The following is a 71,906-nucleotide window of genomic DNA, read 5'->3' as shown; positions in this document are numbered from 1 at the left end:
ATAACGAAGGCTTACTCACAACTAGCCAACCAACCTACCTTCCTTCCTTCCTTCCTTCCTTCCTTCCTTCCTTCCTCGTCTCTTTCTTCTCCTTCCTGGTCAAGCCTTGCCTTACCAATCCCTCACCCAAGTAAGGTTGCCTCTGGGAACCCACAGCACTTACTCACCTTGTCTGTCCATTCCGTCTGCCTGGGATAGTATTCGGATAGTTGACATTAACAAATGTAGGTACCTGAAAAAAAAAGAAAGAAAGAAAGAAAGAAAGAAAGAAAAAGAAAAACCACAAAAGTAATTGTGCACCTGCATGCCATTTCCCGGAAATACCTGAGACTTCCTCCTAGCTCTCTCTGTCTTCAAAGCACAGCACAGGTTTCCTATTTAGATACTAGCAGCTGCCCACTTTCCCGAGTTCATTATTTTTTCATGATGCAAAGCCCCTTTCCCATTGCTGACGGGTGTATCCACAGGAGCAAGCCCTGGAATGGCGGTTCGCTTTGACACTTATCCTCAAGAAAGGTCATAACGCACTGTAAGCAGGAATGTAAATGGGTGTGGCCACTGAGGAAATCAATGTGGGTTTCCACAGGAATTCCAAAACTACCATGTGATGGAGGCTATTTTCGATGGGGTAAAACTCGAGCAGTAAATTTGTGTAGCAAACAGAGGTGGTGCCGATGAAGCTCAAACCCTGTCAGACTGTGTCTGTAAGACTGAGGCCGGTGCAACGCCAACGGTGAATACGTCTCTCACGTTCTTCTTTCCACTCCCTTTCGTCTCCTCCTCTCCCTGCCCTTCCCTTCTGGTCGTTTGCATTCATCCCTTCTCCTTTCCGTTTTAAATCAGCTCTACTGTGTGACCGTAGAACGGAGTTATTTTTCCAAGGGGATCTGAGAGCAGTCCACGTGACCCTGAGAGGATTGGGCGGCATCGAGGGGAGAGACCATAGAGGTTATCACATTTCGCATTTGCTTACTTTGATTAGGCTCGCACGTGTGAACATTCGGTCATCTCTTGGTAGAACTGTTTGGGAGGATAAGGAGGTGTGGACTCGTTGGATAGGATGTGGCACCGAGAGTGGGCTTTGAGGCTTCAAAGACTCATGCCTTTCCCGGTGTTTACTCTGCCTCTTGCTTGTGGTTCAAGATGTGAGCTCTCGGCTGTTCTTGCTGCCCTGCCTTTGCTTGGGCATCGTGGGATCTAATCCTCTAGAACCGTAAAGCTAATGAAGTCCCTTCTTTTTTATAAGTTGCCTTGGTCACAGTATTTTTTCATGAAAAGAAACCAATGTGGGGAGTCTTTGGAAAATGATGATGATAGCTTTTAAAGCCTTGGCTCCCTCCTGTTCTTCCAAAGGAACCGGCTGAACCGGCCACCTCCCTCCACTGTACGCCAATAAACATCTGTCACCAAAAGAACGAGTAAGTCCGTCTGTGAGATCTATTGCTCAGCGGTGTGGCTGTGGCACCCGAAGCCATAAAAACCACATCTGAAAAAGTGTAAAATTTGATAAAAGAACTCAGAATATATATATAATTTACAAATTGATTTGTTTTCAATATTAGAGCTTGTATGTAAGGTTCCGGCATGGTGAATTTTTACAGCAAAGCTATAAATACCGAAATGGAGATTATGAACGTGGGCAACATAATTTATAACACTTGCATACCTTTCAATTATTCCTGTGCTCAAAGCCCAACAAATTGAATAATGATCAGGGGCAATGAATTGAACCCTAAGAATTACACGGGGAGCCCAGAAAGGAATTTGCAAACAAAATAATAAAAGCCTGCATGAAAGATACATCTTCTCTCTTAAGGCAAAACATGTGTGGAGCAGTCATGCAATTGCAATTCCTTCAAAGAATTCCCCACTAAGGCGTAGAGCTGATGCCCAGTGTGTATTTCAGATGACCAAACCCAGGCGGAGGATCACAAACGGCCCGTTCCATTCTCTGAGCGGGTGGGATCTCTCGTTATTTTTAACAACACGGGGTGGGGGAGGGCACAGTCATATAAATTACCAAGGGCCATTGATTTAGATGTATCTTAGAAATCCGCTGACATTTCACAGTCTGAAGCAGAGTTCTCAAGAGTGCTTCATTCAAGGGTCAGGCTTTTAACCAATGAAACGGTTTCTGATTATTATTATTATTATTATTATTATTATTATTATTATTATTATTATCCAAACAATGCCCACAAAATGTTTGTAGGATATGCACCCAGCTCTTCAGTCACATCTCTGCCCCAGTGGTCCTGCTGACCAATAGGATGCACATCCATTAAAACTCATGGTGAGATTCAAATCAAGTACTATGATGATCTACCTTGTCTTCTTGACGACTGTAGGGTCACCATGGAAACCAATCCCTCAGAGATTAGGTTAACAGGGTGGGAAGATCCACCTTAAATGTGGGCCTTGACATTCCAGGGCGTGGGTCCTAGACTGAATGGAGAGTGTGAGCTGAGCACTAGGAGAGCGGAAGCTAGGCACTGACACACATCCATCTCTGCTCGCTGACTGTGTGCAGGTAGCCAGCGCCTCTGGCTCCCGTCTCTTTGCCTTCCCAACTCCCACCATGTCCTCCCCAGCAGGATAGAAGGATTCCCTTGCACTACAAGTCAGCATAAACCCTTGCTTCCTTGAAGTGTTTGTCTCAGGATGTTTTCGATGTCAACAAGAAAAGTGACTGTTAGCTAGCATCGATAAAATCTTAGCGGTCCCCTCACCTCCAGCCACCATCCCCCCACATACATGACTGCACACTCATGGCCCAGTGCATAAAGTCACTTCATTCAAAGCAACTTGGAAAGAATCTCAGTTTTCTAGAACACCTTCGGAGGGGAAAGGCAGAATCGTGCTGAATGTGCGACTGAGGAGTAAACACTAGTTTAAGCTTCCAGCTTTCCAAAGAGCAGAGAACACGCATCAGCAGATTGTTCAGCCAGAAACACGACATCTATACTAAACCCTCTCTCCAAAACGCACAGGGCCAGGGAGACACAGAGAACCGGGAGGAAACAGGAGTCACGGAGAGGAAATAGGGGCCACAGAGAACCAGGAGGAAACAGGGTCCACGGAGAACTGGGAGGAAACAGGGGTCACGGAGAAGAAACGGGCCACGGAGAAGTGGAAGGAAATGGGGGTCACAGAGAGGAACCGGTCACGGAGAACTGGGAAGAAACAGTTCCTTCTAGACATGACAGGATCTCGGTACTCATAACCTCACAGTCCTGCAAAAGTTCTAAGCAAGATCGAGCCAGTCGACATTCTTCCACAGAGAGGGCATGAGTTCTGAGTCCTGACCGGTAATCGAAGAGCTCTGGACAGTTGATGGCTTCTAGGGGAGGGGATTGCATTTTTCCTTAAGGGAGTGGCTGCTGGTAAGGCAATTCCACTCCTGTGGATAGCCCCGTGCCTGGGAGGTAAAAAGCGAAACTTTTAGCATTGTGCCTGGTTCACTGGGCTCACTCCAAGTATTATTACTGCCTTGTGCTGCATGAGCAAAGATTGTTATTCCAGAGACAGATCAGTAGCTGGTGCCTGTAAATAAAGGTTTACCACACACAAGAGCTGCTTAAAGGGGCCTGTTAACTTAAGTCTAACAGTAGCAGTTGACGCTACTGTACAAGCAGAAATGACACTGGGGTGCAGCTGTGGGGGACTTACTAAGATAATGAGTGTGTGGGTGGTTTTTTATTTTATTTTAGACCAGCAAAAGAACAGGTTTTATTTTATTTTATTTTATTTTATTTTAGACCAGCAAAAGAACATAGAGGCTTGGCAAGGATTGCTGAACATGGTTACTACCTCTGTTAAACATGTCTGTGCATAACTTGAGATGTAGCAATTGTTCTGAAAATACCTTCGTCTCCAGTGGAACACAAGCAAAGACAGTGCTGGAAGCATGAGGTGTTGCAAGAGTCCTCCTCGGAGGAGACAGAAATAACATTTGCCTTCTGGTCCCTTTAAGGTTCCAGGGACAAACAAAAGTGTGTTTCATCAAAGTTCAAATTGGGGAACAATAAGTTTATTTCCGGGCAAGGGATTATTTTCAAGAACTTGGGTGGACGCCCTACCCCCACCACAAAGCAGCTACACTGAAAAGTCTTCACACAGCATGGGGCTGTTCCTATGAATAGATGCAGCCCTTCTGTTAGCCTTCCCCAGTCTACATACTAACACCTCCTCAGGCCCTGTGCATAACTGCCTGGGGCTGTTAGAACCCCCTGTATTGGCTGGTTCTGTGTCAACTTGACAGGATCTGGAGTTATCACAGAGAAAGGAGCCTCCCTTGAGGAAATGCCTCCATGAGAACCAGCATTTTCTTAATCAGTGATCAATGAGCGGGTGGTGCCATCCCTGGGCTTGGTAGTCCTGGGTTCTATAAAAGAGCAAGCCAGTGAGTAACATCCCTCGATGGCCTCTGCATCAGCTCCTGCTTCCTGTCCTGCTCGAGTTCCAGTCCTGACTTCCTTGGGCGATGAACAGCATGGAAGTGTAAGCTGAATAAACCCTTTCCTCCCCAACTTGCTTCTTGGTCATGATGTTTTGTGCAGGAATAGAAACCCTGACAAAGACATCCTGCTAAGATCCATTGTCTCTCCCTGCGCCCTCCTGCCCACCTTCTCTGAGAAAATCCAGGCAGCCAATAGGCAAGATCTTGAGGGACTCCTACAAACAGGGACTGCCTACCTGATGAAGGTGGTGGCTGTTCTATTCTGGCGGAGGACTGTATTCTAAAACAGGGTCAACTCTGCACAGTCTTATAATCTAATTGTCTGGGGCTAGTGAGTGGCTCAGGAAGTAAGGACTTAAAGACTCAGTTTGATTCCTAGATCTCATGGCAGAAGAAGAGAACCAAGTCCCCAAAGGTGGCATACGTGTACCTACACTGACAGGCACACATGGCACACACACACACACACACACACACACACACACACACACACACACACACACACACAAAGAGCGCATGCGCACACAGCTATAATAACTTTAAAAATGGAAAAAACAAAGCAAGTGAGGTTTTTAGTGGGATATGCCATGTAGAATTCTCTGTGCCAAGCTGCCATGTTGTAATCCATGAACTTAGTAATTAAAGCAAGTATAATCAGTTCATTTATAAGTTAAAATGAAACTCAACGGCGCCCTATTACTAAAAGAAAAACAAACAGAAAACTCTAGGGGCTTAAGAAAGAGAAGGTTTGATCTGTAAAATGCTCACCTCACAAACACAGGGACCTGAGTTCAGATCTCTCTCACCCACATGAGTTTTAAAGAGTCATGTACAGTGGCTGCAACTGTCACCCAAACTTGGGGAGACAGAGGAAAGAAAACTCCTGGGGCTCACTGGTCAGTCAGCCAAGACAAAGTGGTTAGCCTCAGGTCAATAAGATATTCTATTTCAGAAAATAAGGTGGAAGTCAACTGAGGAAAATATCTGACAACTGCTGTCCTCCACATACATGTACACACACAAGCACACATACACACATATAAGCACAAACACATGCACAAGCACAAAAGCAAACATGCACACACACACACACACACACACACACACACACGCGCGCGCGCGCGCGCGCGCGCGCGTGCGCACAAACACACAGAGGAGCACATATACATATGCACACAATTTTCCTTAGATTATTTTAGTGCACCAAGGGCTTGGCGCAGACCTAACTGTCAATCTTCTAGAACATTCACTGTGTTTCATCTTTCGCTTTGATTGTCCATTTGTGGAGAACCATAAAAGGTAAAGTGAGGAAGCACTGGAAGATCATGTGACGTGACTGCTGGGTACCAGGCATGAGCCCACCAGGATCAAGAGAGATGGTTGTGCTGCAAAGAGCCAGGAGTCAAATAAAAGCTCTCGAGAATTTTACAAGCACTCAGAGAGCTGCCGAAAAGCCCAGGAAAACCTGCTGTTAGTCACGCCACTCATGTTAAAGAGGGCAACGTGAAAAGTCTTGTCCGCGTCTTCAGGTTATGTTTGCCGACAAACGAATGGTGCTTCCCGTGGCCATTACGAATCCACGGCCATTCGTCTCTTTAAGGAAAGCTGGAGACACTCAGCAAACTGTCTTATACAATATCACATGAGTTCATCTAGCACTTGATTCTCTTCTTGCTGTTTAGATTTCTGAAATTCTCAGCTAAGTCAAAAAATATTTTAATACAGAGCCCCTTTCCTTTCTTTGATATTGCCTGCAATGACTTAGAAGGTTCCCATTTAATCTCCCAGAATCAATACATTCTAAAGGGAAGCACTCAAACAATTATAGATTTTTTTTTAAACAGACACTGAATTCTTTTTTAGGTGTGTGTGTGTGTGTGTGTGTGTGTGTGTGTGTGTGTGTGTGAATGCATATGTGTACAGGTGCCTGCAGAGGCCAGAAAACAGTGTTGGATCCCCGGGAATCAGAGTTATAGACAGCTGTAAGCTGCTTAACTTGGGTGCTGGGAACTGCACCCCAAGGGCAAGAGCAACAAGCACTCTTAGCTGCTGAGTCATCTCCCCAGCTCCTGGATTGCTAAAAAAGTAATATAAATGATCTGGATCAACCAAAAGCATGTTATTTTCCTGTAGTATTTGGTCTAACGATATATGTACGTGTGCTGCCTGTAAACATAGGAGGGCTTCCTTTCTGTAGGGCAAAGCACATAGAAGGATCCTGTGCCATCAAAGAGATGTAGAAAATCTCCCTTTGTCCTCTGTCCTTAGATTTCCATCTAGCCAGGGGTATGACATGGTAATGAGGTTTTGTGCTAACTGTTGGAGAACATCTCCCCAACTCCCAAATCATATTGGGATAAAAAAATAGAGGAGCAAAAAGTTGTTCTATAAATGATCCATGGATCAACCAAAGAGAAAAATCCTATGTTATTTTTGTCTTCCCTGTAGGAACTATTTGGTCTAACGATATATGTCACCTTGTGTGAGGTCCAGAAGACTGCCTGTAAACATTCTGATAGGCTGAGGGCTTCCTTTCTGTAGGGAGGTCAAAGCACATAGAAGGATCCTGAGGTCAGAAGACTCATCAAAGAGATCTGTAGAAAATCTCACTTGGAGTGTCCTCTGTCCTTCAGATTTCCATCTGAGCCAGAGGGTATGACATGGATAAGTGAGGTTTTGATGGCTAACCAGAAGACTGTTGAGAGAACCTTCAGAATGTCCAAACCCACTGGAGTGTAGAAGAGCCTTCAAATAGGCTGAGGTCCAGAAGACCCGCACTCTGAGTGTAGGCACCAACTGCCAGAAGACTCCCCAAATCTGAGGTAAAACTCATTGAGGATAAAGGGAGCTATAGAGGAGGTCAAAACTCAAAGAGTGTAAGTTGCCATTTATGTAGGCAGTCTGATAGGCTGAGGTCCAGAAGACTCACTCTGAGTGATTTTGAGGTCCATCATACCAGATTCTGATAGGACAGAGAGAAAAAAAAAGACTCACTCTACCCTTCTGATGGCTGATCCAGTTTGTCTTCCCTGAGGTCCAGAAGACTGGGTAGAGAGCCTTCTGGCTGAGGGTCCAGGATCTGATGGGCTGAGGTCTTTGAGTGTCAGGCAGAGCCTTCCTGATGGGCTGAGGTTTCGAGCTGAGGTCCAGAAGACTGAGTGTAGGCAGAGCCATCTGATAGGCTGAGGTCCAGAAGACTCACTCTGAGTGTAGGCAGAGCCTTCTGATAGGCTGAGGTCCAGAAGACTCACTCTGAGTGTAGGCAGAGCCATCTGATAGGCTGAGGTCCAGAAGACTCACTCTGAGTGTAGGCAGAGCCATCTGATAGGCTGAGGTCCAGAAGACTCACTCTGAGTGTAGGCAGAGCCATCTGATAGGCTGAGGTCCAGAAGACTCACTCTGAGTGTAGGCAGAGCCATCTGATAGGCTGAGGTCCGGGACTGAATAAAGGAAGAAGTATAGTGGGCACTAACTCATCTCTCTCTCTGCTTTCTGTGGACAGATGTGACCAGATGTGGCCTCCCACACCTGCAATCATGTTTTCTGCCTGATGATGGTCTGTACCCTAAAATCATAAGCCGAAGCCAATCTTCACTTCTTTAAACTTCCATGTCTGGTATTTATCACAGTAATGAAAAAAGTTACCAATACAAATATCAAAAAGGTAATACGGCTCAGTGGGTAAAGGAGCTTGCTGTATAAACTTGGAGACCTGAGTTCAATTCCTGGAAGCCAAGTACAGGTGGAAGGAGAGAACAGAGCCCAGGAGTTGTCTGCTGACCCCACACACATGAACCATAGCATGCACTCACCCTGCCCCCACACATGCACCATGCACACACAAGTAATAGTAGTAACAGTAGTTTTCAGTTCAAAATATATATGGATATGAAGGGAGCTTTCGTTGACAAAGTGACAAAGCAGAGCTGAAGTGTTGCCTTATAATTTCCTTAATTATATGAAGTGTTAATGTTGGCCATTGTTGTAGGGTTCTTATTTTAAGTAGATCATCACATAAATATATAGCTCGGTAGAAGGCTAGAGTACTGAAGCCTAAGCTGTCTGTGCCTCAGTAACAAAACTGTCTGAGCTGTACACTACAAATGCGACAGTATTCCTGACAGCTTTTAAGAAGCAAAAGCAAGATGCTACACACACAGTTGCTTGGGTGTAGGGGGTGTGTCTGATGCTAGGGTCCTGTTCCCCAAATGATCCTTGATCTATCAGTAAAGGTGCCAGTGACCAATCACTGGGCAGAAGGAAAGAGGCAGGACTTTCCAGTCGCTGCAGGAGGAGGCGATGAGACACGGAGAGGAGAAGATATTTCGCCGTGCTTTGGAGGGAGAAAAGGCCACCAGCCATGGGAGATCTAGGGTGAAGTGGCCAATGGCCACTTCCCCGATGGGATCTGAGTAGCAACTGAAGCTGAGGGCACATTTAGAGCGCTGAGCTAAGAGTATCAGGAAGGGCGAGCTGTGGAGCTGTGGAGATTAGAAGCGTCCAGCAATTGAGCCAAGAAGGCAGGTTGAAAATAAGCTAGCGGGGTGTGTGTGTGTGTGTGTGTGTGTGTGTGTGTGTGTGTGTGTTTCATCTGAGGATTGGTGGTAACTGGGCGGGGCTGGTAGCGAGGTCCATCCGGAGCTTAAATGGCGGTATTGAAAACTACATGCTTCACTTGGGCAGTGACAGAGCCACAGCGGAACTTCAATAAACAACAGCAAGAATCTTTACTGCCTTTGTTACGTTTTTCTGGACAAACCCTGTACCACGATATAACTTCCCCTATAGAAGCAGCTCTCTCCTGATGTGGTTTTTCAGCACTGGAGAACCTATCATATTTCCTCCATAATAAACTGTATAGCTTATCGTGTCAATTTCACAACTGTGAAATCACGAAGACAGAAAACTGTACTTCTGACCTCCCCACGCAAGAAGCCACTCACCAAAAGAGACACTAACAACTAAATTATCAGCAGGGTCACCATGACAGCAAGTTGAGCCCTGACCCAGGAGAAGGCATGTGCTGAGGATTCTGCATGGCTTCGTCATTTAATCCTTAGGGGAGCCATGGGACCGTGAATGGTTTCACATTCCCCATTTTCCGTATGAACAGTGGGGACACATTAAGGATTTATCAGTCTTGTTCGTGCCTTCATGCTTCTCATCAGGGAGCAACATTCACATTCTTCTTTTATAATGATTGCCTCATCTCCTTAATCATTTTTATTACTTTTCTCCTGAAACCTCAACTTAATTGTGTTATGAACTAAATATGTGTCTTCTCAAAATGTCTATGTTGAAACTCTAATCTCTAATGAATTTGTTTCAGGAGATGAAGAGTTTGGGAGACAGTGTCTGAGTGTGAGGGTGAAGACCTTGTCAGTGAGAGGCCTTACAAGAACAAGAGTTCGTTCTCCTCTCCCTCTCCTCCCTCCCTCTCCCTCCTCCCCCCTGCCTCTCCCTCCCCTCCCCCTCCCTCTCCCTCTCCCTCTCCCTCCCTCCCCTCTCCCCCCCTCCCCCCTCCCCCCCCTCCCCTCCCCCCTTCTGCTCCCTCTCCCTTCCTCCTCTCTCCTTTTTTCCCACTCCACACCATCTTCTCCCTTTCTCCCTCTCCTCTCTGCCAAGTAAAAATACTAAAAGAAGATAGTGATGTATAATCCAGGAAGACAGATGGCTTTTTATCAAGAACCAGACCATGCTGGAACTTAGCTTGAGACCTTCACATTCCCGAACTATAACAAAAGCACCTGATGGATGGGTGTCAGAGAAGGGCTAGAATAGGAGGATCAAGTAGAGGGGAAGGGAAGAGGGGATTGAGGAAAGGGATATTAAAATAAATGGATCATCAGAGAGGTATATGGAAACCACATACAGTAGAAGTCTCCTAAAATATACACATGTATGAAAGTGATCTAAATGACACCATCAAATAATGGGGGAGACAGAGCCCCAACTGGCTATCTTTTGTTACCAAATAAAGTTTCCAGTATGAGGATTAGGTGGGTTGTTGGCCAAAGGGATCCGGTTGTAACCACCAAACAACCCACGCCGTTGCTAAGACCATAGGCTACTCTCCACAAACTGACAGCAAAGCTTGTGTGCCAAAAACAACACTTACACAAGCACTGGATATGGCAGTCAAGCCGGTGCCTACATGCAGCCTTCACATGGGGTCTTGGTACAGGAAGGTATTCCACATGCTACTGAAGGAGAATGTATACACCAAAACAGCCACTTACCCTTTAATCTACATTGGTGTCCTGAAAGATGGGCTAGTGTACAATGGTGACACAAAGTTTGTGGAAGTAACCAACCAATATCTGGTTTGACTTAAGGTTCACTTCACAAGACAGAACCCATTCCTGACACTTTTTGGGCGACCTGCAATTAGACACTTAGGGTAAAAACAAACCTTCTGTTATAAAAAAACAAAACAAAACAAAAAAAAACAACAAAACAAAAATAACAATAAAATTCATCCTAATGACATTTTACTGTACTCATAGATCAGGGCCATAAAACATTGCTCAGCCATCATCAGGGACACTTCCCCGTGCAGCAGATGAGAACAAACAGACACCCACGGCCAGACAGCACGCAGGGAGTGAGACCTTGGACCACTCAGCCCTAAATGAGATGTCTCCATTCAATGCCTCCCCTCAGGGACCCCATGGAAGAGGGAGCATGTAAGAACCAGGGGAGGGAAAATACCAAGAAGACAAGGCCCTCTAAATCAATATATTGATGCATATCTGAACTCACAAAGACTAAGGCTGCATACACAGGGTCTGCGTGGATCTGTTGGGGCCCTAGAGCTGAAAGGAGAGGGGTAAACATGTCTCCCATCCCTAACCCAGGAGCAATCTCCAATAGACAACACCTGCAAATGGAAACTGGTTTCCTCCAAGGAGTCTTCCTGGGAAACAAACTCCTCACGGTGGTCAGCTGCATGTCCGGCAGTAGAGCGATGGTCAACAGAAAATGGACTCCATGACATCAGTGGAGGTCCCATTCTCGTGATGTCACCTCAGAGCTCTTTATAAAGATTATTTTACTATTTTTTTCATTTTTAAAATATATATCTTTCTTCTCTCTTTTTACCCTGAAGGTCCTTTTCATATATATTATGACTCCCAGGTTAGTGAGTTTACGGGATTTGTAAGTTTACCAACCAACGAGTGGGTCTTAGCTTCTTGCGCCTTCCGTTGGGCTCTTTTTCTTCTGTTTTTTTTTTTTTTTTTTTTTGTCCAAGTCTTATGTGCTAGTTTTTGCTTTGTTTTATTATATTTTATTGTTATCCCATTGAAGCCTGTTTGGTTTCTAATGAGAGAAGGAAAGAAGGTGGATCTGGGTTGGGGGTAAGGTGGGGGAAGTGCTGGGGAGAGGAAAGAAAGGGGAAAGCATAGACATCCATGCAGGACAGACAGACAGACAGACAGGAAAGAAGGAAAGATGGGGGAAGGAAGGAAAGAAGGAAGGAAGGAAACCACCCTACCTCTGGTATTTTCATTTCAACAGTCAAAATTGACTGAGATTTCTCACACATTAATGGTCCTGGAGCAGTCACATTACCCAGTCCCCCTACACCACACTGGTCCCCTCGATGTTGGCTGTACACTTACCCATGCCTTGACCTTTCCAATAGAACAACAGCGAACGGGAAAACAGAGGCGTAACAGAGGCTTGGGCTTTGGGGTGAGCAAGACCAGCTTCACGCCCAATCTCACGCCGAGATCCTCCGTTCGTTAGCTGAAGCAGGAGAAAATGTGTCAGGTTTCTGAAGTTCTGAACTTGGAGAGATGGCTTGTCTTTGTAGAATAAGACTCAGACTTGAAGCCTTACCTGCTATTGACCAGCTATGTGGGCTTCCTGTCAGTCATGGGAATTCTCTGAACTCACATCCCTTATCAGTGAAGTGGACACAGCCATACTCATCATAAGAACTCAAATCGAAAGTTGTAGACACTAGAAAAGTCTCCATCGCTATTGAATAAATCAGTAAATTTTATAAGCCATAAGATTGCCTTTGTGCATTATAACCTGGTTCAACGTATCTTTCATAGACTATATATTTCAATTTCATAAATTAGAAAAACATAAACAAATACACATTTTTCACAGCCTTAAATTAATGACCATCAATATGTGGATGCTTAGACATCCAGGTATTTATATGACCAGGACATATTATTAATACTGTCATGCAATCTGTTTTTTTTTTCTTCATTTAAAAATATGCTGGGAGTATTTTTGCATGTCTATAAACAAATTACAAGACGGTGTTATTTGTGGGGGTGGCATGTTCATATTTTAACCACGTTGTGTTTCAGATGCATATCACCTGGATATAGTCACAATTTACCTAAGAAATTCCAATGCTCCCATTAAATAGTTGCTCTAGTTTTGTTATTTAGAATTCTAAGCCAGATGAGAATCAAACTAATCACCAGGCTTTAATAGAAAAGTATTTGATATTAAATATAATAGGTACAGATAATTTATAGATGGCACATTGGAAATTAAAACAATGGACCAATCATTAAATGCACATGTGGCTTATTCCTTACTAGAGGCCACACCCCTTTCTGGAGATGGCTGCTGATTGGATGAGTCCGCAACAGCCCTCACGTTGCTCTGGGAAAACCATCTCCCCAGCTTGTTCCCTGAAAAACTGCTGTAAACTCTGTGAGGAAAACAGTCTTTTCCGTTTTCCTACCTCAGGATTTATAGGAAAGCATTCTCTAAATCGGATTTACAGCATGGAGGGAAGTAAGCTGGGATGAGAGAATGTTGGCCACCGAAACAACTTAATCTCAGCCAAGAGTAACTACCACGCGGCTTGTTGAACACGCTGCCCAGTAAGTGTCAGGGTCACGTTTAGGAGATGGGGAATCTCCCGTTGACTCTCAGCATTTCTACTTTTTGGCTTGCCGCGGTGCCCTTTTATAATAGAAGTCACCCAAATCTCTGGCAAATCAGCTGTCATATTTATGGACATTTCCTAGGGAAGAAATAACAGAGCTGGTGAGATGGATCGAGGGGTAAAGGCGGTTACTGAAGATGTGAGTTCAACCCACGCAAGCTTCCCTGTGACCTCCGCACACTTATCATAAAAACATGCATTTGTACACACACACACCACCACCACCACCATCATCATAATCATAATAATAATAACACTGCCTTAATAAACAAAAAGAAATTATGGTTCTTAGAATCCATCTCAGTGGGGGCTAGAAATTCGCCATCACCAAACCTGTCTGCTGCACAGAACAATCGCTCAAGCACCTCAGCTAGCAGGACTCACGTTAACCAAACAGCTTGCTGATTAACTGGTATTTTCAGACAGCAATGAATTGTTTGGTGCTGTGAAACACACAGCGTGGCTAAAATATGAAAGACTTCGCGTCAGTGTTTCTGAATATCTTTGATCTGTGTTTGGCTGGATCCACAGATCAGAATACATACCAAGGGAACATCAACTGTATATTATCTGTAGACCCAGTTTTGGAAGATTCCAGTGAGGTCCAGGCCTCCAGAACTCCTCTGGGCACATGAGCATCTTTACAGAAGAACCGTCTTCATTTTTCTCAACAAGAATGCCGATTTCTTTTATCTAATATGACGAACCGCTGACGCAGATGTCTCGAGTTCATACTTAACTTGAACCGCTCAGTTGTTTTAACTAGAAAGCTCTCATTTATTTGTTTGAAGGATAGTACATCCCCCAACCATCTGCCGCCATTTCAAATGTACACGCCCCCTGTGAACAAAACCCCATTGGATGCAGCTTTTCAAACGTTAAGCTCCTGGCGGCCTCAGGGTGATCAAGACCCTTTCGACTTCATCCTTGCCTTCTCCCTGGCGTCGTGTGAAGACGAACACAAAGGGTGTATATTAAGGGCGATCCAGCATCAGAACTAAGAGAACCTGTTCTGGAGAGACATGCACATCCCTCACTCCGTTTAGTCTCATGTATTCCTAACCGTGCCTTCCAAACCTCCAGAGTCCGTTACTTACAACCCGTAGGGCCCACCTCTAATTTCTTCTCCAGTGCTTCCGTCATTTCCCAGAAGGCTGTTGGGGATGGCTCTGTTCATAACTGGGAGATAATGAATGTAGCAATACTTCTATGACATTGTACCCACCAGGGAAACACACATCTGCATGACAGACAGACTCGAAATGGGGTGCACGTTGCTTTAAACTTCCTAAGAGCTGTATTTTTTTAAAAAGGAAAAGACACAAACAGCAGGATGGCTCTGTGGCTAAAGGTGCTTGTCAACAATTCCAGCGACCCAAGTTCAATCCCCAGGACTCACACGGGGGAACTAGAGAACAGATTTCTACAAGCTGTCCTTAGACTACAGCATTCCTGCTATGGGCTATACAGTACCTCCTCACAAACGAATAAATATGAATGATGCTTTAATAATTTAAAAAAAAGATGAAATTTCATTTTACTATATTTTAACATGCACGTTGAAAATATCATCCTAAAGCAATCCACATGAAAATAATTAATGAGCCATTATAGTTTTCCTCTGAAGCTTTAATTCAGACCAGACATTTTTTTCAGCTGTTAGATTGCCAATGTGACCAGGTGCTATCATCGGAGCTAATGTCCCCTTAGCTCATGGAGAAGGAACTGTAATCAAGGGGCAACCTAAACCAAGGGGGAGCCTGGAACGAAAAGCAGTATCTGTTGACACAAAGGAGGAACTTCTGTTGGAAACCTGAAATGATAAAATGCTTTGTACGAAGGCAGAGGAAAGGCTAACACTCTAAACACTCTCGCATCCCTGACTGAGAAGCAGACGCTTATTTTCAGTCCTCCAGGCTAATGGGAGCCGAGGCAGGCTCCCTGGCAGTTACACCGAAGCAGACCACATTGACCATTTCTCCAGAATTTAAGCCTCCAAGTCTCATAATGGTCCAATAATTCTACTCTTATGCCCTCAACAGGAACGAAAACATACGTTCGAAATAAGACCTATAAGGGAACAGTCACAGCATTTTTCAGTAATAATCAATGAGTGGAAGCAGCCTAGATATCATCGAGAGCAGTTAGCATAAGCAACTGTCACGTGTCCACACAATGGAATTGTGCACATCAGTAACTAGCAACAAAGAATGCTCACAAAACTTCTCATAAATTAAAAAGAGTGTGGTACACAACGGTAGCGTGCACACTGACAGTCTACACGATGGTCTATAGGACTATAGACTATAACAAGTAAGACTATCAGGGCGAGAGAAATAGGAATTGGGCAGCAGTAATAGTTACTTAGGAGGAAGGTGAGAGGCAGCCTTGGGGCTGACTGAAGCGTTCTACGGCTTGGTCGGGGGCAGTTGTGCATTTTCGTTCAGTCTCCTTGAATTGAGCGTTTTGAGTTAATGCACCTCCCAGGACTAGAACAAGCACACGAGGTAACCTCGAGTCTGACAAGCTATAGCCTTTGACTGCACGTCCATTCTTAGTTGATTGTGTTGGTTCGGGGCCCGTGGCCAAACAGTAAGTACAGGATGGGAGAGACACCTTTCTTAGTTAGGGTTGGGTTGCAGTGCAGAGACATCACACCCAAGTAAACTCTTTCCCCCCCCCCTTTTTTTTTTCGGAGCTTGGGACCGAACCCAGGGCCTTGCGTTTGCTAGGCAAGCACTCTACCACTGAGCCAAATCCCCAACCCTCCAAGTCAACTCTTAAAAGGGAGACCATTTCATTGGGGCCGGCTTACAGCTTCAGAGGTGTTGCAGGAGACAATCAACATTCAGGCAGGCATGGTGCTGGAGGAGCTGAGAGTTCTCCATTTTAATCTACAGGGAACAGAGACTGTCGCACTAAGCATAGCTTGGACATAGGAAACCTCGAAGCCTGTCCCCACCATGATACACTTCCTCCAGCCAGGCCACGCCTACTGTAAGAAGGCCACACCCCCTAATAGTGCCACTCCCTAGGGCCAAGCATTCAAACACACAAGTCTATGGGGGGTAGGGAGTGGGTGCCGTACCTGATCAAACCGCCACGGTGCCTGAAGAAGAAGGATCACTCAGCTAACACCAACAAAGCAAAAAGAAAGGAAGAGAACGGATTTCCATTGGGCCCTCCCCCTTCAAGTGTGTGCTTCAGTGACCTAAAATTCCAACCCTAGTCCCCGCCATCTTAAAAGCTCCAGTCCTCTCTAGAGGAAGGCCAGACCTTCAGTACAGGAGGCCCTTGGAATCTTTTAACACGCAAACTTTAAAATCTATAGATATTTAAGCGATAAGTTAAAAATTGAAGGAAAACTAGTTTTTGTTTTTTTTAATGTAAAAGTTAAAGATCACTCAGACATTCAGGTAATATCTACTCCTTATTCTTAAGGAGATAATTCTGTCTCTTCAACCCTACTTTCCGGTATTTTACTGACACTCTCTCCTTCCAGAATCTTGCCGAGGCTGAATAGCCAACAGTCTCTTGGTGACCGCTTCCACCAAAGTGTTAGCGAGAGCCGAAGCTGTAAGTGAAGCTGTACACTTCCCTCACACCTCTCCGCCAGTCCTCGAAAACTGTTCCAGAATTTTTTTTTAATGATGAGAAACAATTTCTTTTCAAAGAGTAAACAATTAGTATACGTAGTAGATCATACAAATATCATCGTCTCTTTATTAAATCTCGAACGTGGTCATTTCTGGAAAATTTGAGTCGATGTGTTTCTAGTTACTTTCCAGTGACATTTAACAGTCAGACTTAAAAATACAGAAGGAAGCATTATCAGTTTTATCCAAAATGATTATGGCCACCATTTGAATGAAATACACATTTTGTAAGCTATAAACCATATCATTACAACACACTGGCCTGAAAAAGGTTTGGTTCACAAACTACAGTGATCTAACCAAGTCATTAAATCTGTCTAAAGGGGGCTCATTTGAGAAGCAATAAAAATTTTAATCATTTTATTATTAAAAGAGTGTTTAATATGTAGCTAATTAAATGCCAAAGGCAGGTTATCTGAGTTTAACCTTCAAAAAGAAAATGATGTATCAAAGCCTGCCTCTGGCATCATGGGATAGAAATGTCATCCTCCTAATCACTGCGTGACAACTAGCTGGTGGCCTTTTCTAGAGCTATAGTTAAATTACCTGATTAAATTAATAGCCATTTAGATGTTTTAGGAACTGCACAGACCTATACTAAATGAAAATTAGGTCCATTACATTTTCTGAGTGGGCTAGATAGGTCCTGAAATAAAACACGTATGCCATTGCCCACATTACTTAGATTAAGCAATTAAAAGCTCTTTCCAAAAAGCGACTAATTCCCTATAATGTGTGGACAACAGGATCTCCACTAATGACCCCAGGTAGGGCTGCCTGTCTTTACTGCTTCTTCTTCTGGCTTCTTAAATCCTGTTTGTTTTTAAACAGAAGATTAAACTGTGAATACATCACACACAGATGTAGCTACATCATGAAGCTACTGGCTACATAATTGCCAGACAGTGAGAAGCCATGTTACATAGGCAAACTAGGAGGAAGGAAGATCATCCCAACCGGAATCACCTAACCACCCTGCAGCATTGTGGGACGCAGCCTTCAAATGTATCCATCCTAGTGGTTCCAAACTAACAAAGAGAACGCGGGTATCCCTCACTCCCCAAGTTAACCAGATCTGAAAGTACGATGTATTTAACAAAGTATAGAGGAAGTAAACTGCCATTCCTTCCAAATTATTCCTGTTTAAAATGAAATTAATATGAATTTATTTAAGGTTTAAGGATGGATTCTTGCCCACTGCTACACCCCGAGTACCAGAACAGTATCCAACACATCCCAGGTATTTAACAAAGACTTACTGGCTTAAAGGTGAGTCTAGTCCTCTGTCTCAGATTTAATGCGTAGCAACTCATTTAATACTTATCTCGAACACACACATTTTGACAGCATGCTGCAAAATTCAATATTTGCCAAAGAATTTTTAGGCCTGTCTGTCTTGTATGAGTATGTGATGGATTAGCTGGGCCACTGCAATGATCCCTTTTATTTATAATTAAGGTTTTGCCTAAATTCATCTCATATCTACCAAAGAAATAATGCTATAGGGTATTCGTGGACCGTAAGGGGCTCTAGACAGACATAAATTTTAATAATATTTATTCCAACATCCACTTTCTGGCTAAGACACTTAGATTTACTCTAAGATATAGTGATAATTATAGATAGATTCCATCTGCAATGTGTCCACAATCAGGCCAAATGCTCTCAGAGGCATTGATAAAAATGTGTGTACAAGCCAGTGTTCTGGAATCGATGATGCAGACCCACAATTTAGTTGAAGGTGTGTAAGCCTTTCTTCACGGAATCAACTTTTATCTGGGGGAGGGAGTTATTGTGTACCTGCATTGTGCTGTACTTAAAACAACTGTGTGTGTGTGTGTGTGTGTGTGTGTGTGTGTGTGTGTGTGTGTACACTTTTGCCCATATGCATGTGAATACAAATGCACACATATGCAGTGCATATGCAGAAGTCGGAGGACAACCTCATGTGTCTGTCCTCACCTTCATGTTTGAGGCATGTCTTAGTTAGGGTCTTATTGCTGTGAACAGACACCATGACCAAAATGAGTTTTATAAAGGATAGCATTTAATTAGGGCTGGCTTACAGGTTCAGAGGTTCAGTCCATTATCAGCAAGGCGGGATCATGGCAGCATCGAAGCATCCAGGCAGGCGAGGTGCAGGAGGAGCTGAGTTCTACATCTTCACCCGAAGGAAGCCAGGAACAGACTCCTCACCCTCAGGCAGCTAAGAGGAGGGTCTCCAAGCCCACCCCGACAGTGACACACTTCCTCCAAAAAGGCCACACCTTCTAATAGTGCCACTCCCTGAGCCAAGCATTTGCAAACCATCACAAGGCAGGTCTCCTCATGTGATGCTAGATACCCCAGGTTAGCTAGGGGATTCTCCTGATATCTCCATTCCAGACTCGCTATGACCCATCTGGATCTACATGGGTTGTGGAGGTCTGAGCTCAGGTTTTCACACTTGCTTGTCCAGCCACTTGTCTCCTGGGCCAGCTCTCCAGCCCCTCGAGTTACACGCTTAGAATAAATCTAAAGATTAATAGAACAACCACTGCTCTAAGGGTAGTGTGAACAATTAATCAGATGGGTGGGACAGGGCAACAGGAAGAGTGTGTAGGAGCTGTAAGTCCATGAGCTTGGCTGCGGCCGCACTGAAAGGGGTAGAAGCCAAACAGGACGCTGAAGCAGGCTGGAAAAGGACTTCTAAATAAGACAGGATTTGAACCTGTTCATGACAGAACAAAGGAGGAGGTTACTGCAAGCTACTCAGGTCAAAACATAACCTCTGGGGCTGCCGTTTATTTAGAGCAAATTCTTTCCAGAAAATGTCCTAGTCCAGTTTGAGCCAATCTGGTTTCATATGAGAAGAAAATGACATTATCCTAGAGGTATGTCGAAGATAGTCCAATCGTCATGCACTCCTGCCTTGGAGAGACGTCCCACGGAAAAGTCTCTTGCCCCAACTCATGAGTAGGGAAGATGGAGAGGGATATCCTGTTTACAAGAAAGCATGGATATAATCACCCAGGAAATGTCAGAGTACTAAAGCTTTGAAATGCATCTTTAAAAGACTATGCGAAATCTAGCTGACCACAAATTCGTGATGTAAAATACACAGTCCAAAGTTTACAAAGTCTTAGGTCACAGTAACTCAGGGAGGAAACAGTTGGGGAAAACTGACTATTATAATAGCAGATTTACCATAGATGATGTCAGTAAAACAGTCTTCATAACCATTTTCAACAATGCCTTCTGCCTATGCCTGCCTTATGTTTTGGTTACATTACCTATCAAGAGGATTGTTATTTGGCATCCAATAACACCAACAGGGGGATGCCTTTCTCTAAGCATTGCTGTCCCGCCCTAGAAACTATTGTGAATGTCTCCAGAGCTGCAGAGAATGGAACTCAAGCCACCACACTCATTAGGTGCATCTCTAAGGAAACCTTGGAGTTAGCTTGCTTAAAGCCCAAAGAAATGTTTCATGTACTCTCCCGACGTGTTTCTGGTTTACACAGGAATTATTGAAGTATTGTATGACAGGTTATAACTACACCCTTTCACACCCAGCTAGCCTCTGTGCATTCCACATGTTCAAAGACTGTTCAGCCCTTACTCTAGCAATGTTTCTCTGGCTGACACTTTGTCCCGGGGACCCATGTGTCCATTATAGGGTGTTCAGCAACATCCCTGGTTCCACCCTCTGGATCCCTTAATATTGCCTTCTTAGCTGTGGTAATACAAAGTGTTACTGGAGCCTAAGTTGACTGCATCACTAAAGAGTGGACTTAGCATGCACTGAGCCCTGGGTTCCACCCAAGCAGGAAACAGGAAGTGAAAGGCAAAGGGGAGAAAGGGGAAGATGAAGACAAGGAAGAAAATGGCTACAATAACCCATAGCCTTGGCACTTTAATTTAAAAAGAGCTGTGCACACAGATTATCCAGATGGTGTAGTTAAGTAGAAAGAATTGGCTACTTGGTAGCTTGGCAGAAGAGAATAGAATGAATAGAATAGAATGAGCCAAATTTCACTTTACAGGGAATTCTGCTCACCAGTACTTTTGAAGCTTTTTACAAATGTTATGATTATTACTTGTGTCTAGTTTACTGGAAATGTCCCTCTTCTATAAATGAATTAATTATAATTTATTTATGGATGTATTTATAAGTGTAAATACATTTATACATATTATTTTAAAATCCATTTTTAAACGGATTTCTTTTTAAAAAACCATAGATCACAATATCTTTGTAATAAGCAACTGTGTATAATATGGATGAATAGGGTGAGCTTGGTGACCTGCACCTATAATCCGGATACTCATAAGAGGGGGTAGAACCATGTGTTTGAGGTCATCATGGGTTATACAGGAAGTTCCATGCCAATCCAGGTCACAGGGCTGAGGGCCTGTCTCCAAACAAAGAAGCAAACACCAGTGAAATCTATCGTTCAAGAAAAAGTCAATGGGTAAAAGGAAGTCAAGGGGAAACTCTGCTGTTCCTCAGCTGCCAAGATTTACTTGATACATTGTTAACGTGGAGTCTCCCAGGTCTTTATTTTGACAGCCTGCTCCAGTGAGAGTCCCCAGCATCTTCAGAACTTCGTATTATAACATTAAACCAAGTCACAGTGGCTGAGGTTTCTGCCAGCTGGGAGGAGATGGTCTCCAGGGGCTTCCTCAGCCTTTCTCTGCTGGTTTTGCCTTGCCTTGAAGAAGTCCCTCAGTTACCATTGAGGCTCCCTTCCCTCAGCTATCACTGGGGCCCTCCCTTCCCTCGTCTAAGTTTCTTTACCTGCTGACCTGACATTGATTGTCTAGGAGAACATCTCTGGGGATAACTCTCTTTAAAGTTACTTTGAAGTGGGATGAGCTCTGTGACAAACATATACTATAATACTAATTATTCATTAGTACCCACTGTATGCTCAGTTCCCACTGTGTGCTCAGTTCCTACTGTGTGCTTGTGGGGCAGTGGGCTGTGAAAGGTACCCTGATTCCTGGTTGAAATAGGTTGAATCCCCAGGAGACCCTAAAAGGGATGGCAGGGGCTTCTCCCAGGATATCAAGGCCTCACCAAGGCCTCACATAGCTGCGCACCCCTCGGACCCCTGTAGGGAGGTTTGAGATAGACCAGTGCAGTTCAGTGCCCCAAGCCCCTCCTCCCCAGGTGAGGATGTGACCACAGGTCACATAAGCTCAAGACAGATCAATCATAGAAGCAGGACCACGCCTCCAAATATGTAGATGAGGTCTTCTCAAGCTCTCAGGCCAAACCAGTAGGAAGTACCTGCTGTCAGACACTGACCCATCCAAAAAACAAAAACAAACAAAAAAACAAAAAAACAAAAAAACTGTATTTAAGTGTAGCGCTCAGAATCAAAGGTGTGCAGAAATTATTCCATCATCTGAGAGCTTCTGTCCTAAACGCTGCAACACTGCAGCTTGGGGAAGAGATCTGCTCTCCGGAAATCATTAACAGAAGCTCCCCTCCACCCCTCCCCAGCTAGTCAGTCTCCTGCTGGCTCAGCCCAGCCCAAGCAATTGAATCAGCTGCGGGCAGAAATGGAGGTGGAGCAGGAGGCAGAGGAAGCAGTCCTCTCTCCCTGTCTGAGTTCTCTCCCCCTTGCCCGAACCCACGAACCCACGCACCCACGCATCTAGCTGAGCCGGAGATCTCTGTGAAGAGCCCCTCCCCTACACCTCCCCCAGCGCCAGAGCCCTACGTGTGCTTAGTACCCACTGTGTGCTCAGTCCCCCACACACTTCTTCACTTTCTTCGAGCTCTCACCTTCCTCTGGACTTTTGATTATTGGGAGCAGTTTTATTTTCCATACAAAACTTCTCTGTGAGCACAGATTTACTTAGAAAGCTGCACCGGGGGGTGGGGGGGTGGGAGGTGGGGATTTAGCTCAGTGGTAGAGCGCTTGCCTAGCAAGTGGAAGGCCCTGGGTTCGGTCCCCAGCTCCGGAAATAAAAGGGAAAAAAAAAAAAAAAAAGAAAGCTGCACCGGGGAGATTGCTTTCTCTTTGTCCAATCAGGTTAAGCCTCGAACTGTCCTTTCCACTCACAGACTCTCCAATCTAATCCTTTCCCAACACTCTTACCGGGTAAAGAGTTCTTTGATCCTGTCAGACTTCTAAAGGGGGAACCTGGAAAATCCCAAGAGTGGATGAAGGACAATAGGGTTGAAGGAGACACGTCAGAGAGGAGAGGCAGTCATGAGATGAGAAAAAGAGTGATGGCTGTTATGAATGACCAGACATGATGCTGCCTGTGTGTATGTACTCTCTATATGTCAGCAAGGATGAGTGGACTGCTGTGTGCATGTGACCTGCATGGAGTAATTATGAAAGTTCGAGAAGGACGGCATTGAAGTGCCAATTCCAAGGAGAGCTAGGATACAAGATGTGCTTCTTGTGTTTGCTACCAAGTTCATAGAAAGAGCACACGCACTTTTGGTGAAGATGGCAGGGCAGGAATTGTAATTGCAGTTACTTTTGTGCTGTGTGTGACTTAGCTCAGTGGAGTCTAGAGGAAGGTAAGGCTATGAACCCTCTGCGGACTCTCTACACGGACACCCCACTCTGCCATTCCTGGGGACAGTTCGGTGACTCGGATTTTCATTTATGGGGTTTGTGCTCATGGACCTGAAGCCTTACTCCACTGTGCTCAGTGCTGTTGACAGCCTCGAGTCAAACAGAAGCAGTGACAACAGGCAACACCTTTGCACCACAGGCAGTCTTATGCCAGAGGATCCCTGGACACTGATTGTAAATCACACGTGCGGCAGGGACTAGAACATAGACCTGCGGGCTAGCTCACTGCATCTTTAGTACTTCCCAAATGCGGGTGCCCAGAACTGGTTAAAGTGGCAGACGTGTTCTATGTGTCTGTGTGTCCTGCAGAACCTTGAAGTTGAATCTAGAGAGGTGGCTCAGTGGATAAAGGCACCCGCTGCTCTTCCAGAGGGCCTGAGCTCAGTTCCCAGAGCCCACATTGTGTAGCTCACAAGCACCTGCAGCCCCGGCGACAGGGGATCCCGCAACCTCCTCCATCTTGTGTGGGCGCCGCACTCACATGGTGCATACACACGGAAACACGTGCGTGGAGAATAAAGCTTTAAATGGATGTTCAGATCAAGAAGAGACGTGCATGCAGAGTAACGTCGAAGTTGCTCCTAGGCTTCATTCCACTGGGGGGATATGGAGATGAACGGCCGCGTCTAGTTCTGAATCTTTTTCTTCACTGGCAAAACGAGACATAGGGACAGGCGTGCTTTTCGGGCGTCTTCACCCTGGCTTCTGCCGAATGGGGTCATGAAGCTCCACTGCCCACTTTTATCCACCTATGGTACAGAGTGGTTTGCAGCCTTTAGAATTTAGTGCGTCTTTAGCGAAGCCTGACGGGTACATGGAGGGTCAGCGGGAGGAGGTTGGCGGGACATAAGAGTGCTAAGAGAGCAGCCATATAATTTACAGTCCTGACACCCACAGGAGCACAGCGAGCAGGGAAGGGCCAATACACTGGCACAGGGACATCAGCCAGACCTCCAGATGCTTCCGGAGCCAATACATTATCGCATGACCTGACTGCACCGCAGGATGGTAACATCCAGGTCCAGGACCACAGTTAGTCTGCCACGACAGTGCAGGAGAACAGACAGCAACAAGACTGGTGGCCAGCAACAGTGAGGTGGGCGAACATCTAGAACTCCCGATCTGGTTCTGACTCTGCAACTTCACATCTGTTACCACAGTGATCAGCAGGGTTATACTCACGAGTTGTGGGTTCGAGCACACCTCTTACCATTTGTCAACTGGATCGTCTTGAATTATGTTTCGGCATTTTTAGACGCAAATTTCTGATCAAAACAAAGCCAAGTCTTAGACTCCTTAAAAGAAATGAAACAAATTACTCACGTAAAATAATGCCATATTATTAATGCCATATAGGGGTTGATATATATTAAGGACATGTGAAATATTGGCTCTTATGACTATAGTGAATCACCAGAAATTCATCCATGCCAGAATAGTTCATTCGTTTTATTATCATGTTGGGTGTTTATTTTATCAGTAGTAGGATTCTGTCTGCATGTGCACAATGTGATGTAATGCTCACCACGAGCAGAAGAGGGCGCCAGATCCCCTGAAACTGAGTTGCCAGTGTTTGTAAGCGGTCATGTGGGTGTCACAAACTCAACCCAGGTCCTCTGTGAGAGCAGCAAGTTCTCCTTAACACTGAGCCATCTCTCCTGCTCCTGAGAATAATTTTTCTAAAATTTATTTTCTTTTTAATTGTGTGAGTGAGAGAGAGAGAGAGAGAGAGAGAGAGAGAGAGTGTGTGTGTGTGTGTGTGTGTGTGTGTGTGATATGTGTACATTGAGGTGGCTACCTATAGAACTTAGACGAGAGTTCGAGTTACAGGCTGTTGTGCACCATTTGATACAGGTGCTGAGAATAGAACCCAGGTCCTCTGTCAGAGTAGCCAGGGCTCTTAACCACGGAGCTGATAAATAATTTTTAAGATTTAGTGTAGGATGATGTCATACAGGTGAAGGCAGGTACCAGATAGAACGAGGCCTGTTATTGGACAAGAAGGAAGGATGAGCGGGAGAAAAGTTTTAGAGAGAGGAGAAGATGAGAGAGAGAGAGAGAGAGAGAGAGAGAGAGAGAGAGAGAGAGAGCCAGAAGAACATGGAGGCGGATGTTAAGATTCCTCTCTGCACATTTACAGGTTGTTATGAATATTCTTAAGGGATGGATGTGTACAGGGCTTTGTATGTCTAGGTGGGCAATTATATCTTATCAGTTGGATCAGAGGTCATTGTGTTGAGTGTTCTCTCATGTGGGGAATTAAGTTCAAGAGAGTATGTGGAAGCTGGAGACACTAGACCGCCACAGAATTAGGATGTTTATGTCTGGTATGGTGGCAGCCTGCCTTGGGAACTAGACGGGTAGAGAGATTGTTGCCAGGCTCAGAGAGAAGCCATCGGCAGTGTGATATGGGATGTAGCAAAGCGGGTGAGAGGCTTCGCTGACTGAGATGAAGAGATCTACCAGATATCTTGGGGCACTGCGGTGCCAGATCCAGTGCGGGATAAAAGACAGCATTTTTTTTTAAAAATAATTTTACAACAACAATTTAGCTATACAGTTTTTGGCTGATTTTCTTAGGTTAATAAAAATATCGCTCCAGTTTTCCTTAATGGGCTGATTAATGAAATCATTAATCATATATCGTAAATCGGAATCATACTTTGACAGTATCATCCCAATTATTTACTGCTCAGGGAGACAGTTACATGTATGTTCTAGGCGTTAGAGGTAGGAAGCACCTTTACTCAATGGTATGTCTTCAGTTCTTCTAATCAGGTCTTCTCCTTCCCAGCCACAGCTTGCCTCCAAACACTTCAGAAATCACAGCAAGGACACAACTATCAGAAAGAAACCTGATGGGCTGGCTTTGCCATTATACGAAGCACAGCTCTACAGACAGCGGTTCACAAACGTCCCACCCTTAAACAGTTCCATCAACACTTGACAAACTGAACTTCATCGTTCAAATCGGCTTTGTGCCAGGGAGGTTTTTTTTTTTTTTTTTTTTTTTTTTTCTTTTCTTTTTCGATTGTAAACGAAGGAAATAGGGAGAGAGCTAGCATTCCACACACCCGCCCTTTACATCTGAGAAGAAAATCTGAGATCCGCGGGATGCGTTTGATCTGCAGTGAAAAGCAATATTCTGTTCAGGGGCTGGCCTTAGTGCTCTGATTGAGGGGGGCAGGTGGGAACAGACAGTCCCTGCCTGGTACTCTTTTGCTTCTTCCTTTTTTTTTTTTGTCAGCTGGAGATGTGACAGTATTAGTAGCAAATCCTCTATCCAGAACATAAAAACCAGGCACTTAGGCATTTTTTTGAGTGATAATTCAATAGGATTAAATTACACCCCCGTGACAGCTGCTTCTCACTAATGAGGTTCGTTTCAGTAAACTGTTGACTGAACTGTCTAACAGGTTCCTCTAATTTACCAAACACGTAACGGCATGGGAAAAGCATGAGTCGACGCGACGAAGATGATAAGCTGGGAGGTCTGTGGGCTTTTTACATCAATCGGTGACAACCTGAAGGGGCTTTTGTCGCCTGCTCTATTTAGCCCAAGGCAGAGACACAGAATAACTGGTACCTGTTAGCGTGATTGACTTAACCAAAGCAATGAAAAGAATCACTGTGGAGGGGGACGGGTGGGAAACCTGTCAGAGACATTTCTGTCCCTTTCAGTTAGCGGGAAGGATGCTCTCCATGCAAAGAGGGCGAGGGTTAGCCACGAACTTCAAAGAACGTTTCATTTTTCAAATTTCTCGAGCTTTTCCTATTAGATAAAACATGAAAACTGTCTGTATGTATTTCCAGCCAAGTGCTGATCGGGACCATAGGAAAACGAACCCTTGCCCATTGAGGTCACGAATTCCAATCAAAGCGAAGAGAATAAGAGAAAGAAGAAACTGTAAACTAAAGACAAGGAAAGCTAAGTTTTGGAGACATAACATGCCTGGTTGAAGAACATCTCTAGCTCTGATCATACCAGGCACGAAGAAGAAGCTACAAGACCCTTTGCATTCCTTCCAAAAAGGAATGTTTCAAAGGTCAGGTTTCTACAGTTTCTGGAAAGCAGTTGGGCTACATGGGAAACTACAGTCACTCCACACTCATGACTTAGGGCGTGTCCTGGTTCCCAGGCAGCTCCTGGGCACCGAGGTCTGTTTTAATCATTACTGTTTATAAAGAATCAATCAATCAATCAATCAATCACTAAACATTAATGTAAGAGATGTGTTCTGGTGTATGTCACAGCCACCCTGCAATCTCAGAGACAGGGTGGTTAAGGGTCTATGGCCAGCATAGACAACATAGCTGATTCCGGCTCAAGAAAACAGGGACTGGGAGTACAACTCAGAGACGCAGTGCCTTAGCATGTGAGCCACCCAGGGGTATCCCCAGTACCCTCCCCACACACACAAAGAAAAGAGATGTGTGCTATGAAGCAAAGGGACGGACGTCATCTTACGTCGTCTGCATGCCCAGAATTATTCCAGCGCCATTCCCGCAGTGCTATTACAAGACCAAGGACTCAAAGGGAGGGGCCCCAGATGAAATGCCCTACAGTGGGGAGAGGGAACTTGTAGAGCCCACCTCCAGCAGAAAGACAGGAAGGGCATCAAGTGAGGCATGGGGTTGTCATCCCACAGTCAAACACTCTGACCCATAACTGTTCCTGTCTGAAAGAACTGCAGGGATGGAAACGGAGAGGAGCCTGAGGACAAGGAGGTCCGGGGACAGGCCCAAAGTGGGATCCAGCTCAAGGGGAGGCCTTAAGGCCTGACACCATTACTGAGGCCATGGAACACTCACAAAAAGGGACCTATCATGACTGCCCTCCGAAAGACCCAACAAGCAGCTGAGAGAGTCAGATGCAGATATTTGCACCCAACCAATGGACAGAAGCTGCTGACCCCTCTGGTTGAATTTGGGAAAAGCTAGAAGAAGCTGAGGAGGAGGGCAACCCTGTAGGAGGACCAGCAGTCTCAATTAACCTGAACCCCAAGATCTCTCAGACACTGGATCACCAACCAGGCAGCAAACACCAGCTGAGATGAAGCCCCCAACACATATACAGCAGAGGACTACCGGGTCTGGGTTCCGTCAGAGAAGATGCACCTAACCCTCAAGAGACTGGAGGCCCCAGGGAGTTTAGAGGTCTGGTGGGATGGAGGGTGAGTGGGGAGGTGGGGACATCCTCATGGAGACAAGGGTGGGGGTTGGGGGTAGGAGGTGTGGGATGTGCAAAAGTCAGAGGGTAGACTGGGAGGGGAATTAAAATCTGGAGTGTAAAAGGTTAAATAAAATTTAAAAACCAAAAACAAACAAAAAGACCCAGTTCAGATGAAACTGGAACATTGTATACAGTGGGATTTAACTTAGACACAAAGAAGAATAACATTACCTCATCAAAACAAAAAGGATTGGGAATAGAGATCATCCTCTTAAGTGAAATTTAAGACTGTCAGACAGAAGAAAACATGCGTTTCCTCTTATGTGAAATGCTGCGTTTTACAAGAATGAGGAGGGCAGGTAGAGAGATGGCTCAATGGTCAAGAGCACTTGTTGCTCTTACAGAGGACCAGGGTGCAGTTCCCAGCATCCACGTCAGCTCACAACCGTCTGTAACTCCAGTTCCAGGTGATGCAGCGCCCCCTTATGACCTCTGTGGGTACTGCATGCATCTAGTAAAAATGCTTATGTGTAAGCAGAACACTTACTTACACGCATAAACTACAAGTAAATAAAATGCTTTGACCTAATTAATACATAGGACAGGGACCAGCTGTCTGGGGTGGGAGGGCGAGTGAGAGTGACAGTGGGTGGATATAAACAAAGAACATTATATGTGTAAATGAGAAGGTCCAAATGGAACCTTCTGAATTTTGTACAAGTAATGGATACTAGTAAAAAAAAAATAAAATATATATATATATATATATATATATATGAGAAGGGGGTAAATGCTGCCTTATTTAAATTGTTAGGCACTTAATTTTTTCTTGAAGCAGGATCTTATACTGTAGCTGGGAATGGCTTCAGGCCCAAGATTCTCCTGGGTCAGCCTCCCAGGAGCTGGGTGATGGCTGTGCACCCCCTGAATTAGGCTAAAAATGAGCTCTGAAGTATCCAACACAGGACAGAGAATTGTAGGCTTGGCCCACCCAAAGCACCAGTTAATCCCTAAGCACATCAATTAGGGCTCAAAAGCACAGGGTTCACAAGGAAGGGGCTAAAGCCATCCTCTCTGTTGTTGTTTTGTTTGTTTGAGACAGGGTCTCCTGTCCTTAGGCTGGGCTGTGACTCCTTACCCTCCTGCCTCTGTAGTCTAAATGCTAGGTTGGCAATGTGTGCCACCACCATGACCTGCTGCTCTTCTCACTCGGATCTGACTGCTGTTCCCGTGAGCTTGTTGCCTGTGTGTGACTTGCTGGAGAGCAGAAAAGTAGGTTAGGAGTTAGGGTAAGATTGAGTGAGAAACAGAAACTCAACAATTTGAGCTGGAACCCTTGCAACAATATACAAGGAAAAGCTGAGAGACAATCACTCTCCCAGTCCTGCTATCCACACATACATACGGAAAACTTCAGACCCTGGAGCAAGAGAAGAAGCCGTTGTAGTTAACAGGAACACTGGGGAGATTGCATACTGGAGCGAAAATACAAACCAGATAATTTTGAAGACAAAAGGCTTTTCCTACCCTATTGACAAAGCTCCTTCTTTTGCTGGCCCCTGACTCTATCCTGGACTCTGAACATTGTTTTTTGTTGTTATGGTGGTTGTTTTGTTTCTTAATGGTATTTATTATTTTAACTTGAATATACAATGCTACCCATAGGCACATTATTTGAAGAGTAGACCCCTGTATTATGTGAATACATGGTCCCTAACCCTAACCCTGAGTCCCTCAGTCCCCAGATGGGAGTGTGTTTTGGGGAACGGGTAATTCTAGATGTTCAGTACCTGGAACCAAGCTGGAGGAAGTGGGTCGCTATGGGTGGTCCTTGGGGATGGATTTTCCTTTGTTGATTCTGGTCTCCATCTCTCCTTCTTGGTTATGAAGGGAGCTGAGACACTGCACTGTCCGTGATGGGTTGACCTCTCTGGAACCCATCATGGAAAATGAACAACCATTTCCTTTTTGTTAGGCATTTGTTCCTGGTCACAAAAAACTATTTGGTACAGTTAAAAAAATGACAACAGTCACGGACATTTCCTCCTTGTTCTCTCATTTCAAAAGGTGTTGCCATCATTCCCGTTTTCCTGAGGGTTAATCAGACCCAGCGTTTTAACAGCAGATTTCAGCATCAGCCATGCAAGGTACGAAATACTCGATCATTCCAACTCCGTATTCAAATGCCCTTCATGGGGTGCTGGGTTGTCGGTCAGTGTCACCTGCTGGAATATTTGGAGGCAAAGACTCTGAGGAGACCTGGGCTAATCCAGCAGGAACCAAATATCCCAGAAGGCAATTCGCTAGACTAGTCCTTAGGGGAAATGTCAGACTAAGGAATCCAACTCCCTACAGTGAATCTGGGCCTCGTGGAAACAAACAGCTGTGTCCTATGTTTCCTTTACTTTGCCCCAGCAATGTTAAAAATGAGAGAAGAGATCTTAAAGTGTAACAAGACAGTTGAGACTGAGAAAGGAAACAATGAGGAATTAACACCCTTAGAACATCATTTTAACATCCTGGAAGCAGAGAGATGGCTCAGCACTTACGAGTCCTGCTTGCTCTTCAGTGGGACCTGAACTTGGTTCCCAGCACCTCCGTGGTGTGGACCGTAACCAGAGTAACTCCAGTTTCGGAGGATAGGATGCCCCTTTCTGGCCTCCTCAGGGACTGGGCACACACTCCGTGTTCCACACACACCTATAGGCAAAATACTCTTATACTTAATAGACTCATAAATGTCTTATGATCTCACCTGGAAATCCTCATCTGAATAGTAAAATGCCTTTCCTCTATAATGTGCATCTCATAATACTAACATTTGATAGTTAGTATTATGATATGCACTTATAAAGTCATCCTAAATTACTATAATCCTTTGACATTCCTCATTTAATAGTTCAGTATCAGTAACTCAATAATCAAAAACAAATAACCAAGTTTTATCTGAGGTTAATTTAACTGTTTAATCAATTATTTGAGGGAAGTTTTAATACTGCTAGTCAGTTGCTGGGCTTGGTGTTCCGGCAAATACCCATAGTCTTAGCAACAGAGAGACAAAGGAAGATGGGTCAGAAGTTCAAAGCCATCTTTGGCTTCATTAGGAGTTTGAAACCATCCAGGACTACATGAGAGCCTGTCTCAAAGAAGACAGGAAGACAAAACACCCAAACAACAGTTAAGTAAATAAGTAAATAAAATAATACTCGTAGTTGATGATGACTACAATTATTATTACTACTATTATTATTAATTTAGTATGTAAAATAATATTTTACCTATGACATTTTAACGTATGTGTATCATACAAGGAGGCAGGCAATAAATACCTACTTAAAGGAGGCAAAGATAGTCCAAGATAAACTGTAATTAGGCTCCCGGTCTGCAGTATGCCAGCCCCTCCACAAGCACTGATGTCAAATCAGCCGATCAGCCTTGCAATGTGACCGTCACCACTTGCAGAAAGAAGGAAGCTTTCTTCCACAGGACCTTAGTTCACATCAGCATACTGGGTACCACATTCCTGTTGTGGGTCCCGGAAGTAGCTGATTAGCCAGTAGCCGAGACAGTGAGCTCCAGGATCAGGAACCCACACACAGAGACCATGAAATAGTGGAGTCGAATAGGCTTTCAGCATAAGTAGCCATTAAAAGGCTAAAAACAAAAGGAGACAGAGTGTTACAGTGTAACTGAAAGAGAGGAGTGAAAACAGACCACAGGCGGTAAAAAACACAGAAAGGGCTCTAAAAACGAAGCGCTCAGCCTGGCTAAGGTCCGGATTATTCTACAAACCCAATGCCCATAGGGCTCATCTGGCTTCAAAACGACACACCATTTCACCAAATACGCCCATAATACGACCTGGAACACCACAGACCCAGCATTTGGCTGAGTTTACAGAACTGAATTTACCGAGACAGGCAGCCCAGAGAGGACCGATGGTCCCCGTCAGCAGAGCGGTCCCGGGTGCCCTGTAAATTGCTGTTCCGGGCGCTTGACCCCTCCAAACCATAACGATAATTGCTGCAGTGTCGCCAGCTGGGTTTCTGAACAACTCAGGGGTCAGAGCCCTCCCCTCACTAAGGCTGCCTGGTAGTGAGGACTCCACACATTCTACGGTGACAAATGGCTAGGTGACCCGACCACCAGTGCACAGTAGTGGGCATTTTGTAATATTACCGAAGCAGAAAAAAAAAGCTTCTTTCTTTCAGGGAAAAACAAAAATACAAAGCTTCAGTGTATTTGGGGGGAGAGAAGGAATCTGTCCCTTTTAAATCACGTGCACAGTAAGTCAGGTATCAAACCTAAAACAATGAACTACAATGGGCCTCCTTGAAGTCGCTTAGCATTGATAAATTAGTAATGTATTATTAAATTATTCATATCTTTTTTTTCCTCCAGCCTATAATGATATACTGTACACAGCGCTGATAATTTACTTAGGCTGAGTCCATTCATTTAATTATACTGCTAAACTTGGTAGGCCAATTGGTCATCCTGAGAGTTTCCAGGCAAGCTAATCGCAAATATATAGAACTTGTCCCTTATTGTCCCCAGCGGCTGAGTGCTGAAACGGTATTCAGTGCTTGGAAGGTTAATGCCCTGCTTATGTAAATTGTCCAATTTAACATTCAGTGGCAATATCATAAATTCCGGCTCTAGGATTTCATTAAACGTATGTTCGAACTAGTTGACCTTATAGGTTAACAAGCAGAAGTTAAACAGGACAATTATTTCACTCACTCCTTATCAAGAGACGGAGGCACCCCGGCTATTTAATCGCCCGGCATACTTCACAATTAGAATCCTTCTAAGGCCACCTGATAAAGCAGCAGGTCATGAATTTTCATAAGGATGTCAGATAATAACTATTTATCTGCGCTTGTTTTTCTTTCTTATAAACTTACACTTTGATCTTAACATTCAATTAGGCAGGATTCCGCAGAGAAGGGCTTGGTGACCGGAGGAGACAGAGGTCCTCCAGGTCTGCGGGAAGATTTTAGGAGTGGCACCTAGATAGGCACGAGGCGAAAGTGATGTCAGAGGCTCATTGCTAAGTGGGCCGCTAAGCCCCACTCACTGTTTTCAGACCCTGAGCTAAACATTATCTTCCCGAGTGACGCTCTTCCACCACCACCATCACCACATGCCTGTTAGCATGTACACACATGGGACAGAACACGTTGTCCTTTGTGCTCATATAGCAATGGGGTTGAAATGGTGCCAGCAAAATCTAGACAGCTATGGGAAGGAGAACACCTGTTCTCCTGCCTATGCCCCCTTCTCTCTTCCTTCCCCTTGGACCCTATAGCATGGTGAGCACAGCTCTGGGTGGGACTAACTGCAGCTCAGGCAGGGCACTGAGAAAAGTCCCTAGGCGGACACTTCTACAGGTGTTTTGCTACAAGAGGACCGAGCATTGGCTTCGGAGAGACATTAAATTAGTAGCCACACACTGGCAATCTTAACACTTGACCCCTGATCCTAAGGCTCTGCAAGGGGCTGCAGGGATGGCCAAGTGGGTTGAGCACTGGCTGTGCAGACATGAAGATCTGAGTTCAAATCCTCGGTGGCCATATGAAGAAAGAGTTGTGTGCACAAGCGTCTCTAACTCCAGGGCTGTGAGAATGGAGCAATGCCGAGGCTTGCTGGCTGCTGGCCTGACTCTGGGTTCAGTGAGAGACTCTGTCTCAAGGGAAGATGGTGGATGCTGATAGACAGGACAACTGCAAACTTTCCCTAGCCTCCATGCATGGACACACACAGCTGCTCACATGTAGGCTGATGTCATTACGCAGGGGAAGGCAGACAAGATAAAATGAGGCCTGTCATTGGACGAGAAGGAAGGGAGGCGGGCACAGAGGTTTTAGGAGGGAGGGAGAGGCAGAGACAAGAGGAGGGAGGAGAGAGGAGCTGAGAGAACATGGCAGCAGATATTAAGGTTCTTCTCTGCGCATAGATATAGGTTGCTACGACTATTTTTAAGGGGTGGGTGTGTACAGGATTTTGTGTTGTGATGGGCAAATTATATCTTATCAATTGGATCAGAGGTTATTGTGTGGTGTGTTCTTTCATGTGGTGACTTAATAGAGTTCAAGAGAGTAGATGGTATCACTGGGCCCTCCATGGAATTGGGATGTGTATGCCTGTCGTGGTAACAACCCGCCCTGGGAACTAGATGGGTAGAGAGATTGCTGCTGGGCTCAGAGAGTAGCCATGGGCAATGTGCGATGGGATGGGACTGTGAGTGAGGACAGAGTGATGAGCTGGGATGGCTCATGGACCACCTGGGTCAGAGGGGGCTCAGGAGAAAGGGCGTGGACTGGTGCGCTCAGAACCAGTTGAGACAAGCACTTGCCCTTTTTTATTTTTTGCCATAACACACACAACTGTGCACAGACCACACACACAAAATAGATAAATAAGCAATAAATAAATAAGTAAATAAATAAGCAACCAAGCAATAATCAATCAACCAATCACCAATGAACAAATAAGCAATAAATAATCGTGAAATAATCAGCCAATAAAGAAATAAGCACTAAGGTGGCTATTCCTGGTATTCCTGGTTGTCATCTTGACAAAAATCTAGAATGAACCACAGTCTAGAACTGGAGGGCACACCTGTGATCCAGACCTTGAGGCTGGAAGACACAGGTTTCTGACCTGGCTCTTGGCTTGGAGATCTTGAGGCACAGTGGCCATAAAATACTTGGACCCAGGCAAGGTAGCACACGCCTTTAATCCCAGGAGACTAAGGCAAGGAGATCTCTGAGTTCAAGGTCAGCCTGGGACAAAACAAGTCCCAGATCCAGAAGTGGTAGAACAAACACCTTTAATCTGGGCCACGCCTTCTGCTGGAGACCTACATAAGGACACTGGAAGAAGGAAGACTCACTCTCTCTTCTTCACCTGCTTGCACCTTCCTAGGCAGCACATCTGTTGGAACCTGCTTCTACAGAGGAGCAGCTGAAACGACGAGCCTCTGGGGCTGAGGGACTACTCGATTCTTGGACTTCCATCCACAGCTGCCCAGTGTTGGGGTAGTAGGACTGTAGACTGTAAGACATTACAATAAATTCCCTAATACATAGAGACAGTCCATAAGTTTTGTGATGCCAGAGAACCCAGGCTAATACAAGCAGTAAACAAGCAATCTCTAAACAGGAGCCATCTAGAGAAAGGGCCCAAAGAACATTGTGAAACCATATGGCGGTGTCCTTTATCCTCTTGTGCCTCTGTCTCTTCATCTAAACTTTGTCTTTCAAGCATTGGCTTCAGGTCCCCCAGAAAGGGACATAAATACAGCAAAATGGCTAACAGAGTAAACACACTCATGATCAGGTTTCGTAACTAACATTATTGATCGGCCCTCCTCCACAGGCACTCACACCGGGCAGTATCTATTTCTAAAGTAAGATTTACAGCTCTATGTGCGAGGAAAAGGCAGGCACACTGGAAGAATGGAGAGTAGAGGGAGGCGGGAGGCTACAGCCCCCTAATGAGAGAAGGAAGGGACTTCTGTAGGGAAGCACCCCAAGAGCCTACACAGCAAGGGCACAAACTCCACCTTTTCAAATTTCAGACAAGGCTGTTTTTCACTGTGCAGTCTGAAGGACCAGTAAGGGCGCCATTTAGAACTGGCTGTTTTTTCTACTTAATAGTAAGCACATGCAAACTTCCTAGTGTGCATGCGTGTGTGTGTGTGTGTGTGTGTGTGTGTGTGTGTGTGTGTGTGTGTGTGTGTTACAGATTGACTGACCAGCAGTCTGCAGGAAAGAACTGCAGATGAAGAGGCTGGGGGTGACATGGCGATGCTGGGGTGCCTGGGAGAGTGTTGGAGTCCTTGTTGGCTTTTTGTGAGCTTGACTTGTGCTAGCATCTCAGGAAACTCCCAGGCTATGAGAGCGTCTTGGAGCTGATGGCTTTGGGTTCTTAGAAATTCAAAAAATGAAACTGATGGGCCACAGAGGGTAAGTTTTGGATAGATGTTTGTTATAGATTCCTAGATGTGAGTGTAGGGGATGGCTAGAGAAAGGACAGGGCACAGCAGTTGTGCTCCCAGGAGCAAAGGTGACATTGAGTGTCTACTATTGGGGCGCTTTAAAGGACTCTGGGTAGACACTGGGGGAGGCATGGGGATGGATGAGCTGGTCCGTTCAGCTGGCCAGACGACAATGTGTTCAGATGCCTCCTTTCTGCTCTCGTCACACTCCCCATTAGGAAGAGGCACTAATTTAAAAGAGATAAAAAGAAATCTCCCTTCTGCCATTTCTGGCCTCTAGAAGGACATTTTGGAATCTGCTGCCCCGGAGTCCATGCCTGACCTGATCAGCTTCTATGTCTTGTCCTCACCATGAAGGCCCAAATGTTTGCAAGGGACCTGGACCACAGGGAATGTGGCTTCCCACTCCACCCCACCCCACCCCCACAGATCTTAAGCAAAGGCTCAGAAGAAGAGCATTCCCAATACCTAGAAATCCGTTGCAAGTGAAAGTATTCTTGTATACAATTCTCCTTAAAAAAATATTTTGCTGGATATGGTGGTTCATGTTTTTCATTCCAGCACTCAGAAGGCAGAGGTAACCAATTCTCTGTGAGTTCCAGGCCAGCCTTGCCTATATGAAGACTCCAGGCTGGCCAGGGCTATAGAGTCAGACCCTGTTTCAAAAACTTTATTTATTCCTTGTTTGTTTGTTTATCAAAATAAAAATATTTTAAACTAGGCATGGAAGTGCACACTGCAATCCTAGCTCTGGGGAAGGAGACACAAGAGGATCATTGTAACTTCCAGGGTAAGCTGAAATGACACACCTAGATGCTGCGTCAGAAAGACAAGATCACCAAACGTAGTAAAAATGTCATCGTAATGTGTTAACACTTAGTTATTAGCCAGAAGCTTTTTACCTGCCTTCCCCTATTTATAAACAGTGTGAGAGGAATGTTTTTAAAATCTATTTTAGTTGTATGTTTCTCATATCAGTATAAAAAAGTTTTCTTCGAAATCTAGACATTCAAAAAAAATCATTCTATGAGAGCACTCACATACAGCTCACTAGTGTACTTTATAAATTACAGTATGATTCAAAAGGATACAGAATGTGTAGATTTGATCTTGCAGGTGAGCAGTACCAGAAGCTGTGACTACGAAGGCTGATTAACTGACTAGAACTCCAAAGGTGCGGAGAGGTCAGAGTATCTCCAGTCTAGAGCCATATTATGGACCAACTTTACCCTCGTGTAATAGCCATTTACTGTCCAGTGCCACAGCTGTTTCCTATCACTGTGATAAAATACATTGATTGACAAAGGCAACTTTGAGGGAGAGGGTTTATTTGGTTCACAGTTCTAGGTGAGACTGTCATTGCAGGGGAATCAAGGCAGGAATGTCAGCCGCAGAGAAAATGAATGAATCTAGACGTGTCTACCATTAAGCCTACTCTATCCACTCTCAGAAAGGCCAGGACCAGAGCATAGGGAATGGTGCTGCCCACAGTGGACTGGGTCTTCCAACATCAATTAACAGATCAAGACAACCTCTCAATGAGATGTTCTTCCCAGGAGATCCTGCACTGTGTCAAGCTGTCAATCTGAACTAACCCACCACACCTACCACTGAGTGTGACCTAACATCCTTATGCCTAGGAGATAAATCTTTGGGGATCTATGATCTGACCACTATGTCTTATCAATCCCAAAGCTAAGAATGTTATCAGATAGCATCTGGGGAATGCACAGAGATTTGCTGGGACCTGGGACCTGAGGTTTATATGGATGTATTTAAAAATTGTGCTGACTTGTGATTTTCGTTGCTCACAAATTGTTGCCACCTTTGAACATGGACATTGAGGTGACCTGAATTTCTGTTCCTGGACCATGCTTACTCATATTTGGCTCTAGAGGAAACTCTCCCCTTTGAGGAGAGAATTGTGTTTCTTATGTTGACAAGACCTGTTGTTTGTGTCCTACTGTGGGAGGGTCCCCTCCCTTAACAATATAGTGATAACAAAATACAAAAGGCCTAGAGTCCCCTACCCTTCCCTTCCCTTTTGTCATCAGGCTTTCATATTAGAGACTGTGATCTCTGTGTTCTAAATGAAGCCTTTTCTGTCTTGGTTGCTTAGGGGTTTTGTTTTGTTTTGTTTTGCTTTTGAGACAGTTTCTCTGTGTAGCCCTAGCTGTCCTGGAACTCACTTTGCAGACAGGGCTGGCCTCAAACTCCGACATCTGCCTGCCTCTGCCTTCAGAGGGCTGGGATTAAAAGCGTGCACCGCCACTGCCTGGCTGGTCTCTGTAGTCTAAAGAGCAGTTATAAACTCGGAATTGTGTAACTATGAATAGAAACATCATTCTTCCTCCTTTCATAATCTCCGAATCCTCAAAAGCATTCCCAAGAGAGGAGGGAGTATTCAACACATGGAGTTACAATAAGGATTTAAGCGTGATAGTATCTGCTTGTTCACAAGTGCTTATCTCTGCCTTCTCTTCTGTCTGAGCAAAAGTGGGATGGAGATTAAGAAAAGCAAGACACAAAGGAAGGGACGATGGCCGTGGATTTTTCGTAAGTGGCATAGCCTTCACTCAGAGGCACGCTGACATCTAGCTACTAGATGACAGAGGCACCATAGTAATTAGCAAGCCCTAGGAAAGACCTCTGAGGCTTTAGGCTAGTGCGACTCTCTGATGGCTGCTTAGCAGTTCATCCCAGCTCCTGAGCAACTGGAAGGACCGCCTGCCCCAGTCAACCCCAGCCTGCTGTAGACCAGTTCAGATGGGTAGACCCAAGCTGGGGTATGAACATTTGTTGACCAAGGGATGGCCGATGAACTGGGTGAAGAACTAAGGTAGAAGACACAGTCACAAGAATTTAATCCCCGGATGAAAAGGTTGTTGAGGGTTGAGTATGTCTCACCCCAAAATGAGCTGAAGTCCTTCCTTGTAGCCCTTGTGAATGCAACATTATTTGGCAAAAGGATTTTTAGAGATGCATTCGGACTGAGATGAATTTATGCTGTGTTAGGAGAGATCCTAAACCAAAGGCGAAGGGGCTGGAGAGTTACTCCACTTGCTCCTCCACCAGGCTTCCCTTCCTGCTCTCTTTTCAATGTTTGCCTTACCACACCACATAGACTTGCGGCCTGCTACACAACAGTCCCGAGAGACTGGGAGAAGCCAAGCGATGTAAGGGTGTGGTTTTACCACCACAGAGGAATCACAAAATGCTAAGATGAATATGGATTTTAAAGGCTAGGGGTTCTGACATCGTTAATAAGCATTGTCTGTCACCACAGAAGGCTACATCCTCAGTCCAGCAACCGTAACTGTCCTCTCCACGGACACGTGGGCTCTGGCAGTGAAATTGCTCAGATCTTCTCTCAACTACCTTCCTCACAGTCAAGTCTGTCACCGTGGGCTCACAGGAACTCGGGGGAACAGTGATGGCATGATGGGGTGTTTGTGGATAGCTCCTGGGTACGGAAAGCCCAAGAGCACGAACTATTTGCAGAGGATTCTAAGTCCCTTATGGACACACCCCCCATTGACTGTGCACAGTAAGCGAAGAGCAAAAGAGTTCTCAGTCTCCGTAGCATTTGTGTGGAACACGAGACAGTTCTTCCCTGTGGGGTCTGTCCGGTACCTTGTAGCACGTCCGAGGCATGCATCTTAGATACAGCAGCTCTTCCTTCTGGTCGTGGGACAGTCTGAAATATCTCTTGTTCCTGCACTTCTGGGCAAAGCCTGCGGGGTCTTGGAAGTCGTGTAAGGATTTGAAGACTGATGTAAAAGGGAGACACGTACTTGGCACACGTTTTTAAAGCTCACTATATCCCTGTGTGCACGCAGGAGACAACTCAGGTTATCAGTCTGCTGGAGACTATGAAGTCTGCCGGAAGGGTTATATAAGTTTGAACCGACACAGGGGTGAAAGAGTGGGGAGAGGTTGCTAATTTCAGATACGATCGCTGTTTTATTTGTGCCTTGTCGGCTGGTTCTTCCCTGGGCCTTGAACTTGGCTCCTGATTGTCATCGACTACTGAGCTCTTCAGGTACTCGTACCCCAGATTCTGAAACTTCCTTTGCTCACTATTGATAACGGGCAATTTCTGTCTCTGGATCGTGTTTTATTGAGATTGACCTTGGGCTTCTGTGATCTGAAGGGCACCATTTGCAATTCCTCTCATGGTAGACTTTTTCTTTGTGTACCGTTTGTTGGAATGAAGCCCAAGCAGCCGCCCACCCCTCCCCTTGTCTCTCGTGGAAAAGTAATACCCAGGGATAAATGACGTGTTTATGGGAGGACGCTCTGTGGAGTCTGCCCCACTCGGAGCATGTGCTGAAGTCAACAGAATCATCTTACGGTTGCCGCATGGAAAAACCAACAATTGTCCGAACATATTTATGACATTATTTAACAGCTTTCAGCCCAATCTCATTATGCCCACCCTCACGAGGCACAAGGCCTTTTCCATTAGTAGAAGCAGGAACAAAAGGTCAGAGATTCCCTGCAAGCTGCAGCCACTAATTAGAGAGACCCTCTAGTAGAGAATGTAATTGGGCCATTACTGAATCCTTCTAGAAAAAGAAAAATGGATCAGTGGACTCTTGTTGTTTTTCCTGTGAGAGATGCACGGGTAGTTCGTCAATAGATGTTCCAAGGGTAACAGGGGTTTTACCGATGGGTTTTCTAAACATGAGTGTTCTTCCCAGGAGATTCCCATGATATTCCTCCTATTAAAAAGAACCTTCTTGGCCAAGTAGCTGTTTAGGACGGTCTCTGAGTTGGAAGTCAACCTGAGTAGCTACTAAGACCCTTGGGACGGTCGCCATTGTCCGAATGTAGTTCTGTTCCTTCTAAAGTTCAGGCTGAAACTGATCTCGAATCTCAGTCTCCTCAGAGAGACATAGCCTCTACATCAAATCTTACATTTCTATTCTCTAAGTTTCTGGGAACCACTTGTTTCATGGACTCACTGTTTTCTCTTTTCATGGTTATGATGGCACCCCCATCCCAGCCCTGCCCTAACCCCTGCACCATCAATGCTGCAGATAGAACTTAGGCTGTGTATATGCTAAGCAAGCGCTCTACTGCTAAGCTAGACCACAACGTGAGCACTTTCTCCTTCAATGTGAAATGGTAACTGGCTGCTTTTGTAGTCGTATGGTTTGAGTGTGAGATCCCCCAGAGGCTCATGAGTGAATAACCCTTGATGTTCTTTTGGGAGGTTGTGGAAACTCTAGATGGCACCTAGCTAGAAGTGTGGGTCACTGGGATGAGTCCTTGGAGGGGCTGTATCTTGTTCCTGTCTCTCCATGTGTTTCCTGTTCACCAAGAGATGAACGGCTACACCCTTCACACATTCCTACAGCCACAGGATGCTGTGCCACCAACAGGCTCAGAAACCCATGACTATTGATGGGTTACTATTGATGAATTCTTCTGGTACTGAGAGCCAGGAGACATGGCAGGATGGAGTCCAGCTGCAAGGCTGGTAATAAGATCAGGGAAGGGTGGGATTGAGGTCCAAATGGGCCTGCAGTTGAGTAAGCTGGGCCAGCACCAGGGACTGTACTAGGCTGATGCTTGAGGAACAGTTGGGAGTTCTCTTCCTATTGTGTGTTTTTGTACTTGTCATTGCCTCGTTTGTGCAGTTGTGAGCATCACAAATACGCATAGTCTTCTCTCATGGGAATCCCCAGTGTCTTAAAACAGTGCCCGTGCCTATTCAGGGCTCAAACAAGTACATCCTGATTGAATGCATAAGTGAATGGCAGACTTAGGGCAGTTTCTCTGGGCTCTCATCACTGGACAAATCAGCCCCTGCTTTAGAAGATGTGTCCTCTCCCTTTCTCAAGACTTAAAGAAAATGGCTGAGCTCTGGGGGGTTTCTTTTGGCTGCACCTCTGGTCTGCTGGGGACACACAGGTTGTGTTCACCTGTCACTCAGGAAGGAAGTCACGATTCCTCACACAGGGTTGGGGAATGTCCTTCCCTCTAGCTGAAGTGGAAGTTAGTCTAGCAGGATTCACAAACCCATTCTGCTCTTGTTAGCTTGACTTCAGGAAAGCTGGGGAAATCTTGTCATCGCTGATGAATATTGCCCAGGAGACTATTAACTCCCCTAGCAGGGCAGGTATTTATGGGCAACGTATGCAAGGTTCGATGTATCTCCTTGATGCATGGTAGTGCCCAGATCACTAATGCAGGCTTTGAGACCAGGAGTCCAAGAACAATTTGTTCACATGAAATAAAGCCTGCTCCCCTCTCCAGTTTTCACTTGCTCTTTTAACATCAGCCAGAGTCCGTCCGTCCCTTTCCTGTCTGTGATTGGAATGTTTTAAACAGGCTGACAGCACCGAGGGCTCAGGCTAGTTAGGAATCAAAAGGAAGCCTTGACTAGGTCTTAATTATATCACGAGCAGGAGTGGCATGCTGGGAGAGAGTGATGAAGGGGCCGAGAGATGCCTCGGAGGTCAAAGGTGACTACAGCCCTTGCAAAGGAGCTGACCTCAGTTCCCAGCATCCTGCTGGGCATCTCAGAGCTGCCCACAGCTCCAGCTACAGGATCCTGTAGTTAACTGATTACACAGTAATTTTTGTTCTTCATTAAAAGAATATAAAGTGGAATCCAGGTTCTGAATCTGGAAATTTGATTATCAGAAATGGATACAGCTCCGTGAGAAGCATCTGTATTCCTTTGGTTTTCATAATAAACCAGTGAGCTTGTTGCCATTTTACAGATGAGGAAAACCGAGGCAGAGAAAAAGTAATTGTTCAAACACTATTTTTTTTTCTTACCTATAAACTATTATATTGATGGAAATTCTGGGTCTGATGGCACAGGCCTGAAACCCCACATACTGTGGAGGGTAAGGCAGGAGCATTATAAAATTTGTGTGCCTGGACTACAGAGTTCAATCAAGGCCAGCCTGGGGAACTTTGTAAGATGTTGCCACAGAACTAAAATAAAAAAGAAATGGGTCCCTGGATAGGATGGAGATTAGTGAAGCCCGGCCCTTAGATGAGGAGCTGAGGAATTGATGTGGAGGGGGATACATTTTTTTTCTTCAAGGGTGTGACTGATAGTAGGTTGTCTAAAAGCACCAACTGGACTCAGTAGGTTACAAAAAAAAAAAAAAAGAAAAAAAAGAAACGGGACCTGAAATGGGAGGGGTACATGATGTAGGGTGTGGGGTGTTAGAGATTTGGGAGTAGATTTTATCAAGATTCACAGAGGACACCCATGAATTTGACAAAGACTAAGTAGAAAAAAACTAAGAGAGAGAGGCTGGGAGCTGGAGGGATGGTCTAGTGACTACGAATATTTACTACTTTTGCAGAGGACCCTGCAAAAGAGTTCCCAGCCCCCATGGCAGAGGACTCAGAAGTGGATTTCAGCTCAGGGGATCCTACCCTTTTCTGGCCCCCGCAGGCATTATGACAGGTGGTGCACATAAACACACCCAGGTTTACAAAAATAGAAAATAAATCTTAAAAAAATAGTTTGTCTGTTTTGAAACTTCTTTTGATGTTTTCCCTGTTTTTTGGGGGGGGAGTTTGGGGGAGGGGGAAAGAATATTAAGTGTCGGGTTAGTAGGGAGATGGCTAGGATCTCAGAGGACTTGGGGGAAGGGAGAAAATATACATACATATATATGTATATATATTATTAAAAATGAAAGTAAATATTAAAAATAAACTGTGTTGTTGTGCGAGTATCCACCAGAGAAGACGAGCACATAGCTTAAGTCAATAAAAAGTCTTTATTAGCTGACCAGCAACTACACTGGGTGTTTAGGACCCTAGTGTACCACTGAGCCATTCTGAGGGTGAGCCATTAAGCACAAACCTCATGCTCTGGGTTGATCTACTTCAGTTAACAAAAACAGTCAGCCAGAAATGGAACTGCAGAAGCTAAAGCGGAAGGTTAGGACATTCTGAGACTTTCTCAGAACTATATGGACGTTGATGGATTAGGTCTTCGTTTTAGTTTTGACAGGTGCTACTGTCTACAGTTTTTACAGCTTGAATGGTGCTTCCATCATGAAGTCAGTTATGCTAAGGTCTGGGGCCCTGTTACAGTGCTAAATATGAGACAGCAGGACGTAGCATCAGCGCCAGCCGGCACAGCATTCTAATTAGAGCATTGCATTGCTATAGAGGAGAGAAGACCCAGGAGGAGATAATACCTGGGAAACTCCTTTATGTGGCACTGGAATTGTTCTTTTCAGAGACTTATGCTGGCATCTGATCTTGTCCTAAACTGTACTTACAATGCTGTATTTCCCGTGCTGTTTTAAAATATGTATCCTTGTTTTTAGGATGCATATATGTATCTCCTGTATAGACACCAACTCCAATAAATCAACATAAGGATTCATATTTTCTGCTGCTTTTCTCTTTTTAAAGACAGATTTTGGTACTAAAAACCCACTAGATAAAGAAGAAAAACCCTCTGGTTCGCTATAGACACGTGCGGGACTTATTTCAGGAGCTCAGGTCCTTTAATAACAGTAGCCGGCTTTGGGGTGTGGGCTGGAATATGGTGCAGATCCAAGAGCAACTCACAAAACAAAGGGAGTTCCTTACATTTATAGACTTTCGAAGGAAGGCTGGAGTCTGAGTTTAGGAGATTAGTGAAGGAACTGATAGGATTTAAAGGTTTAATTTAGGAGGATACTCATTGTTGCCCCCCAAAGCCATCTTGGGTCTACTGCAAGGCTATTTTGTAGTTTAAGGCTGGTGCTAAGTAGGATTTAGGGCGTGGCTCATTCCCCCGCCCCCACTCTGCCCCTTACCTGGGCAGCCTCCCTGATCTGTCAAAACCCAGAAACTTCAATTCAGAAAACACCGAGCTTTAGAAAACCTATTAGAACATGCCTGGTCCTCAGGGGAAAAACAAGAACAAAACAAAACAACAAACAGATGTGAAAGTCAACTTTGCTTTCTGATTTCGTGGCTGTTCCGTTGTTATCCATTCGTTCACCGGAGGGTATGAAGTCAGTGGGTGGGGATGCGGTTTCTAACTCGGAACCAACCTCTAGGGGAAGGAAATAAGAGCTGGCTGCAGTCGCCGCCCGGAATGCACCGCTGGGGTAGGGGTGAAGCCGAGAACCGACTCCGCTGGAGAATCCGGGTGGGTCGAGTCTCTCTCCATCTACACCGGAGGCTCCCACAGCGGAACTTCAGGTCGGACAACCGTGTTCCGGAACTCTGTAACTCCGGAACTAGAGGAGGAAGTTCGGTTTGTTGCGACCCGACTGAATTATCATTTTGCACTTCCGGCGAACCAAAATGGCTGCGGCCGTTCAGGATTCACGTGTGAGCCCGGGGGGAAAGCTGAAGCGTTCCCCGAAGAAAAAGAAAAAAATGAAGAAGGTAGCCAAGGCTGCAGTGTCGAAGCTAAAAGATGAGCTCAAAGACTCTTCCGACGGAGAAGGTAATGTGGCCGGGCGGAGCTTCGCCGGCTGAGAAGGTCGGGCTGAGCTTCCCACCGCAAGACTGAGTTTCCTTGCGTAGAGTCTGAGGTTGAGAGAGGAGCTCTGTGTTCAGAGGCGCCTTGCTGTCGTGTTTATAATTTCATGTTTCTACTCAGTCAGCTGTTACTAAGGTGGGCGAAACTACCGATGCCAATTAGAAACTTCACAGTACGGGGTTGGGGATTTAGCTCAGTGGTAGAGCACTTGCCTAGCAAGCGCAAGGCCCTGGGTTCGGTCCCCAGCTCCGGAAAAAAAAAAAAAAGAAAGAAACTTAACAGTAAAGGCAGTACACAAATGAAGAGCAGAGCAAAAAAGATGGACTGGTGATATCCCCAGGTTCGGTACCTACTTAGAGGTGAAGTAAAACACGGTTAATTTTCTTAGATCGAAGCATAGGCTACATGTTTTGGCAGAGACGAATCAGAGCTGGTATTGAAAACCTCGCAGAATGGTCACATCTTTAAGATGGGAGGATTTGGCTGTTTTACTGACAGTCAACTTGTAAGCATTTAGCAGGAAATAGAAAAGGCTGTACCAGCTTCAGTTTGGACCCCCTAGCAAAGAGTGAAAGGAAGGGCTGCAATAGAAATAATGGATGGAATAGGTTCAGAAAGTGAGCAACAAAAAACCACAAGAGAGAAGAAATACTGTTTCTGTGCAGTGGGGGATTGCGAGCCTTTGGGAGTTAGAGACAGGTATTTAAAAAGTGCAAATGGTAAAGGATAGGTACTGAAGTAACATTTGGCAACAGAATGAAAGGAAGGCGTATCTCAGGAGGCCTCACCGTTGTGTGTCTGCCCTTGCTGCTGCTTTTAAACATACTTCTTGGCACTAGCTTCTTAGTTTAGAAGGAAGCCTCATGTGTAGCTGTACTTTCCGGGTGTCTCCCATTCTGTCAGTTAACCATGAACTAGTGGCTTCAGTTACTATGTGAAACCACTATGTCATGAGTAACATTCAGAATTTTTAACTTGCATTATAGATCTTGTCACTTGCTGCTCTGCTGTTGGATAATTTGTTTTTTATTCATCTTGGTTGCTTGACACATGGAACATGCTCTCATTCTGGAGTTCTCTGCCTTTTGCCTACAGTATTTTTTCCCCCAAACAATTTTTTATTGGGTATTTTTTTTAATTTGCATTTTAAATGTTATCCCCTTTCCCAGTTTCCCCTCCAGAAACCTGCTACCCTCTTTCCCTCCCCCTGCTTCTATGAGGGTGCTCCTTCACCCATGCAACCTCTCCCTCCCACCTCCTTACCCTGACATTCCCCTACACTGGGGCATCTAGCCTTGACAGGACCAAGGGCCTCTCCTCCCACTGATGTCCAACAAGGCCATCCACTGCTATATTTGTGGATGGAGTTATAGGTCCATTTCTGTGTAATCTTGGAATGGTGGTTTAGTACCTGGGAGCTTTGGGAGGGGGGTCTGGTTGGTTGATATTGTTTTCTTATTGGGTTGCAAACCCCTTCAGCTTCTTCAATCCTTTCTCTAATTCCTCCATTGGGGACCCCATTCTCAGTTCAATGGTTGGCTTTGAGCATCCGTCTCTGTATTCGTCATGCTCTGGCAGAGCCTCTCAGGAGACAGCTACATCAGGCTCCTGTCAGTATGTACTTCTTGGCATCCACAATATTGTCTGGGTTTGGTGTCTATATATGGATGGATCCCCCAGGTGGGGCAGTCTCTGGATGGCCTTTCCTTCAGTCTCTGCTCCATACCTTGTCTCCATATTTCCTCTTGTGAGTATTTTTGTTCCTCCTTTTAAGAAGGACTGAAGCATCTACACTTTGTTCTTCCTTCTTCTTGAGTTTCATGTGGTTTGTGAATTGTATCTTGGGTATTCCCAGTTTTTGGGCTAATATCCACCTATCAGTGAGTGCATATCATGTGTGTTCTTTGTGATTGTGTTACCTCATGCAGGATGATATTTTCTAGTTCCATCCATTTGCCTATGAACTTCATGAAGTCATTTCTTTTGATAGCTTAGTAGTACTCCATTGTGTAGATGTGCCACATTTTCTGTATCCATTCCTTTGTTTCCAGCTTCTGGCTATTATAAATAAGGCTGCTATGAACATAGTGGAGCATGTGTCCTTGTTATATGTTGGAACATTTTTGGGGTATATGTCTAGGAGTGGTATAGCTAGGTCCTTAGGTAGTGCAATGCCCAATTTTCTGAGGAACCTCCAGACTGATTTCCAGAGTGGTTGTACCAGCTTGCAATCTCACCAACAATGGAGGAGTGTTCCTCTTTCTCCACATCCTTGCCAGCATCAGATCAAAAACTCAGGTTTTCTGGTTCAATCTATATGTTCTGCAGGCTTCTCGTATGTTTATGGGCATCTCTTTCTTTAGGTTAGGGAAGTTTTCTTCTATGGTTTTGTTGAAGATATTTATTGGCCCTTTAAGGTGGGAATCTTCGCTCTCTTCTATATGTATTATCTTTAGGTTTGATGTTCTCATTGTGTCCTAGATTTCCTGGATGTTTTTTAGGTTAGGTTTTTTTTTTTTTTTTTTTTTTTGACATTTTGCATTTTCTTTGATGGTTGTGTCGATGTTTTCTATGGTATCTTTCTGCCCCTGAGATTCTCTCTTCTATCTCTTGTATTCTGTTGGTGATGCTTGCATCTATGAATCCTGATCTCTTCCTAGGTTTTCTATCTCCAGGGTTGTCTCTCTTTGTGATTTCTTTGTTGTTTCTATTTCCAGTTTTAGATCCAGGTGGTTTTGTTCAGTTCCTTCACCTTTTTGTGTTTTCCTGTAATTCTTTAAGGGAGTTATTTATGTCCTTCTTAAAGTCCTCTAACACCATCAAGAGATGTGATTTTTAAATCAGAATATTACTTTTCCAGACTGTTCGGGTATCCAGGGCTTGCTGTGGTGGGAGAACTGGGTTCTGATGATGCCAAGTGGCCTTGGATTCTGTTGCTTAGGTTCTTGCACCTGCCTCTCGTCATCTGGTTATCTCTGGTGTTCGCATTTGACCCTCCTGGGAGACCAGCTCTCTCCTGGTGAGATCTGGGTAACAAGAGCTGTGGCATAGGGTCAGTTCTAGCTGCAGACGGACACTGGAAGGATCCTGTCCCAGACTGCTCCTTGGCTCCTGTGTCCCAAGGTCCCTGGGCAGGTCCGTCTGAGCAGAAGTGGTGGGCTCACCTGAGCTCCCAGGCGTGTCAGCACTCCGGGGAGATGAGCTCTCTCTCGGTGGGATCTGGGCACAGAGGGCTTCTTGAAGTGCTTGCACGTCACCTACTTGTTCATAGACTTCAGTCTCTGGTCCAGTGCTTGTCAAAGAGATTTTTCCAGTGCATACTTTCCTGTCACTCTCACTTTGTGGCTTGATGCCTTGCTTTCTTTAGACTTGTTTTTTCTTATTTTTAGGTCGTGTGTATGTGTGCTGCGTGTGTGAGAGGGAAGTGAATGTGAATGCAGGAGCACGTATGTGGGGGTCTCCGGTCCCTGACACTTGAACCTCAGTTCCTAGAACAACACCTGTCCCTCGGGTCCATAAGTAAGTGAATTCGTGAACTTGGACTTCAAGACCAAAAGCAGCTGACTAAGCTTTTGGATGGTAATTGAAGGCCTCAGCCCGCACCGGAGGTGTTAGGAAAAGCAAGGTCTTGGGCAGGAGTTAGAGCTTCCGGTCCTGATGTTATCTCTGGTCCGGATGATGTTGTTTTTTTGTTTTTTTGTTTTTTTGTTTTTTTTTTTTACTGCATTTGTATATTTGTTGTATGCCCACATCAGAGGTCTGAGGACTTGGAGGAGTTTGGCTGTAGGTGCCATTACCACTCAGCCATTTTATCTCGTTATGGTACAGTTTTGATTGAATAATTGTAAGCATTACTGTCTAAGAAGAAAACACTATCACATTTAAGGAAGATATCAATACAGCTTTCAGATTTGGGTGGAAATTGGATTTCTTTACTCAGAACTAGATAATTGCGAGGGGACATGTTCTTTTCACCATAAATACTGATTAGTTTCTAAAGTTTTCTTTGGTTATAGATTATGTCAAGGTGGCTTCTGAATTACGTGGAAACCTGATTATCCAAGGAATGCTTGCGCTCTGTTATGTTATGGTGACCTTCTAGGCACTGACCTAGAGTTACAGTTATAAGGAGGGCCACGTGAACAAGAAGTGGTCAGGATGGAATGTGTCTGGTGAGAGCACGTGCAGGAGTGTTCCTGTTGTTCAGAAGGAACGATGCCGTGCGTGTGAACTTGCGAGTAGAGGATCCACAGTTAGGAAGGTCAGCTGTATCCTCTGAACCGGTAACAGCCTGTCTGCAGCTTCTGTGATGATCACAGCCTACTTTCTAGGATCAGGTCTTATTAGTCACTAATGACTCCGGCTCAGTTCTTCCAGCTCCATTTACTAAGCCAACTCTTTGGTTGCCTTTTTTTAAAATTGTTTTTTCTTAACTAGAACCACCTTCAGTAGAGTTGTTGTATCTCTAATATTAGTCTCTTTAAAAGTTTTAAATTGCATTATTTTTGGGGGGCAGACATGCTACAACAACGCATGCACCCTGGAGGCGAGAGGACAACCTGTAGGGTCTCTACGTATGCACTGAGGAGGATCCAGCTCAGGTCCTCACTAGGTTTAGGGCAAGTGCATCAGCACGCTGAGCCATCTGCCTGGCTCTTTTTAATATTTTTATTCACATGCATGTGTCCCTGCATGTGGGTCTGTGCCAGAGGTATTATATTCCCTGGGGTTGGACCTACAGACATAAGTGCTGGAAACTGAATTCAGGTCCTCTGAAGAGCACCAAATGTGCTTACCTCCCCCCACCCCCAAACAGAACAAAACAAAGCAAAACAAAGCCAACTTTACTGTGTGTTTTCTGTGCTGTGGTGCTTGGTGTCAAACCACATAGATGCCAGGTTAGACCTCTACCACTGTGTCCAATGCTCTCCATGACTTCCCAGCATTTACACGCCATCTCTGTGGCAGTGACAAGTAGTGCAGGGCCTTTGGTGAATTTGGTAGTAAAAGGTTAATGCACATTCTTTAGTGTTACTCAGAATTCAGTATTTAACCCAAAAAATGATTGTTTTCCTCTTGTGAATTCAGTCTTTCTAGAAGGGTGACCCACGGATTATAGAAATATTGCTAAGTTTTCAGATGCTAAGAACTGAACAGCTCTGCTTCAGGGCCATGGAGTCCACTGTGTGCATGTTACCAGTTTATGGTTAGGTCGTACTGGCCCATCTCTCAGGCAGCTGCACCAGAGACGTGGTTGATTGTCCACTGGGCATCACAGTGACGAAGGGTGGGCCTCACTGAGACTTCAAGCAGTGTCCTTAAAGTAGAATGACAGTTGCCTCACAGAAAGCTTGCATTTGGCTTATAGGTCTTGAGCTATACTTTTCATGTTCTCTGGTTTTGATTTCTTTTGACTTCTTTACAAGAATAAAAATCTTTGTTTTATGAAATATTGCGTGTTGCACAAACTCCCTGATCTCTGAGACTGAGGAATTACTGACTTTGATAGCAGCAGTGTCAGAATTTAGCACAGAGCTTCATGCCTATGCAGTGCCCAGTAGACTTTTATTCACTGGGTACATTGGGAAGATCTCTGTTCTCCCACTGATGGGTGCCTAAGCTGATACCAGAGCTTGCTGTGGCAAACACGGCTGTGTAGGTGTCTCTGGAGTACTGATTCATGGTTCAGTTTTTAATTTTTGTTATTAAAATATCTGTTTTTATATAAGATGTAGTATTTCTAGCAGTAGGAAACTAAGAATTTGTATAGCTTTATCATGTATCATCTTTTTATGCTTCATGGATTTCAAAATGTCATGGACAAATTTTTTAACTTTTTGAAGAACCCTCAAGCTAATTTTTTATAGGTGCTTTCAGTGTGTATTTTTACTGAGAGTGGGTTTTGTTTTGTTTTTTTTTAAAGATGAGATTATGAGGCCGGATTTGCTGTGTGTCTGACAATGGCCTCCAGTTGAAGGTCTTCCTCTGTTCCTCCATCCTCTCCACCTCTGACCCTCCAGTGTCAGCATATGTGGTTTGCTCTGCTTTGTTGGTATTTTGCCTGGAGGGAAATGGAGTATTACAATAGTTTTGATTTGTATTTTCTTCATGGCTAAAGGTAGTAAGCATTTTTAGTGTATTTTGGCTATCTGCACTTTGTCATCTGAGTGTCTGCATGGTCTGTTCTCCCAGTCAGTGTTGGGACTGTTTGCTCCATCAGTGTGTGGTGTGGAGAGTTTGATTAATAGTTTAGCTATTACCCCTTTACCAGCTGTGTAGCTGAAGGCTTTCTCCTGCTGCACACTCTCTCCCATGCTTTCTCCTTTGCCCAACAGAAGCTTTCTGAGCTTTAATTTCCCAGTTGTCAGTTCTTCCTTTACATCCTGGGCTGGTAGAGTCTCATTTGGAAAGTCCTTGCCTGTGAAACCTCTCCTAATGTAATTGTTTTACTTTTTTTTTTTTATTAGAAAACTAGACCCTCAAGTTAAAAATATCTGCAGTGTTAAGCAGTGTGAGCTTGAATGGTGGTAAAGAGACTTGGGCTGAGCTTTGATAAGCAGACATACTTTTCAGTACTTACTATTTAAATTATGGTTATGACAAAATAAAACATGTTAATGAACCAGAGAGACATGCGTGCTATAAAAATGGTACAGCCTGTGTCTTGTGGGGGAATATGAGGAAGGATCAAATCCTGGGTCTTGGACTTGCTAGGTAAGTGCTTTACTCCACAGTACAGATGTACCTCAGCTCTCTGTATGTGTGGGACATGCCTGTGCTATGTCATGCACATGGAGGTCAGAGGGCAGCCTTGGGTATAGGTCTTTGCTCTCTAGCTTGTCTGAGGTGTAAGTGGTGGTGTTGGCTGGTCTCTTGTTATATGCCACTGCAAGTACCATGCTGGCTGGCCTGCAAGTTTTCAGTCTACAGTTGGCCTCTCCTCCCTCCGTGAGAGCCCTGGAACTGTAGATGTGCACTCCTGGGCTCCACCTCACACAGGCTCTGGGGATTCATCTCCTGGTCTCAGATTAGAGCAGCAAGCACATTACCTACTGAACCACCTCTTTATTCATGTATTTATTTTATTCTCTGTGCATACGTGTGTGCACCTGATTGTATGTGTATTGCTCAGGAGGGTGGTGTTACATTCCCTGGAACTGGAGTCACAGGCAGTTGTGAGCCTCTTGATGTAGGTCTTAGGGGCCATACCTTGGTCCTGGGTCCTTAATCACTGAGCCATTCCCAGCTCATATTCTTTGTTGAGACATGGTTTCTCTAGGTTATGCAGGCTAGCCTTGAACTCACTGGTTAGCCCAGGCTGGCCCTTGACCTGGTAGTCCTCCTGCCTCAGACTTATACCACTTGATCAGCTATAGTCTGCATCTTAAGCAAAGTATAAATGCCACTTGGTGTAAGAGGGAAAGAGGATATCCTGAAAGAGTTGTCCTTGAACTGGGCAGATTAAGTAGATAATTTGTAGGTTCAGATAAAAATGTATCCTGGGTCCTTCAATTTGTAGTTTAGTAACAAAAGCAATAAGCCCCTCCCTCCCCCATCATCCCTACTAAGTTGCAGTTTGGTCAAAACATGAAAACAGTGGCCGCTGAAGTAGATACTATGAGGAAGGAAGGTGAGACTAATTGGGCTTACTACTCAGATAGTTGGACCAAAGGAGGAGGTGCAGGCATGATGTTAACAAGGCTCGTAAGCTTGTGCTCTTGGGGCAAAGTTTCTGTAGTCCACACCCCTCAGAGAAAGCGTCCTGCAACTGTGGCATAGGAAGGTGGGTGGTGACGTCATTTCTAGATAGCAGTGTATGAAGGCGGCTGTCCACTCTCACACAGGACTTTATGACGTCCTGTTTCCAGAGATGGCCTTTCCTTTTTGATGAACTACAACGCTGCATGTAAGATGCAGCAACCGGGCAGATAAGTGTGCTTTCCACCTTCCTGCAGCCTTCCTCATCATTTAACTGCTTAAAATAGCAAGGCAGCATGGGCAGCAGTTTATGTGGAACTTTCCCGGGACCTTCCCTCTTCACTGCTACAGGCTCCTCATTCTTCTTCCTTAGAGCAGTCACAACTTTCATTGAACATCTCTTTTACCTGCTAAACTCAGGTTCTCCAGGGAGGGAAAGCCTCGTGTGTTTTCTTTTTCATGGGTGCTCAGAAATGCTGGGGAGTGTGCATGTTTTAGAGTGTGCGTGAGTCCTGGTGAAAACAGTTTACTGTCCTGTCGGCCACTAATCATCCCTGGGCTGAGGAACAATAGGTAGGCAGGTGTGCGAGACTGTGGAAGGCCTGGGAGAGGCAGCAGGGCAGAGGTGTCCATGTCTTCCTCAGGCCAGTTAGAGTTAAGGTGGTAACAGTTGAAGAATTGGGTCCCTCAGTCATGCTGGACATAGTAGAAGCATGGGATAGCAGCTGTGGCTTGTGGGTAACTGACAAGGAGCACTGCTGTTGTTGGAGTTTGTCACTATTTGCGGTAAACATCCTCTGAGGTTCTTCCTTGGTCTTGGAAATAAAATGCAGAAATCATGTATAAAGTGATATAGGATGCTATGTGAGCCATTCTCTCTGGTTCTCATGGTGGTGATCTCCAGTAACTTACAGGAAAATTCTCTTTCTTTGTGCTGGCAGATCTTATTACAGTGGCATCTAAAAAGTTTATTTTTATTTATGCAGAATGTCATTTCTGTTGGCAGCAAATGCTCAACTCAGTCCCCTGAGCCTCTTAAAATGAAATGGAATGAAATAAAATAAAATGTAGGGATTTTATTTATTTATTTATTTATTTATTTATTTATTTTTTTGGCTTCCTGTGTTCCCTGTCTTTTTCTTTGTGTTTCTGCTTCATATGTGAGTTTCCTCACCCCCGTAGATACCTTTCATCAACCACAGAAAAGAATCACTTTTCCAAATTCTTCTGGAATTCTTTTCATTGGTATGGTGAGTTGAGGTTATATATAAGATTGATTGTGTAATGTGTGTTGCATTACTCCTGGTAAGAAACCCATAACAGTAAAATAGACAGGTCTCGGTGGTGAGCTGCAGTGGTGAGCTGCGGTGGTGAGCTGCGGTGGCTTGCATCCTGGACAGCCTCTCGGCCACAGTGCTCTGCAGCCTTTGTACAGGTGCATCAGGACCAACACTAGATGTCAGTGTTGTAGTTTTGATGGTTTTCCTAGGAGCTGGTAAAGCCTATTCTGCTTCTGATGCTCCAGGTAGTGTTGGTCCGTAAACTTTTAATGGTTGTATGTCTTTCATCTGGTTAGCATTTAATAAAAGAATAGGTTTTGTTTTAGAAGTTTTGGTTATTAGCATCCATAGTGCTGCTGACTCTGAGGGCTAAAAGATACATTAGCATGTTTTCAATTAACTTTGTTGTTTAAGTGTTAGTCCGCAGGGACCTCAGAGATGCTCTGGGGAGAAGTTGTGTGGTCCTTGACTGGATACAGTTATCACTGCATTGATAACATTACTCTGTGTGGACTTCGCTGGTTGGTTATCCTCCTCCCTAATCTGGAACTCTAAGGACGTGCTCCAACATTAAATTCACTTACCCTCAGCTGATCGATATGGCACTCAGATGTCCGTGTTGTAGTGTCTGGGGTTTCAGTTACGAACTTAGGGTGCCCAGCTTGTATTATTCAAAAGTAATGACTGAAGGGTGTGCTAGAATTAGTCTGCGTAAGATGTCTAAGCAGCAGTTTTCTGATGGATGGATGGATGGATGGATGGCTTAAAGCCTGAGATAGTTCCACAGCCGGCCACAGTGAGGAGGAGCCAGCGTTGTAGTGAGGCAGGAGCAGTGGGAAATTCACGCCCGATTCTCCTCCTCCTCCTCCTCCTCCTCCTCCTCCTCCTCCACTTTTTCGTAAGTTTGAGGCAGTAAGTTTTTTGTGTGTGTGTTTGTTTTCGTTTGTTTTTTCACTAACTTTTGGGATACGTCTACACAGACATCAACCTGAGAAAGGACCTTTGTTTCTTAACGGTAACTACCCAGGCACTTTTCTTCTGAAAACCTCTCAGCTGCCCTTGTTAGCTCTTCTTACCAGAAAACATTCCAAGGCACTCGGCTGTTGGGTGACTTCCCCTTTGAAGTGTTTTCCAGTGAGCGCCACAAAGTGCCCTGCGTCCTGTAGCTGGTGCTGGCTGCTGGCTTTGCTGCTTCTGCAGGATGGGATTCTGCTGCACACCCAGGAGCTTGGTCAGTCAGCTCGGAGGAGCCGGAAGCAGCCGTTGGGACTGACTCAGCACTGCAGTTCAGCACCTTGACTGTGTCATTTAGTTTTGGTTTTGTTTTTCTTTAAAAAAATTAAAATAATAAATAAATAAATAACTGACCGAAATAATTTTAGTGCTGCACTCACCTTTTAACAAGTTAGGCTGGTTTTTAGTATTTTCTGGACACAGGTTTAGAATTCTAATATTGGGCAAATCTCTTAGAGAATTGGTACACTGACACCAAAATGTTTTTAATTAATGCGTTAATTCTTGAGTACTTAAAAAGTAATCTTGGTTGGTCTGTTCACTAAGTTTAGAACTCTGGGTGTGGAGAGCACTCAGCATTGGCCTCACAGAGGCGAGGTGGAGCAGCTGTTGGATTTGTCTCTGTTGCACTGACTGGATTCATAACCAGTCGTTAGCAGCACAAAGTAATCCCAGGTGTCTAACATGACTAGAAGTCCCTGGACATGGCATCCCATATCACTTTATACGTGATTTCTGCATTTTATTTCCAAGACCAAGGAAGAACCTCAGAGCATGTTTACTGCAAAAAGCGGCAAACGCCAGCAGCTGCAGTGCTCCCTGTCAGTTACCCACAGCCACCAGCTACCATGTCAGTGCTGTGGGCTGCTGTCCCGTGCTGTTAGTGACAGAGATCCTGGTGCTCATCAGTGCTGCAGACCGGGGCCTTGGGGCTCTGGCAGTGCTCTGCCCTGGGCGCTAGAGGCTCATTTATTTTGCTCTTGTGGTCTGTAGGAAGCGGTGAGTCAGAGATGGACTACTCCGATGATGGAGCTGTAGAAGCAGACAGCGAGGACAACGTTGAATCCTGTGAGGAGGAAAATGAAGTCGCTGCAGAATCGAGTGCTGGGACTAATTCAGGCTGGGCAGATGCCATGGCAAAAATCCTTAGCAAAAAGACTCCTAAAAGCAAACCCACCATCCTAACCAAAAACAAAGAGCTGGAGAAGGAGAAGGAGAAGCTAAAGCAGGAGAGGCTGGAGAAAAGGAAGCAGGTGTGTCGTGCTCGTGCTCCGCTGTCTCTGCTTTAAGGGCTGGGGAGGGGTGGGTAGGCAGGGTCAAGTCACACACACAGCCCTATGGCCCATTGAACAAACCCAGCCCTACCACAGAAACCTGAGATACTGGAGTGGGTGCAGTTCTGGAGTGGCTATTTTCTGTTGATACCTGGATTCTTGCTCTGGTTAATTGCACCTGATAGACCTAAATTTGCATATAAGTTGGCCATTTTACAATATAAAAGAAACTGTAGTGAGGTTTTCTGGGCCCCTGTACTACTCTTAAGTATCACTATGTCAAAAATATTTCCCTATGAAAATAAGTATTTTCTAATGAAAGAAAGGTAACCTTCCATATTTGTACTGACAATATAGAAGCAGTAACTTCCAAGGAGTAGTTTCCAGGTACAGATGAATTAGGTTATATTGCCCTTTATGTCTGGCAATGCCCACGTCACTTCTTTGGCTGCTCTGCGTGAGAGCTGGGATGAGGACCTTGCCCTCAACACACAGCTTTGCTCACAGCTTTGCTCACACTCAGGATTCTTTTTGTTCTTTAAGAGAGATTTTTGTCTCTAAACTAGAGAGAAAGCTTTTCAGTGGAAATGTGAATATTTGTTTATTAACTGGCAAAGGCTAGAACAACTTGTTAAAATGATAGAATCTGTGTCCAGATTCTACCTAGATACTAGACTATAACAGTCTCCAAATTCTAGGGAGGGAGGGAGAGCAGGAACAGCGCTTGAAAGCCAGGGACAAGTCTGTGGGTCAGCTCTGAGTGCTGGAGCCGAGCTGTGCAGCCTGTGGGTCAGCTCTGAGTGCTGGAGCCGAGCTGTGCAGCCCGTGGGTCAGCTCTGAGTGCTGGAGCCGAGCTGTGCAGCCCGTGGGTCAGTTCTGAGTGCTGGAGCCGAGCTGTGCAGTCTGGGTCAGCTCTGAGTGCTGGAGCCGAGCTGTGCAGCCTGTGGGTCAGCTCTGAGTGCTGGAGCCGAGCTGTGCAGCGCTGGGTCAGCTCTGAGTGCTGGAGCCGAGCTGTGCAGTGTGGGTCAGCTCTGAGTGCTGGAGCCGAGCTGTGCAGCCCGTGGGTCAGCTCTGAGTGCTGGAGCCGAGCTGTGCAGTCTGGGTCAGCTCTGAGTGCTGGAGCCGAGCTGTGCAGCCTGTGGGTCAGCTCTGAGTGCTGGAGCCGAGCTGTGCAGCCCGTGGGTCAGCTCTGAGTGCTGGAGCCGAGCTGTGCAGCCCGTGGGTCAGCTCTGAGTGCTGGAGCCGAGCTGTGCAGCCTGTGGGTCAGCTCTGAGTGCTGGAGCCGAGCTGTGCAGCCTGTGGGTCAGCTCTGAGTGCTGGAGCCGAGCTGTGCAGCCTGTGGGTCAGCTCTGAGTGCTGGAGCCGAGCTGTGCAGTCTGGGTCAGCTCTGAGTGCTGGAGCCGAGCTGTGCAGAGCACTCAGAACCATCTGCTGACTTTAAAATGCACTGATTTGAGGAAGAAGATTTTTTCTAAAGGAAACAGTGAGGTTATGTCCAGTAAGGAGCGTTAGCCATGCTCCTAACATACAACCGAGGAGGGGAGAGAAAAGTTGGCATTTTCCACGATCCTCAGTGTAGATGCTTCATGGTCTCTAGGTGAGTATTTCATCCGGCCAGGCCACTGTATATTAGCTTGGGAAACAGACCTAGTGGCTGTTCTGTGAAGTCAGGCACCTGGAACAGGGTGATGCCCAGAGAGCATTTTACCCTCGCCTGTGCTTGTCTGCGAGCCTTTCTTTCTCCAGCTCCCCTTCAGTGTTTGCACAGCGGTAGGAAATCAGTTCACTTGATTACTTGAATTTGTGACTAAAAAGGCTGTGTGTGACAAGAACATTGGTTAGATGTGCCAGGAGGAGAGAAATAGGTTTAAGTGATTTTATACAAAGAGAAGTAGATAGTGCTTGAGTATCTGCATATGATATTGTTCTATCCAGAGCTGGTGCAGACCTGATCCTGAGGGCTGATGAGTCTGTTGGCAGGGAACAAGTGGCACGACTGGCCCTTGCCGAGGTGGGCGGTGTGTTGTACATCCCCCTGGTGCTGCTGTGCTGCTCAGTGGGTGGCCGGCTCACCTGCTGTGCACTGCCTGGCTGCGTATACTGGTAGCTCTCCAGAGCTGATGCCAGAGGACGACCTCTTAGAGACTGCCTCTCACAAGGCACACAGAGTGCTGACCACAGGCTCTCGGGGCTCAGCCCCTGAAACTGGGTTTTAGAAACAGGCTCCGACACACAGAGGTAGGATGCTTTGTTACCTCTGTCCTTTCATAGAATATAATATCAGAGTTTGCTGTACTTCAAAACCGCCTAGTACCGCATTCATATAACCACTTCATAATTACTGTATTCACCACACAGATTGATAAGAAGCGGGAGTGGGAAATGCTGTGCAGAGTGAAGCCAGATGTCATCAAAGACAAAGAGGCAGAGAGGAACCTTCAGAGGATTGCGACAAGGTAAGACAGTGCTTCAGACGCCTGTAAGAACAAGTATACAGAGACTTTGCTACTGACTCCTGTGCTCAGATGAGATTCCTAAGCTCTGCCTTCTCAGAACCAAGTGACTCACCTGCAGCCTACGGATGGACACTGAGTTTGACAAAGACTTTGAAGTGTCTGGAAGCAGAGCTGGAGTGTGTCAAGTGTGATTTGGCCTGAATCTGCTTGGGGCATCATTTTTATGTTGGTTGGACGGTGCAGTCCAACCCCTGACTGCACTTCTTTTCTGGTGCTTTCTAAATGCACGGTGCTGGGTTTGTTCTCTGGCACTGTGTTTACAGGATGTTGCTCCACATACTACGCCAGCTTTGCCTTAGCCTTTTCCCTCTGATCCCCATCCCCCCAACATGGCACCGGACAGTTGTCATCGTCCATGTGGAGAGCTGGATAGGATACGGTGTCTGCTTCTCATCTGTGTAGCTGTGTCTTAGAGTGATGTAATTGTGTGCAGTGACAACCGTGGAGCTTGGGGGACTGGGGAAGGTGCTACTTAGAACACAGCAGTACCTAGTTGGTGGTGGCACACACCCTTGATCCCAGCTCTTGGGAGGCAGAGGCAGGGGGGAGTTCGAGGCCAGCCTAGTCTACAGAATGGGTTCCAGGGCAGCCTGGGCTACATGGGGAAACTTTGTCTGGAAAAAGAAAACAAAACAACAAAATGTTGGATTTAGTGGAGTGGTTTGTAACTTGTGGTTAACAGATTACCCTAGTCATTCTCCGACCTGTGGGAGCTGCAAGGGAGATGTGCGAATCTGCACACACCATTGAATGTCCCTGTCTTGCCTCATCTGTTAAAAGAGGGTAACTGTTTGCAGCCTGTGAGGATCCCTGGAAATTGAGACACCTTGGCATTGCGGTTTGAATAAAAGGAAATGATACAACAGTTTTCAGTACTGTCTAACCATTATTTAAAATAGCAACATGAAAATTCACCTTGTCGATTCAACATGCTTTAAGGTAAAAGTAAAGTGAGTTTATTGCCTGATTTGACTAAAAAAGACAGTGCCTGCTAAGTCCCTCCATTGTTGAGTAAGGGGACCCTGTGAGACTGAGTTCAGCTCAGAGCTTGCTTTCGGAATAGGTTAGCGTGCTGGCCTCCTGAGAGCACTCGCCTCTCTTCTGTGCAGAGGTGGAGAGACCAGGTCCTGCTGTACTTGTGTGTCTCATGTTGCCCTGATGCTCTGTACTCAGGGGCGTGGTGCAGCTCTTCAATGCTGTTCAGAAACACCAGAGGAATGTTGACGAAAAGGTTAAGGAAGTAGGAGGCTCCATCCGGAAGCGAGCTAAGCTGATGTCAACTGTTTCCAAGAAGGATTTCATCAGTGTTCTGCGAGGAATGGATGGTGCAAGTGAGAGCAGTTCTGCTGGGAAGAGCCCCAAAGCCAGACAGGTAGGGCATCCCTGGCACGGTGGGCAGACCCGCCTGTTGTTGAAACTCTGAGATGGAGCACGGCAAGCTGTGTACGCAGTTCCGTGGGTTTCATGGGTTCCTGTCCTACCACAGCCTAACTTAAAGCTTCCTGATGGTGGGAGTTAGCAGGTGTTGATATCGTCACCCCTGAGAGAACTCAGGGACCAAAGGGAGTCACAGAGGTGTGGGAAGTGGGCTTTGGGCTGTTCCCACCTGGACTCCTATCATTCCACATTGTGGAAGTGGAACTCTGGGTGAAGATGACCGTCTATGTTGAAATCTGGCCTGTAGACAAACATGGCTGTGGTGGGGTGTAACTTGTAATGTGGATCTGGAGGAGCAATGGCGGGCAGTCTGCTGAAGCAGCTTTGGTGATGCTTGGTTTGGGGGTAAGTAAGATTCCAAGCACCAGCTGAGAAAGGTGAGGTGCACATCTTTAATCCCAGCATTCGGAAGGCCAGCCTAGTGTACCTCAGGAGTTCTAGGCCAGCCAGGGCTGTGTATCAAGCTCCTGTCCCAGGGAAAGGAGAGATTCTCAGCACGTCTGTGATCTTTGCAGTGTTCTTAACCACTGAGCCATCTCTCCAGCCTGACTTCTGCTTTTAATACAGACTTTCTGCAAGATTTTCATTTATTAGAGATTGGCACTATGTCAGTTTGAGATTTGCTATAATTAAGTCACAGTGATTTTGCAGGGGGGAAGGGGGGAGTTACAGCACAGGACAGAAATTTCTAGAATCACTGCAACAAATTTCAGTCTACATTTATGCAGAGAAAGCCATTTCTTTTGAGACAGAGCTGTTTATTTTTTTATGGTTTTGTGATGTGAAGTCTTTAAACATTGAACAGAGATGGTGGTGGTGGTGGGGTGCTTACTGTGTCTGTTAAATGGCGGCCTGTAGCATAGCCAGGCATCCAGTGCAGTGTGAAGAAACAGGCTTACTTGGTGTCTGCCACCCAGGCCGGGACTCTAGGTACTTTTAAAACTGTACTTGTCTAGTGATTAGACCCCTGCCCCGAGAAGGGAGCCTAGAAGCGAGACCGCACAGGTCTCCAGGTGGCCTCAGCAGCTTTAGGACATTTCCAGTTGATCTGGAGGCATAGAAGCCGGGGCATGGGTAGAGAAAGGTACTGTCCTTAGATAGCCCCTTGCAGGGCTGGGAAGATCGGCAGATGGAATGTGTGGAATGCCAACTTTGTAAATAATTCAGCTTACTGTTTGTTTACTGGAAATACTTAAATAGTAGAGTTTAGACAAAGCAAGACTCTAAGACTCTAAGCTTGAAACCAAGGAACAGGATCCTCTACGGTGGATGGGAAGAGTTTAAAGTTACTTCCTCACTGTAGTCACGTAAAACACCATGTAGTCACGGTGTAGGACGCTGACTGACATGAACAGCAGTTGTATTCAGAGTAAGTTGTGTTTGGGTTGGGAATATGGGCCAAGGGTGGTGTAAGAACTACAGGCGTGGAGTTCTCGAGAAGCTTCTGTCTCTAACTTGAACTTAGTGATGCCCTGTGAGGTTGGGCCTGCTCTTGCTTCGTGAAATGCATTGTACACCGGAGTCTTGTACCTGTGTCTGTAGCACACAGTTTAAAATCTGAAAAGTATTTTCTGATTCTAGCTAAAAACTCATTTTGAGCACCAGACAGTTGAGAAAGAGAGAGAGAGAGAGAGAGAGAGAGAGAGAGAGAGAGAGAGAGAGAGAGAGAGAGAGATGTGTGTGTGCGTGCGTGCGTGCGTGTGCGCGCTAGAGGTGGATGATGAATGCTGTTCCCTGTAGCAGGCAGACAGCCTGTCACTGAACTGGAGCTTCAGTCGGGTCCTCTTGTCTTGCCCTTGCAGCACTAAGACATAGGTGAATGCTGCCATACCCAATTCTTTTCCGTAGGCACTGGGTGTTAGCATTCTGTCTAAGCTCCACCCCCACAGTTACCTGGCAACAGGCAGGTGTGCCTGACACTATAAAAGGGGCTGCTTGCCCACTCCTCACTCTCTTGCTTTTGCTCTCCTTTGCTCTTCCCCTCTATCCTTTTGTCCCTTCTCTTGCCATTCCCTTCCCCCTTCTCTCCACATGCTCATGGCTGGCTCCCCCCTCTCCCCTGCTTCCTCTCTCCCCCTCAACTTCCCCCCTCTCTCTGTCCTGCTACCCTCTTAACTCCCTTCCCCATGCCCTGAATAAACTCCATTCTATCCTCTACCTTCATCTTGTGGCTGGTCCCTCAGGGGGAAGGGATGTCTCAGCATGGGTCTGCAGAGGCACGCCCTTCTCCTACACCGCCATAGAACACATCACCCCTCTCTTTATTCTATAAACACAGCACTGGAACTCAGGTCCTCTTGCTTGCACGGTGAGCATTGAACCATGTGACCAGCCCTACTCAGTTTTCTTTTTCAGTTAGTGTCAGCATAAAGGGTTCTAGACAAGTTGTTCTAGGCCATCATCTAATCAACCTCACATCAGCTCTGAACACTGCATGACGTGGTCTGCACAGAAGGTGGGGATGCAGTGCTGTAGTTTAGACCTCAAATGGCTCCAGGCCTGGTTTTGTTTTGTGTTACCTTGTGATTGTCTGGTTTGTCTTCACTGTGGGTGTGTTAGGCAGTCTGCTCGGTGGTGAGATGGCATATGGAGCAGTACAGTAGATGGCCCGCACAAGAACAGTGTACTTTGCTCAGTTTAGGACTTCCCTAGAAGTTACTTACACAGAGCTTAGGGATGTGGCTTAGCCCGCAGAGCGTGTGTCAACCACGTGTGGTGTGGTCCGTGCCTGTAGTCCCACAGTCAGTGGTGGAAGCTGGGAGATCAGAAGGTCAGGGTCATGCTTGTCTCACAGTTAAGTTTGAAGCCAGCGTGGAATACCAGAGGCGCGTTAACCCCACCCTCCCCCACCCCACAATCTTAGACACTCAGATGTTTTCTGTGTGTTTTAGCGTTGGTTCTGCTGTGTTGCTGATGGAAGAGAACAGGTAGCAGAACTGTGAGAGATGCTGTCGCCGTAGCCCGTTACGGTGTATCGTGCAAGGATGTGGGCCTTGCTTCAGCGCTGACTTGTCCATGAACACGTCAGAAACAGCTTCAGGTCTTGAGCCTCAGTTTCCTTTCATCAATGAGAGTGATGATTCCTGTCTGGCAGGGCCGTAGGAGAGTCGGAATGTGGTGGTGCTGTAGAGCATCCGGCCCGTACTTGCTGACTCAGTAACGAGTGAGTAAAGTTAAACGAGGCAGAGTCATGTGTTAAAAATAAATAAATAGAACCAGAAGGATTCCTTGACAGAGGTGCTCTTGAGATAAACTTGACAACATTTTGATGCCTTTTAAAAAATGCTTGTGGCATAGATATAGCCCCCAGATGGGGTAGATGTGCACAGGCCTGCAGTTGTGAGAACAGGACTTGATGTCCACCTCCATGTTCCTTGCACGGGGCCCTGCTGGACAGTGGTTAGTAACAGAGAAATGTGTTGCAGTACTCACCAGTGCCACAAGGTGGTGCTGTTGTACCGCAGAGGAAGGAGCGTGTCCGTCCTTAGCTGTGACTGGGTGGGTGAATGCCTCCTGAGTTTGTTCTTGCTTCAGTTGTTTATAACCTTTGTGTTTCACTAGTTCCAGTTTCCACAGTTGTGTCAGGCAGCGAGACCTCGTTCGAATTCTACAGAATCTGGATGAGCGCCTTCTCAGGCAGCTATAGTGCCAGTCACTCCCTCTCTTGTGTTAGTGCAGTTGGGGTTAAACCTTAGGCTCCAAGAAAGACCCTGCCAAGGACTTCATCACCGAAGGTTAATTAATGCCCAAATATTTTTAAACCGATACCAAATCTCTGTTTTCCCCAACTCTAGATTATTTTGCTTTCATGCTTCATTGTTGGAGATTTTACTCTGTATTTGTATGTACTGTACATGAGCACAGTATACAGAATCAATTTTATATTATTTTGGTCTTATCATTTAAAGTACATACTGAAAAGTTTTTTTTGAAGTGCATAATTTAAAATTTTTCTTTATGGTTAAATTGACTTGTGAACGTTTTGGTTCTGTATTTTCTTAGACCGAAGTGAAATCAGAGGAGGGCCCAGGGTGGAAGATTCTGCGAGATGACTTCATGATGGGCGCCAGCATGAAGGACTGGGACAAGGAGAGCGAGGGTGAGGAGCAGCCTGCTGACGGCCAGGCAGGGTCGGCCAGCCACTGAGCAGACGCTGGGAGCATCCGGCTCTCCTGCAAACAGCCCTGACGGCGGCGGGAGCCTGGGGCCATCTAAGTGCCGGGACCTCCTGAGAACCTGAGCTCAGGGCCCCCACGTGCAGACTGTACTAAAGTTGTATTTTTAATTCTTATATACATTCAAGCCGTTTTTCCAAAATATTTGTACAATGGAATATGTTTTTTACTTGAGCAGTAAGATGTGCATTTTCTAGGACCCTTTCCTGTGGACACATGCACACCAGCGTTAAAGTGCAGACCCATTTAGAATTAAAATGAATTTGATGTGAGATGTCTACTCAGATCCATGCACCTGTCTGTCGTGGAGGGTGGATAACTGGTGTCATGGGGTTGTGTGGTTAAGCCTTTAAGCAAAAGGTATGGAAAACTTCAAATTGCAATAATTTTTATTTGAATTTTAGAAACACTGATAAAGCTGTCCGATATCCACCCGTGATTCCTGTGAAACTTGAGTTGCCAAGTTCGTGAGGGAACTAGGTACTCATGCGACGTGTCTGCCTTTGAGAAGGATCTGTCTCCCGGTCTCTCCATGAAGTGAACCGTGCCACCACCCATGTGCACTTGACTCTGTCCACACTGAGCCACCCTGCCCAGTGGGCTGGAGCAGAGATGTTAAGTTTTCAGGCCAACCAAGGGCTAGAAATGTTCTGGGACCTCAGGGGCCCTGGCTGGCGTTTGCTATCAGAATGAAGGACTCACCCGTAGGACTGTACGCTCATTATAGAAAAGCTCTAACTGGTGATTGTCTTCATTGCACTCAGGAACTTAAGTGTCGCATAAATTATGTGGGTTTCCCAGAGTGATACAGGAATGTGAAGTAATCCAGACATTACTTGGGGGGAGGGGGGATCGTACTGCCTACAAATGCTGCCTCTTCAGAACAAGTACGGTTCCTCATTGTCTTCCGCTGACTGTTTGGGTCAGACTCCCGTTTGCAGTTTTCTGGAGCTCACGTGTGGATGACACAGTGTGTGCACGTGCCTGTGATGTACAGGTGGTCCTGGAGCAGAGAGCTGGCTTTTATAGCCCTTCAGTTAACCTCAGGAAGTTGAGCCCAGCTTTCAAAACGCACAAAAGGAAGAGAATGTTCACAGACTTCTTCTTTCCGAGGGATTTTATTCCATAATAAAATCGAGGTGCCCCTGGACCAGAGTGTCACTTGTGAGAGAGGTGGTGACATAATTTTGTCATGAGGGCGTGTCTTGTAGGTTTTAGCGTCTCTGTGTCTTGGTTGTGAAATACTGAAGCAGAGCTCGTCATATGTGCGAGGAGGACTCTGAAGTGAGCTTGTCTAATTCTTGAGTCAGACTTCTGAGATACCAGGGTAGTCTTGGAAATCCCCTCACCTGGCTTCAGCTTCCCGCACAGGCGTGCACCACCTCAGCCGCTAGGGGCACCCTAAGTGGATGTAGTCAATGGCCTACTTCTGTTAACTTAGCCTAGGAGTTTCTACACCAGTAACGTTCCTCTGCCACCTAGGGTTCCAGGTCTCTGTGTTTCCACATTAAGTTGTATACAGAGCAGGGGCTTCCGTCTCACTCTCCTCCCTGTCGCTATCCAAGGATGACAGCATCTTTGCATCGTTACTGTTATTTTAAAAGATGTGTCAGGCTGTTTTGCTTAGTCTGTGTGTATAGACTATGGCCGCTCAGTACCTGTGGGGGGCAGAAGTGGGCGGCAGAGCATTACAGATGCCAGTGAGCTGCCATGTGGGTGCTAGAAATCGAACCTGAGTCCTGAGAGAACAGCCGGTGCCTGACCTGCCGAGCATCTCTCCAGCCCCGTTACTGTTGCTCCGAAAGACCGATTTAGTTCCCTCATATGTATGTGTCTCCATAGAATATGCGGGTGTGAATGTATTGTTCTTGAAGGCCAAAGGAGTCGGGTCTCAGGGCCAGAGTTACAGTTATGAGGCAGCATGTACAGGGGTGGGGGGAAAGGAGAGAGGGAGAGAGAAGACCAGAGGTGAATATGGATGTCTTCCTCAGTTGCTTTTCATTCATTCATTCATTCATTCATTCATTCATTCAGTGTGTGTGTGCGCGCGTGTGTGTGTGTCTGTGAGTGTCTGTCTGTCTGTCTGATCTATCTGGACAGGGCTTTACACCAAGCCTAGAGACTGTAGCCTAGAGACTGTAGATTTGGCTAGCTTACCTGGCTTGGATGGCGGTTGGACACCAGTATGCCTGCCTTTTTCCACGGTTGTGGGCATTGAACCAAGTGTTCTTGCTTGCATGCTAAACACTTTACCAACTGCCTTTCATGGAAAAGAGGTTAATTTTATTTATCTAGAAAGAACTACGGAGACTGATGTGTGATGGTATGTCTCACTCGCTTTTCTGGAAGACTGAAGTACAGTTTCTCGTTGGTTACTGTTTGGGAGTGTGAAGGAAGCCGTATCATTTCAGAACAAGAGACAACCGTAACTTACAGGTCATGTCTTCGTAGCACGGACTGGGGTCCTGGCTCACCTTCAGGACCTAGTATTGATTCTTCCTTGCCGAGAGCTGTTTAACAGATTTCAAATATACTTTTGAACCCCCTTGGGTAGACTAGCTCTAAGTTACCTCTGGTGTGTCAAGGGGGCCAAGCCTTAGTCATGGAGAGTTACTGAAAAGCAGAGAGACAGTGGGGCTGGAATGTCGGCTCAGTGGCTAAGAGTGCACTGGCTGCTCTAACAGAGAACTTGGTTCAATTCCCAGCACCCATCTGGTAGCTCACATCTGTCTAAGTCCAGTCCCAGGGGATCTGACATCCTCTCAGACACACATGCAGGAAAAATACTAGTGCACGTAAAATAGAAATGAGTCACTAAAATTTTACTCCTTTAAAACATAGATTTGTTCAAGAATAAAAAACAAAATGAGTGAAGACGGGGGTGCTGCGTTTTCAGGGTGCTCCAAGGGCTTTTTAATTTATGTGTACAGAAGCACACCTGGTGGCCACTGCTACCTGTAGGGTCTTCAGCCCACAGGGAGATAAAGCAGTGTATAGAAGCCTAACACAGGCAAAGTAAAATGGCCTAGCTGCAGAGAACACACACAGCAAACGTAGAAGAGAGCCAAGAGGTGGAGGGGCTGAGACGATGCCTCAAGTGGAATCCTGAAGGCACGCGGACATTTCTATGAAAAAGATAGAAGGGTGGGTAAACAGTCGGCGCTCCGGGGTTGCGGACAGCTTTGTCCCTTTAGTGTTTGTTTTTGCATCCTGTAAAGGATGGGGGACTGACTGAGCTAAGAAGGGTCTCTTCATGACGACTGTGTTTGGCGTGTTGGTGGGCTTGTGCCACATGAGTTTCACTGTTGATGGAGGATCAGACTGGGGGTGGGGGGGAGGAGGAGGAGGGGGGGAGGGAGGGGAGAGGGGGGAGGGGAGAGAGAGAGATTTTGATTTGTAATTCCTATTATTTTAAAATACATTGTAAGAGATGGAGCATTGCGGCATTGCCTAGGCTGGCCTTTAAGTCCTGGGTTCGAGAGTCCTCTTGCCTTCTTCAGGAGCTGGGACTCCAGGTGCACCACACCCCGCCACACCCCGCCAGGCCACATTGGTGTTTCTTAGGAAACGTGCAGTCAAGTAACTGGTAATGGATCCAAAAAAAAAATAAATAAATAAATAAATAAATAACACTTTATACTTATTTTCTGTCTCCACAGAAAATAATGGGTATTTTGTCTGCACATATGTTTGTTCACCATGGTATGTGTGTACCTGGTGTCCTCAAAGGCTAAAGGTGTTGGATCCCTATCAGCTGTGAGCCACCACGTGGTCACTGGCAAACCAGGTCCTCTGCAAGGGCAACCAGCGTCCTTAGTTGCTGGGCCGTTGCTCCAGCCCCCAGGTTTTAACTTGGCCAGGAGCTTTAGCTAATGACATGTATTGTCTTATCTGTGTAGTAGAATTTGAAAGTTATCTCACACACTTTGCCAGCATTGATCGGACACCCTTATTAGGTGCTGTGTCACCGTTATTTTTGTTGACATCATAACGAGGGGTCTTTAAAACTGTCACGGTGAAGTTGAATCTCCCCTTCCTCATTGGTGTTAAATGTCCACAGTAATGCTAACATGCTTGCATGGAGGATCCGAGTTTGATTTGCCAGAGCTCACGTGAAAGGCTGGGTGTTGCAGCAAACCTTTGTGTCCGTCTTTGGGAGGTGTAGACAGGAAGAAGGCTGGGCGGATAACATAGCTTAACCAGTGGCCCTTAAGACCTAGTCAGAGACCCCGTCTGAAAACACTGATCCTGACGAAGAACGCTGGAAGGTGACACGTCCATATGTGCACCACTGCCAACAGCTTTTGAGAGTGAAGCTGCCATAGTGGGGTTTGTTGCAATGGTTGACCCTCATCTCCGCTCCCCTTGGGTGTGGTGGATGCAGAGGCTTTGTGCCCCACACAGGTAACAAGCACAAGGACTCTGAGAGGAGCTGGCAGGAAGAACTAATTCTGAAAACGGGACAGGGCTATGCCACGCCTGCAAATAGCTCTCTCCTTCCCCAAGCAAAAGACTCTGGAGTTTGAGGGCTGTAACAGAGCGGGACTGAGTGACCTTTTGGGGGTAGGTCTTTGGAGTTCTGTTAGACGTACCCAGTGTCCAGGGAACCCAGATTATGGAAGGGGAGGGGCTGTCAGTGAACGGTTTGGGGTCTGAATGGACACTGGGATCTGAACACAAAAGCGGGTACTGATGGGGCAGTCAGACTCCGTACAAGGGTTCTAGGTGATCTTAACCAGTTCTTACCCTGTAAACCAGTAGTGTGTTCTAGCTTAGAAGGGCCTCAGAATTTTCCTGTAGTCTACGGGGCATTATCTGGGGAGTCAGCATTGATGGCTCCTTATGTAGGTGCGGGGTGAACCTCTTGGGTGTTGTTAAACGAGGTCCCTTCTCTCACCTAATCTCCACAGCAGGAGCACGCCTTGAAAACACTTAGGTTTCCACTGAGGTCAGCAGACACACCAACCAAGTGAGCATGGCACCTTCTGCTTCTAAGCCAGTGCCCTCCAATCTGCACACTGCACTCTAGTGACACTGGCACAGAGAGACGGCTGTTGGCCATTTTAGCGTGGATAGAAATAAGAGAAGAAATGCATTTTTAATTTTACTTTTCATTAAAAAATTTTCAAAGCTACGTGGAGCTACTCGGCATGCCTTGACTCTGAAATAGTAGTTACACAGCACATGTATTTAGTGTGATTAAAACAGTGGTGGATTTTGGAATTCTGTTCGGTGCTAGTGTGAGTGAAAATCTCCCCACATGCAACTGGGGGTCTGAATCCTTGGTCTCCAGCTGGCGGTGCTGCTTGGCCAGGCTTAGGAGATGCAGCCTTGCTGGGGGAGTGTGGAGCTTGGGCTTCCTTCTGCTTAGCGCTCGCAACTCAAGAAGGGGCTCCCAGCTTCCCGTCGTCATCCCGTGCCCCTCTTCCCCACCTCACCCGTGCCATGCCTGCTGCTTGCCACCATGCCTCTGCTCTGCCATCACGGAATCCTTTTCCTCTGGAATAGTAAACCCACATACACTTATCCTGAGAGTTTCTTGGTTTATCACAGCAACAGAACACTCAGTAACTTGTCTCCCATACTTTCCTCAGTGTAGTGTATACACAAGGACTATTTTAATAGTGAGCAATCCAGTTTGGGGGACATATTTTGAAATCTGTGTGTGCGTGTGTGTCGGTGTGCCTGTGCGTGTGCAAAGGGCAAAAGCGGTGTGTGTGTGTGTGTGTGTGTGAGAGAGAGAGAGAGAGAGAGAGAGAGAGAGAGAGAGAGAGAGAGAGAGAGAGAGAGACTTATAATTACAGGATACATAATAGCTATCGTTCTTCTTAAGTCACTGTTAATAACAAATAGTTTCTGGGCTTTAGCATGAGTTAGGTTTTTAGGATGGATACATTGTACTTAAGCCTTGCCACCATGTACTCCGGGGATAGGTTTATGGTGCACCCAGAGGACCTTACGAGCACTGACATTGGGCACCATTTAAGTAATGAGCTCTTCTGTTGCAGTTTCCATCCGAGTCTGGCTCACTCCTTAGGAGCTTCCTTAGGAAGTGCTTTTAGCTATCTCAGGGTTCCATCCTGTCCCAGTACGCATTGGACCCTCTGCCAGAGCAAACGGTCCAGACGAGAGAGACGGGAAAACAACACCGTGGGTGTTATTAGCCCAGCCAGTGTCAGTGATGAGGTGTTAACCACATTTTGTATAAATAATAGTTTCTCTAGCCCTGGGATCATGCTGCAT

General features: G+C 45.7%; 1 protein-coding gene across 1 annotated transcript; it reads left to right on the top strand.

The window, feature by feature from the left end:
• The first annotated feature begins 45,944 nt into the window (after positions 1–45,944).
• Positions 45,945–66,813, top strand: Rrp15 (ribosomal RNA processing 15 homolog). The gene is made up of 5 exons (XM_032915403.1): positions 45,945–46,233; positions 57,255–57,514; positions 59,894–59,991; positions 61,225–61,423; positions 65,491–66,813. The coding sequence occupies exons 1-5, from the start codon at positions 46,089–46,091 to the stop codon at positions 65,632–65,634; spliced, it is 846 nt and encodes a 281-aa protein (XP_032771294.1). The 5' UTR covers positions 45,945–46,088; the 3' UTR covers positions 65,635–66,813.
• Positions 66,814–71,906: the final 5,093 nt, after the last annotated feature.

The sequence above is a fragment of the Rattus rattus genome, chromosome 10 (assembly GCF_011064425.1).
Source record: "Rattus rattus isolate New Zealand chromosome 10, Rrattus_CSIRO_v1, whole genome shotgun sequence".
NCBI lineage: Eukaryota > Metazoa > Chordata > Mammalia > Rodentia > Muridae > Rattus > Rattus rattus.
This window is presented reverse-complemented; position numbering and strand designations above follow the sequence as displayed.

Coding starts and splice junctions, on each gene's coding strand:
- Rrp15 (XM_032915403.1), top strand. CDS start 46,089: ATGGCTGCGGCCGTTCAGGATTCACGTGTGAGCCCGGGGGGAAAGCTG. Junction 46,234..57,254: donor AGACTCTTCCGACGGAGAAG/GTAATGTGGCCG, acceptor TGTGGTCTGTAG/GAAGCGGTGAGTCAGAGATG. Junction 57,515..59,893: donor GGCTGGAGAAAAGGAAGCAG/GTGTGTCGTGCT, acceptor TTCACCACACAG/ATTGATAAGAAGCGGGAGTG.